General features: G+C 43.3%; 4 protein-coding genes and 1 pseudogene across 9 annotated transcripts; 2 read left to right on the forward strand and 3 right to left on the reverse strand.

Annotated features, from left to right (window-relative positions):
• Positions 1-11341: 11341 nt before the first annotated feature.
• Positions 11342-17547, reverse strand: LOC115670537 (ABC transporter B family member 15-like). 2 transcript variants are annotated; one of them, XM_030591850.2, is made up of 7 exons: positions 17118-17547; positions 16970-17024; positions 16699-16877; positions 16099-16556; positions 15234-15774; positions 13032-13952; positions 11342-12937 (listed from the first exon to the last, which is right to left on the reverse strand). In XM_030591850.2, exons 1-7 carry the CDS (start codon positions 17367-17369, stop codon positions 11564-11566), a joined length of 3780 nt encoding a protein of 1259 aa, XP_030447710.2. In that variant the 5' UTR covers positions 17370-17547; the 3' UTR covers positions 11342-11563. The 2 variants fall into 2 exon arrangements, with proteins under 2 accessions (XP_030447710.2, XP_056176671.1); XM_056320696.1 differs by having other exon boundaries at positions 13032-13948; positions 15230-15774.
• Positions 17548-30671: 13124 nt separating this feature from the next.
• LOC115670281 (uncharacterized) lies at positions 30672-33918 on the forward strand. 5 transcript variants are annotated; one of them, XM_056320203.1, is made up of 10 exons: positions 30672-30801; positions 31596-31765; positions 31862-31924; positions 32024-32043; positions 32121-32165; positions 32268-32329; positions 32779-32915; positions 33065-33153; positions 33463-33600; positions 33704-33918. In XM_056320203.1, exons 1-9 carry the CDS (start codon positions 30729-30731, stop codon positions 33593-33595), a joined length of 792 nt encoding a protein of 263 aa, XP_056176178.1. In that variant the 5' UTR covers positions 30672-30728; the 3' UTR covers positions 33596-33600; positions 33704-33918. The 5 variants fall into 5 exon arrangements, with proteins under 5 accessions (XP_056176178.1, XP_056176177.1, XP_056176179.1 ...); XM_056320202.1 differs by having other exon boundaries at positions 33463-33918; XM_056320204.1 differs by having other exon boundaries at positions 32782-32915; positions 33463-33918.
• On the reverse strand, positions 33885-37980 carry LOC115670280 (type IV inositol polyphosphate 5-phosphatase 6-like). Its single transcript, XM_056320201.1, has 8 exons — positions 37844-37980; positions 37481-37733; positions 37286-37376; positions 37083-37193; positions 36387-36992; positions 34708-34968; positions 34401-34593; positions 33885-34242 (listed from the first exon to the last, which is right to left on the reverse strand). Exons 2-8 carry the CDS (start codon positions 37581-37583, stop codon positions 34147-34149), a joined length of 1461 nt encoding a protein of 486 aa, XP_056176176.1. The 5' UTR covers positions 37584-37733; positions 37844-37980; the 3' UTR covers positions 33885-34146.
• A 5052-nt stretch (positions 37981-43032) lies between these two features.
• Positions 43033-47921, reverse strand: LOC115670278 (uncharacterized). The gene is made up of 4 exons (XM_030591514.2): positions 47768-47921; positions 47355-47531; positions 44526-46013; positions 43033-43409 (listed from the first exon to the last, which is right to left on the reverse strand). Exons 1-4 carry the CDS (start codon positions 47780-47782, stop codon positions 43380-43382), a joined length of 1710 nt encoding a protein of 569 aa, XP_030447374.2. The 5' UTR covers positions 47783-47921; the 3' UTR covers positions 43033-43379.
• Positions 47922-51548: 3627 nt separating this feature from the next.
• Positions 51549-53659, forward strand: LOC115670379 (inactive LRR receptor-like serine/threonine-protein kinase BIR2; annotated as a pseudogene).
• The last annotated feature ends 4800 nt before the right edge of the window (positions 53660-58459 follow it).

Below are 58459 nucleotides of genomic sequence, written 5' to 3' on the forward strand. Positions count from 1 at the left end.
CAAACAATCAAATCCTCGGGCGAGGACCCCAGTGCTCATCGTTTGAGCTTTTCAAGACCGGCGAGGACCCACCAGCAAACAATCAAATCCGGCGAGACCCGGTGCTCATCGTTTGAGCTTTTTCAAGACCGTCGGCGAGGACCCACCGAGGCAAACAATCAAATCCTCGGGCGAGGACCCCGGTGCTCATCGTTTGAGCTTTTTCAAGACCTGCTGGCGAGGACCCACCAGGCAAACAATCAAATCCTCGGGCGAGGACCCCCAGGTGCTCATCGTTTGAGCTTTTTCAAGACCTGCTGGCGAGGACCCACCAGGCAAACCAACAAATCCTCGGGCGAGGACCCCCAGGTGCTCATCGTTTGAGCCTTCTCAAGACCTGCTGGCGAGGACCCACCAGGCAAACCAACAAATCCTCGGGCGAGGACCCCCAGGTGCTCATCGTTTGAGCCTTCTCAAGACCTGCTGGCGAGGACCCACCAGGCAAACCAACAAATCCTCGGGCGAGGACCCCCAGGTACTTTGTCAAAACAAAATCCAGTCAGTCAAGGCGACCGAAGAAAGGTTCGGGTCCTAAACAGACAAAATCCAGTCAGTCAAGGCGACCGAAGAAAGGTTCGAGTCCTAGACAAAAGCAATTCCAGTCAAGGCGATCGAAGAAAGGTTCGGATCCTAGACAAAAGCAATCCCCGTCAAGGCGACCGAAGATAGGTTCGGGTCCTAGACAAACCATTTTTTTCGTCAAGGCGACCGAAGACAGGTTCGGGTCCTCGACACACAATATCAACTATCTGGAATTACTCTACCCTTCGGCAAGGTAAGTAGCCCCAGGTATGTTTTCATTTGCTTTAGCATGCATCATCTTATATCGCATCATAAAAATGGGACTCCGGTCTCGCCAAAAATAACATTCATCGAGCATGCATGGGCCAAATTTAGGTGCCATTTTATCTTTGAACGTAACCTCTGCGAGCTCAATCTCTGCGAGCTCACCTTCAAAGAGGGGCAGCTGTTGACACCTATTTTTAATTTGCCCAAAATTAATTACACAAAATTTAGGAATTAATTTTCTTTAATTCCTAAAACAAAAAAATATTTCTATTTAAATGCATTGCATATAGACATTAGGCATATGTGCATTAATAGGGCCTATTAGAGCATATTTTCTTAAATTTTAAACAAAAATTAATAAATAAATAAATAATGAAATCGATTCGGGCCGGGTCGGGGCTGGGCCGACCCGGCCCTTTTCTTCCTTTTTCTTTTTCTCTTTTTCCTCCTGCACGGGCCCAGCCCGTTTCCTTTTTTTCCTCCGCGCGGACTGGGCTTGGCCCGGCCCAACCCCTTCCTCTCTTCCTTCTCCCTCGCCGGTCGCTCTCTCCTCCCCTGTTCTCCCCTGTGCGCAACCGAAGCGTGACGCACGGCGGCGCCGCTCCTCATCGTCGTCATCCGGTCGGAGGAGGCCCGGAGCGAGCACGCCATAGGGACCGGCCATTAAGGCCGGTCCCGTCTTCCCGTTTCCCGGGCTTTCTCTCCGTCTTTGCCCCGTCTCTCGCACCCTCTACTTGCACCGGCCCCCTTCACTTTCTGCTCTACACCGGCTCGCCATGGCCGCGAAAGTCGCGGGGCAGATAGGCCGGTGCAGGCCGTCGTCATTGCAGACGTAATGAAGCCGGGGGACGCCGTCGTTCGCCTATAAAATCGAGAGAGAGAGAGAGAGAGAGAGAGCCAGGGTCGGCCGTTTCAAAAAGACAGAGAGAAAGAGAGACTGAGAGCTCTTCCGGCGACCGCCGTACTCGCACCGCGCCTCAGCCATCCATCCCCGCCGCCGAGCCGACGGCGGCGACACAGTGAAAGAGAGAGAGCCCCCGGTCGGCGAAACACAGAGAGAGACTGAGAGAGACAAGAGAGAGAGGGAGCAAACCGAGGCCACGCCGGAGCAGGAAGGACAACCAGCAGCATCGCCGTCGCCCACGGAATAGCCAGAAAGCCGCCTCGACGAGCCGTCACCGGTGAGCTCCCCCCCGGCCGAGACCCCCTGTCCTGCTCTGTTTTTTTGACACGGTCGGGCCGGGATTCACGCCGGCCGTGTCGCGTGATTTCCGGTCCATGCCGTCGCCGGTCCCAGTCCCTAGTCTCAGTTGAGAACCAGCCGTAGCCGCCGGAGCCGACCGGTTCGTCGGAGGAGGGCAAAACACCTCAGTTTTTGGCACACGCGTCAACTGTTTGACGAAATGCCTCAGTGAGGCTGGTTTCGTTTTGGTCGCCGGCCGGCGAACAGGTGGCCGGACGGTGAGTCCAGGTAAGTGGTGAAGCTCGGCGTTCAACCAGGAAGCAGGCTTGGGGGCGGTACCGGTCTGGGTCGGCCGGCGGACGGCCATTTTTGGCTCCGCCGGCGCCTCCCCCGCGGGTCTGTATGTTCGGGTCGGATTCGACCCGAATCAACAGATCCGACCCGGGTCAACGCCCGGGTCGGATCCGTTGACTTGGGTCGGTTCCGACCGACCCGGATTAACAGATCCGACCCGGTCAACGCCCGGGTCGGATCCGTTGACCCGGGTCGGATCCGTTGACCCGGGTCGGTTCCGACCCGATCCGGATTGACCGATCCGACCCAGGTCAACGCCCGGGTCGGATCCGTTGACCCGGGTCGGATCCGACCTGACCCGGTTAATATTATATTATTATTTTATTTTTAAAAAAATTTTAAAAAAATTAAATTTTTTTTCTTTTCGAAAAAAAAAAATTAATTTTTTTAATTATGTTATATCTAAGTTTTTAATTTATTACTGTATTATTATGCATATTATTGTCTTATTTAAATTAGACAAGCCTGAGATTGCGCGTTAATATTTTGCATGTTATTTTTATTATCGCCGTATTATTATGCATATTTTTAATACAATCGCATGAGTTGTGTTTTGAATGTCATCTGACTTAGTTAAGGTTAGAACCTTAGGCTGCATGAATTGTTGTGTTCTTGACTGCTGATCGTTTCTGATTATGCACTCGCTTGATCACCTCACATGCTAGGAGAAAGGTCCTAAAATCAATCCAAATTGCCTGATAAATGTTTTCGGAAATGAACAGGGTAAAAATGTACCGAAAGGGCATTAGTTATCCAACTAGTGTAACCAAGTCCCCGAATTCAGTTAATCTCTAGTTCTCAGGAATAGGGTAATTCTCCCATCACCCTATTTGGGTTTCTAATCGACCCACCCCAAATCGATTAGTGGCGACTCCTTGATATAAACCACTTGCATGTTAAAAACTTAAACCCTAAGTCGCGATATGGTATAGGCTTGGGAGAGCCCGAGTTAAGTCCCGAACCTAGACTTAGCACGTACCATGCGAGCCCCCTTTTTTTGCATGTTCGATAAAAAAGGGCTCGGAAGTTCGGTCGCGACAATACCAGAGAAAGAAGTTAAATCATTGATAGTCCTATTGTCGCCAGAAGGTTCGTGATTGTACCTTTGAGAATTGAAATCTTTCATAATCTGTAGGAACACGTCGTACTTTTCCGGTTGATCTCGGAACGCGTGCTTCACTTCCCTGACGTAGAACAAAGCGTCGATCCTTGTTAGTCTTCGACCCACTTTACCTCCGGCGTCTCCCTCCATTCCTCCTTGGGATCGTCCATCGCTTCATATCCAGAAAAAAGAATGGTTAGATTCAAAAAAACATAACCTTTAATATCGATTCAATTCCTATTGGAAGCAATTCTTTTCATCTATAAATATTTTGAATGACTCATGTAGCAAACTTATAATACGTCTTACCTTAGCTTATTCATGTTCTTTCTTATTTTCTATTTTATATTAATTCATACGCAATTTTTTTCGATTGAAAATTAAATTTTTTGTCAATAGAAACCGAAAACGAAACCTCCAAGGGGGAAAAACAGCACTAAACAACAGCACTGGCAAAAATTATACTGAATATAAAAATGAAGTCACCGTTCTCCACGGGAAGGGTGAAGAACATCATCTCTTGTTCTCTTCATTTCTGCACAAAACGAAATCCGAAAAGCTCTTTCTTTTTCCTCAAACAAAGATAATCGCTTAAACAGAAAGCCCCCAAATTCAAAGAGAAACCACAACTTGAGCTTTCTCAGAGTGAAAGAATGAGCAGATCTCTGAGATGAAGAGAAGGAACCAAGAAAATGTGATGCTTTTCAATAAGATCTTAGCATAATTTATATGGATTTTGTCGATGGGGTTAAGGAAAGTCATTTCCAAGGATTAGGTTTGCCTTTGGATTCCTGGTAATATTTCATATTTGGCTAGCCTGCTACTTTTGGCACGCATTTACCTAATTATGATGCATGGAGAGATATCATCACTAGGCAGGTTGTGTACGACACATTTGTTACATGGAAGCCAGCGTTTAAAAATCACGGTTTTTCTCGTCAATTGATCGTTTTGACGGGTGCGTTCATTTATGAAGCCGTTGAATTTAAATAAACCGCTTACTCCAAAATGGAAAATCGGAGGTCATGCGCTTTTTATTCTTTACGGAACATTTTATATTGTTAAGTTGTACGTAGTAGAATCTTAAAATTTTTAAACTGTTAAATTCAAATAAGTGGCTTACTCAAAAATGGATAATCGGAGGTCAAACCCAAAACGCAGCAAAGGAAATCCAACCAGAGGACACCCAAGACAAATGTTAGAGATGAATATGGAAACTCGGGTGTCAATTCAAAATGCATCTTGCTGAATGTAGAAGTCTCATAATTAATCCCATGGAAAAGATCTCTAATTCGGGAGGTAATCACTTCTGGGAAAAAAAATCTAAGTTGTTATCTTACTCGATTTAAACGTCCTTTAGGAAAAAGAAGAGCAGGAACCTGAGTTTGTTTCGAAATGTCCTCATGTTGGATCAAAGATAGAGAGAGCATAGATTTCGTCAACTTAAAATTTTTGCCGTTGCTGATCGATATTTCCTATTTTGAAAAAGTTACGAGCCGTTTGGTTACATTTATAAATATTTTTTATGTTTTGAAAGCGAAAAATTGGTGTTAATGTTAAGGACGCCATTTGGATCCATTGAATAGAATTTATTATTTCAGAAAAAAAAGCTAACATAATCCATTGTTTTGGAAGTACATCTTTTTTGAGTTAGTACCACAAAAAATCAAAATATTGTACACTCATGTCACCTTTACCCCAAACTAATTGTGATGTCATAAAAAAATCTTAAATCAGTCTTACTATCACAAATCTTCCAAAACCTTATGGCAAAATTGGAGCAAAATTAGGGATTTTAGTAGATTTCAAAACCTTATGGTAGTGGTGCGGGCCTGCACTCGTTTGTTTTTTTTTTTTCTTACAACCTTTAAAAAGTGCAGTTACATACTAAAATTTATTGAATTGGTGCAGTCAAATCATTCCATTAACTTGGTCCAATATGGCTAACGGAAAATGCTGATGTGGTTAAAACATGAAATATGAGGCTACTACGATGTCGTTTTTGTCCAAATCTGATTTTTTAACCCCAATTTTACATAAACTGAATTAAAAAAAGAACACAAAAATGAAAAAAAAAAAAAAACCGAGGCATGTCGCCACCGCCACCTCCGCCATCACATACCACAAGCAAAGCCCTGCTGGCCAAACTTGGGCAAGGGCCACGACCCCCACCCAAATCTAGGTGAGGCTCGCTGGCCATTGCCCCACCATGGTTGACTTTTTCTGGCATTTGGTGAGGCGCCGACGGCGAGGGCCTACCTCTTCGTTTTTGTTTTTGTTTGTTTGAGTTCTTTTTAAAAAAAAATTAGCTTATTTTTTAATTAAATTCAAATCAATTTTGAGTTTAAAAAAAAAGATTTGGATCAAAAGGATGCCGTTTTAGTCTCATACTTTATGTTTTAGCCACATTAGCACTACTTAGAAGAGTGAAAAGCTATTGAAATTAGGTTCATTATGTTGACCATTAATTATCACGCCATGCAGTATATACGAAATTCAGTACTTAAGCGGCATGATGTGTCAAAGAGCATTGAAAACTATAGGTTCTTTTTATTTTCTTGCGACCAGAAATTAAAAGCGAAAAAAATGCAATAACTAAAAAGGTTAATCAGTGAGATACTAAGTAACGCGCGGTTATCGATAGTAGAGGCCGTAGGTAACTTCACTAATCCCTCTCTTAAGCAGTTAACACCACTAATCATTGGGCAATGACTATATTACTGATGGCAATGACTAAATTACTTATAGCAATAATATAAGATGAGCCGATTCAGAAAGTATCCTCTCCACATGCAACTTTAAGTAAATCGTGTGAAACTGACTAATTGTTGAAAAGCATTTTCTTCCAAAACATTGCCCTCGCTGAAGTAGATGTTTGTTCCCCTGGACACCGCCTGTCGCTCAATATTTAAATCTACTATAATTATCTGAAAAATGAATTAAAAAGTCCACATAACGCATATCAATCATCAAAAGTCATTTCAACAACCAATATCATCATCACAAACAACTGAAAAAAGATTAAACATGCAAAATTATTGCATAATATTCCAACTAAGGGAAAATTACCCAAACCGGTCTTTAATATATTATACGGATGTTAATTTGGTCTTAAACATTTTTCATGATTTTCTAATGTAGTCCATCTGATCAAAATTGGCCGGAAATTGCTGAAGTGAATATGACGGTCTAGTCATCGCCGACTGTCTTACGTCTCACTGTTGGCGATCTGACATGGACAACTCTACTCAAAATAATGTCATTTCTAGTAATTTTTTTAATTTTCTGATTTTTTTTCCTTTTTTCTCTCTATTTCTTTTATTTTCTCTATTTTTTCTTTTGCTGTTCATCTTCAACTTTACGATGAAAATTGAAACCCGTATTTGGGCTTGGACTTTTTTTTTCCTGTTCATCTTCTCTACTAAATTTCATGTATTATTGTGATTTCTTGTTCTTCTCCATATTCGTTTCGGACGTGACAAGCTCTCGGCAAATCTCTAATGGCTACCTTTGCTCTTTCCATCTTCAACTTTTCCACTCTGAATCTCCGCCACTCTGAATCTCCGCCACAACCGTTTGGTTTCCTTCTGTTTGAGGCTAACAATGCAACTTAAAAGAAGATAAATAAGTTTTTTTAAAAGATATTACAAATTTTCGCAGAATATTTCAAACTGGACTTGGATATAAGCAGAGAAAGCTTGGTAGTATCAAACGTAATATGCTCATATCAGATGGTATATCCTTATATCCAATGCAATATGCTTCTATCAGAAAAAATTATGAAAAATGGGTGAAGAGTTAGAAGAGATTGCAAATAGAATTTACAGTGGTTCGACTTATATCATGTCTACGTCCACTCTCCTAGACTAACAGCCACCATGCTCCAAGCCTTGATCTAGACTTGGGCTTGTCTCTTCTTGAGTTGTGGCTCTGTAGTCATGCATGAATACGATTCTCTAGTGTCGTCCGATTTGGAATTTGATGTTGTTATTAGAAGAAATTGCATAATAGCTGGCTGAATTGTATTAGTGCCGTGATATGTAGTTTCTGCGGAAAGTAGAACACCCCGAGTTGTTTCTCCAATCTGAATGTGGAAATGATGTCGACCACTCTTGAGTTGCTGCAGTTGTAACTTAGAATGCCTTATGTTGATTATGTTGTTTATTGAAAATGTGTGATAGTTGGCCACTGCGGATCTTCAAATTGCTGGTGGAGGAAGGAGGAACTCCACGCTAAAATGTGAGTCAATAATGGAGGAGTCAGATAGGAAATGTAAAGAAGGTAGACCCCGTCGGAGAAGAAGATGAACAGTTACCATATATGTCAAGGAAAAATAAGAGAAAATTAAAAAATTTAGACAAAAACGGCTTTGTTTTGCCACGTTAGAGTATTGGTCGCACCACATAAAATGGCCGATGATGACCGAACGTTACGTCAGTGATTTCCGATAGCAATTGACCGGAAAGAACTACATTAGAAAATCATAAAAATGTTTAGGACTACATTTACCAAATTAGAAAGTTGATGATTGAATTGACATATGGACGATAGGTTTAGGGTTAACTAGGTAATAATCCCTTCCCACCATATCTGGCTGATTCGGAACCTTCAAAGGAAAGAGACAAAGTTACCGAGAAAGGTACATAACCTATGAATAGACAATACGAAGAAAAATCCCAAAATGAAGGAAAAAGAAATTTAACATCACATACACGAAAAAATTACTGGGAATTAGTTTTCCCCACCAGTGAAACATAACATTTCTTATCTCATAATGTTTTATCATCATCGTCAATTAAAAATTGCATAGACTAACATTTCGCTCAATGCCCACGCCAAGTAACTTATTGACTATTAACATACACACATTACTCATTCCTGGCACAAGCAAATAACCAATATCCAAGAATAACATCTAGAGTGATGAAAATAACTTAGCTCCATATTCCAGAAATTCATTAGATGATGATCTCTTACAAACTAATTCAGATCCATAAATCAAGAAGGAAAAGCAGTACAGGGAAAAGTGAATATATTGATGAATTCTTCTTCCATAAAATACATCCCTATGTCCTGATCAACAACTCATATCAGATCCAGTTGCATTCCTATTGTCTTTGTGCACCTTCTTCATCATGTCCTCATTAGGGTCCAAACCGGCCCAATCTTTGTCTAACTTCACCTCAGCTTGAGAGTCGACCACCATTTAATTTTGTAATGTTTGTAGGTTGCCGGCCATCGGGACTTATCCGAGAAATTCAAGAGATTCTTGTCTGAAAACTTCTGGCATCAGGACGAGCTCAGCTCTACCACCACACCGAACTCACGCCGATTGCAAATGGTAAGGTGACCATTTTTGTCTTCCATTTCTTTCGATCAGATCTTTCGTCGCACAAAGTAATCTTTCCTTTCTCTTGTCTTTGTTTTGGACCAAACCCGTCGAGACAAGATGGTCGACTCTCAACCCGAGATGAAAGATTGCGCCGATTTGGACCACGATCAGAACATGATGAAAAAGGTGCACAAGGACGATAGGAATGCAACTGGATCTAAAATGAGTTGTTGATCAGGACAAAGGGATGCATTTCATGGAAGAACATGATTTTTCTCCGTATCGTCTCCTCAAATTATTCCTAGCTTATGTACCGCTCTCGGTAACTTTATCTCTTTCCTTTGAAGATTCTGAATCAGCTAGATATAGTGGGAATGGATTATTACCTAGTTAGTCATAAACCTGTCGTATAATTGTCAATTCAATCATAAACTTTTTTTTTTTTCTTTTCTTTCTCTTTCCTTTTTCGCTGGCCCTTGCCTCTGGCCAATTGCTCGGGCGAGGAAAGCCCTCACCAGCCATGGCCGTGTTGGCCCCCAGAGGAAAGAGGAGGAAAAAAAGAAAGGAAAATAAAAAAATTTCGAATATTATTAAAAATGTCCACGTTATCATTTGCCATGCCATGTCGGCCGGCCGACGTTGACGTCCGCAATATTCGGCCAAAATTAGCGGAAATGACTTAATTGGCTCAAGGTCAAAAAGCTTAGTACTAAATTGGCTCCATTAAAAGATTTATAATTAAATTGACACAAATATAATAGGTTGGAGACTTTTCTGATACTTTTCCCTATGTAGTTAGTCATTCCAGCCAATTATTGGCGGATATTGCTAACATGAACGCCGGCTGTCCTACATGGCAGATGACCGGCGCTGACGTTGATAATTATCATTATTTTTTTTAAAAATTTACAGATTGTTTTTTTTTTTATTTTTTCAATGTTAAGGGCCTGCAACCACTAATTGGGGCCTGGCGACCCTTGCTGGCCAGTGGCGAGGGCCAGCGACCCCAGCCAGCTCATCGTGACCGACGAGGGCTTGGGTGAGGGCCACAACACCCTCACCAAATTTGGCAAGGTAAGGGCATCCAAGCCGGTAGAGAAAAATAGAAAAAAATAAAAATCTAAAATTATTAAAAATTTTGCAAAAATTGTTCATATTAGTGTTGGTCGTGCCCATGTAGACAGGTGGACGACGTCTACGTCAGCAATTTCCAGACAAATTTGGTTGGAAAGACTATATTGACAAATCATCAAAATGTTTAGAACTAAATTGACTCAATTTGAAAGTTCATGGCTGAATTGACCACCGTACAATAGATTTGAGATTTTTTAGACAACTTTCTCCTCCTGCGTAAAACGCGTCATCTAGTTAATATGATATCTAGCTACCGATTACAACAAATTTTTTTGTGCGATAATGACCTTCCTTATACGACCTTCCGATTACAATATCCATATATACACAAGAATGGTTGTTCCAAATTTCTATATGCGACCTTCCTAGGATCTAATGTTACTCTCTTTGACGCCTTACATTAACATAATTTCCTAATAGCTATCTACCATATTCTTACTTACCATCCCATTACTTTCTCAGTTTAAGGTACCAATAATATTTTTACCAATATTTTCAATTTATTTTACCATATTAGATTCTTTCACGCCTTCATAATATTAATCTCTTGGCATATGCTGTCCCCATTTTCCAGATTCATTTCCGAATTAGCTACCTACCTTATTCTTACTCCCCGATCGGTATCTCTTCAAGTTTACATTGGAGTAAATTTCTTACCACAATTTCGACCAAAAAGAAAATTCTTACCACAAATGAGAACCTATTCCCTACTTTTTAGGGAAAAAATCTATACAAACGTTAATGAATTTCCACAGAATTAATTGTAAATTATTGAATTACATACCTTCAAAGACTAAAAGAATAAGATCACTCCATGGGGGATTAAATAACTTGAAATATTCAAACACATCAATTTGTATCATGATTTTTAAGTAAATCTAAACGTATAAGGAAATCAAAATTCAAATCGAATCCAAAAATATCATCATCAAAGCTATCTAGTTTTTATATTAAGTTGTAACTGGTGTACATAGAAGACTTCCAAAGTAAAACGAAACGAAAAAGTATACATTATAGATCAAAAAATTGAGGGTTTCTCAAGTCAAAAGAAAAGTTAATGGATAGAATGTACCAATTACAACAACTAACAAATTTTCAAAAACATTAATATTAATGCGTTAATTTCACACATAGTGCATAATTTAAAAAACTCTAAAATAAAAAAGTTTGCCCTTGTGGTAACTTTTGTTTTAAACTTTTTAATTGTTTCCTCTTATTCGATTAAAATATACGAAAGGGTAATTATACTCGATGAGGTGAGGTCCAGCTCCAAAGAGTACCAAATCGAAAGCCCATAAAACAGGAAGATGAATCTATCTCAATGGCCCGAATTGGTCCGTCGGGCACATGCCCCGTGAATGTGTCCACAAATTGCTGGATCACGTCTCCCCTCTCTTACATTATTAAATTATAGCATGACCATAGTCTCCTTATGTTTCCAATGTTATAGCACATCAAATTTGTACACGTACATTCTTATGCAACGACAAAAGAAAGAAGCATCTTCCATTTTATTGCTTCATCTCCCTCCATGACATTTACAGAAAGAAGATTTTTCTCTTGGCTTATGGGTTTTTTTTGCCTCTCGACTTCGAAAGAGTCTTCCAAATGCTTAATCATTATTATGAAACTAAGTAGGAGCCCCGGTTCTTTGGAGGCTGACCAACGAGTAGTAAGCCCCCGACGGCCCTTTGGCCAGGAGGGAGGGGTGCGTCCCTTTCTCCACCACCTTCCCCTTGTCCAAGACGGCGATGGCGTCGCAGTTCTGGATGGTGCTCAGCCTGTGCGCCACCACCACGCTAGTTCGACCCACCATCACTCGCTCCAGGGCATCCTGCACGATCTTCTCGGACTGGCTGTCGAGCGCGCTGGTGGCCTCGTCCAGCAGCAGGATCGTGGGGTTCTTGAGTATGGCCCGGGCGATCGCGATCCTCTGCTTCTGCCCGCCCGAGAGCTGCACCCCCCTGTCCCCGCACCACGTGTCGTAGCCGTCCTTCAGGGACGCGATGAAGTCGTGCGCGTTCGCCACCTTGGCCGCCTCGATGATCTCTGCCTCGCCCACGTCTCCGGAGGCGCCGTACACAATGTTCTCTCTCACGGTGCCCGCGAATAACGTGGGTTCCTGGCTGACGAGCGCGATGTGCTTCCTCAATGATCGCAAGTGATACGACCTTATGTCTCGGCCGTCGACTTTCACTACGCCCTTGAGCGGATCATAAAATCTCTCGATCAATCCGATTATCGTCGATTTGCCCGACCCGCTCTGCCCCACCAATGCTGTTGATTTCCCAGCTTCGATCCTGATTGAGAAGTCCTTGAATATCATGACGTCGGGCCTAGCCGGGTAGGCAAAGTCCACGTCGCGAATTTCGACCTGGCCTGTTATCTTTTCGGGCTTGTGCCCTTCCGCGTCTTCGGGCTCGATCCTAGTGTATCGATCCAAGATGGCGAAGACCGAGCCGACGGCGTCCGATCCCTTAACAAGGTCCGACGTCATGCTCCCGGCGTCGGCAATGACTCGGCCCGTGCTCACCAAGATCATGAAGGTCTCGAAGAGTGCCTTCCCCGTGATGTAGCCCTCGGCGATGAGCTTGCCACCGTACCAGAAGTCCAGGGCCCAGGTGCAGGAAGTGAGGCTCTGGGAGGCGCCGAGCCCGAGCCCGGCATACCAAGATTGCTTGATGCTCTCCCGGCGCGGGCCCTCCTGCACCCGTTCGAGCATCCTGAGGATCCGGTCCTGGGAGGAGAAGGCGGTGATGGTCCGGAGATTGGAGACGGCTTCGGCAGCGAGCTTGCTGCTCTCGTCTTGGGCTTTGATGGCCTTCTGGGACATGCGCTTGAGGAGGACTCTCTGGGCGTAGAAGCAAGCGATGACGATGGGCTGGACAGCTATCATCACCAAGGCCAGCCTCCATGCGATGACCAGTCCCATCGTGAACGCTATGGTCACAGCTGACACAGTTTGTACGAGAAGAGCCATCCGATCACCCACCAGAGATCTCACCTGACCGACCCCATAAGAAGAAGGACATTGTTAAAATCACAGCATTTTGCAATTCTGGCGATGTTGTAGAGCTTCAAAAAGAAAACGCACGTACCACACTGGCGTCCTTGGCGAGTCGCCCGCAGATCGTGCCGCTCGAATTCTCGTCCTGATCGAACCACCCGACTTCGAACGTCAAGATCTTGGACAACATCCTCTCCCTCAGCCTCTTGGTTAAGCACTCGCCCATGTACGCGAAGTTGTAATGCTGCGACACATTGATCAGCAGAGAGAACACGGCCAACCCCAGGAAACATAAGGCGTAGGTCCTAGTCTTGCGTTTCACCTCATCGTGGTCCGACAGGAAATAGACCGAGATTACCGACCCCAGCGCGAAGGCGTAGATCGGCTGGACCGCCCCGAACAGCACTGCGCTCACGCCCCCCATGCACGCCTGCCTCCACTCGGGCGCGTTCAACGCCAGTAGCCTCCTAAGTGATGGCACCGGGAACTTCTGCTCGTCCATGAAGCCAGTCTGGTCTGCACCACCAAGCGAAGCCCGGCCTGGCCCGGCGACCGAGTTGGCCGAGCTTGACCGGCTCACGAGTGAGAGCCTCCGGCTGCTCGTGTTGTTGGCATCCGCAGCAGATATGGTCGACGAGGTGAAGTCCTCGTGGTGGTGGTGGGGGGCAGTGGCGTTGCGGCCCTTGGTCTGCTGGAGCCGAATGAGGGAGGCATAGAGGCTGGAGTCGTCGCCGATGAGCTCTTCATGGGAGCCGGACTCATGGATGCGGCCGTCCTGGACAACGGCGATGATGTCGGCATTGCGGATGGTGGAGAGGCGGTGGGCAACAATGATGGTGGTGCGGCCGATGGCAGCCTCGTCGAGGGCCTCCTGGACAACCCGCTCCGACTCAGAGTCGAGCGCGCTCGTGGCCTCGTCGAGGAGGAGGATCCTCGGGGACTTGATGATGGCCCTCGCTATGGCGATCCTCTGCTTCTGGCCGCCGGACATTTGCACGCCTCGCTCACCTACCTGAAAAGTTTACAATTGCACGGTGGCCATTCAAATTAACTAATGACGAAGCAATCTACAGTGATTATTCACATTAAATTTTGTGTGCGAGTTTGAGCAAGACCTATTATTTTGATATTTTTCTCGTATTTGTTTTTTATCTATAGTCGGAAGCTAATGGGACCTCTAGTGGTCTAGGACCTATACCAACTAAACATTAAGACATCAGATTAAACTTTTAAAATTTCGAATTCGATGTCTATCTGTTCACTTAATTACGACGACACGTGGTGATCCGGTGATTTTGTCAGGCACTCGTCATCAACATAACTGCTAATGACTAGTGAGCACGGGGGGGCGCACAGTTGAAGATGTTGGGGCGCAAGCTTGGCCTGGAACAGAACGAGCGACCGTGTAAGAAAAAAGCCAGCGGCAAAGTTGGGTGCGAGGTGGACGTGTGTTGGGTCAACTACAAATATCATGATCATGCTCGAGAAAGGAATCGTGGTGCGCCCACCATTCGAAGAGAGGCTGGTGTTCGTTTTAGAGTGGTAATGTGACTGGTGAGTCGGCCATTTTTTGGGGAACAAAGAACATTCTCTCGGGAAGACCCAAGAAGTTCAGCACAGAAATCATCTCGAATGTCTTAGTCGAGCACCATTTTCATTCGTTAAACTCGACTAGGATGGTTGAGTGGCACTGTTATCCTCTGCATTTCTGCAAACCCTTAAGAGGAAAACAAGAATCCTGTGTACTCTCCACTTTGCCGTTTGTGGCCCCCGTGTCCCAAAAATGAACCGATGTTCTTACTTTACTCAAGGGATAAAGGCTAAATCCCCCCATGAATCTTTTCATGTCCTGCAATTTGCTCCTAGCTTTTTTACTTGACAATTTACACTGAACATTACACTACGGACATGCAGCCTACACTGTCCGGTTTAGCGCTGGATATTTACCCGAGGAAGCTTAGAGTAACAATTTTGATCTACGAAAACGGTTTGGAAAGGGTAACGCCTAGCAATTCGAAGCATGTAAGATGTCAAATTGCATTTCTTTATAATGGTTTGCAAACTCCAAGCGATTTGTTTTTCGAGACAAAATCCCTTTAAAGACCATACGATACTTCCTGTTTATGTTGATCAAGTCAATCTCCTAGCATGCCTTACCATTTTCCGACCAGCTATGTTGCTGCTGGACATGCGTCTTGCCCGAATGCCCACTAGGTTTACTCGAAGAAAGCGAAAATCGATGGGTCCAAATCTCGCAATTAGTACTTTATGTGGAATCAGATGCGACACTCACCTGGGTATCGTACGCCTGAGGAAGCTGAGAGATGAAGTTGTGGGCATTGGAGGCCTTGGCAGCTTCCACAACCTCATCAAATGTTGCATCTTCCTTGCCAAACAATATGTTCTCTTTAATGGAAGTAGCAAAAAGTGCAGGCTCTTGGCTCACCAGGCCCATCTGTGACCTCAACCACTTGACCTGCAACCTCTCAATGAGCACTCCATCCAGCAGTATCTCCCCGCCGAGCGGGTCATAGAACCTCTGCAGCAGCGATATCACTGTTGACTTGCCCGAGCCGCTCCCGCCTACCAGGGCCACCGTCCTGCCTGCCGGGACTCTCAGGTTGAAGTCCCGGAAGATCATGGTATCGGGCCTCGACGGGTATGCGAACTGGACGTGCCTGAACTCAGCTTCGCCCGAGACTGTGTTGAGGATCTCACCCTCCGTGCTGTCCGAGTCGATCTTTGGGACCCGGTTGATCATTTCCATTATGCGCTCGCCCGCCGAGCATGCTTCCGAGAAGTACTTCAGGTTGGGTAGCCCAGCTCCTAATGCACTGCATCAACGATCAAGAATTGGAATGAAGAAAATGACATCACTTTTTCGGTTCTTTTTGTGTTGGAATGGTTTGGCGCAAATGTCAAATTATTCTATTCTAAGTATTACTTAATTGAAGCTTTCCTTTTGAAGGAACAACTATTGCACCAGTTAGCTACTTCCCTACTAAAAATTCTGAAAGGTTATAGGACAGCAAGATGTTATCACTTTTGGGGTTGAAAATGAAACAAGTGCTTCAAGCCTAAATTTTTAAGCTTTAATCATTGAAAGAGAAGCCAAAAAAAAAGTATTCTTTAGGATTTGATCAGTGAGAGAGCATTACAGTCCACCGACGGCGATGGCGGCGCCAACAGCAAAAACGGTCCCGCCCTGGGCGCCATGGTACATCACCATCCTGCTGCCGTAGTAGGACATGAAGGACCAGATCGCAAAGACAACGCCGTTGCTCCCGATGGCCAGGCCCTTGGCCAGCCCCTGCCTCAGACCAAGGTCAACCGACCCCCGGAGCGCGGCAGAGTACTCAGCGATCGTCTTGTCCTCCCCAACAAAGGCGTAGACAGTCCGGATGGACGAGACCGCCTGTTCCACGACCGCACCAGCCTTGTTGTACTCCTTCCGGATCTTCCTCGCCAGGTTCATCAGGGTTCGCCCATACATGAGCCCAGGGATGACCAAGAGGACCACAAATGGGAACCCGACGATGGCCAGCCTCCATAGCATCAGGAACGCCACGAAGTAGCTTCCAGTGAACATCGAGGCGTTCATCAGGAAATTCGGCACCTACACAAAACATGACATTCCATCAACAATCGTTTACATGCCTCAATTTATAGATCAAACGAAGCGTGACAGCCCTTATGGGGCTTGGCTAGTCTTTAATGTTATATTACTTTGTACTAGTGATTAGATAGGACATTTTAACCTTCTCGGACAGGACATCTTGGATCACAAGGCTGTCGTTGGACACGCTCGTGATGACCTCGGACGTGCTGGTCACATGCACGTCGAAGTAGCCCACATCCTGTCGTAGGACGGCCTTCAAGTAGCGGGCTCGCATCCTTGCGGCTTGTCTCTCTCCCGTCCTCGTCCAACAGTATCCCTCTAATCAAATCGCATGTTCGAAACATAGATGTTAAGTAAGAAAACAATGAAGGGGTAAACTCAAATTTGAGAGAGACAGAAATAGGACCGACCCAAGAAACAAGCAACGAACGAGCCACACGCCAAGTACAGAAGAGCCACTGCATTCTGTCAAATCGCATGGGGACACAAAACGTAAGAAACTCGGCCCCTCTTAATGATAGAACAAAATTAACCTGAATGCAAACGGAGGGGGCGGACCTTGTTAATGCTGTGGAGGAACGTGCCCGTCGTAAAAGACGACGTGCCGCCGATGTGGTTCATCAAGCGGCTGCTGATGAACAAGACCAGCGGAGTCGAGAAGCCATCCCCAACAGCTCCGAGGAAGCCGAGGGCCATCAGCAGCTTGTCGGCGGCATCGGCATGCATAAAGATGGAGTGGAGAGAACCGGTCGTCCTCCCCATCTCCCTCTTCTTCGCCGCCCCGGCACCGTTCTTGTCCTCGTCGCTCATTTTTCGACGCACGATCGGGCGCACACGGGACGCTCCGGAGAGAAGAACGACAGTCAGATTCGTTCGCACTCGATTTGGGAGGTTCCACCTTTGGTTGCCTCCAAAATGAGGAGGGCCCTAAAGATGGGAGTGCTGGTGTTGTCGTTTAGTGGCTTCCTCGCAGTGCTGAGAGGAAGCGAATCGAGAGATGCCATGCATTTATAGATGTCTTTATGTGTAGCCAAATTCACTAGGATTTGGGAAAAGCCCACATTAGGAAAAGATCCTACACATGCACTCCATTAAATCACATGGATTCCACGCGAGCGATACGTGCAAAATCCAACGGATCATATGAACTGATCCCAATACATCGGTGCATGCAATACTTAAAGCTTCGAACTCATCGTTTTTCGACAACATAATTACGGTGGATTCGATGAAAATCGAATTTCCTGGCAAGGCCCGTGTAAATACTAAGAGCGATGTGGAGTTGACATTATTATCGATTTGTAACTCTCGAGTTTTGGCGAAGTAAAAGCATTACTCTTGATATTCTCTCCATATATCTAGGTCAGTCATACTCAGTGATTTGTACGTGTCCCTTACACATTAGAACTTCCGATTCTATGATTGTGTATAAGATCGAAGGGTGTTTAAATTCTAGACGTATTAAGTATACTTTCAATTGATAATTCGAACGAAAGGATCAACTTTGTCTTGAGCTGGCATCTTTAACTCCTATTGCTATAGAATTTAATTATGATTTTTTTTATGAAATAGTAACATTCCCCATATGAAGCATTTCTTCCTTTTTACCAAATCTTTTTCCAGTGGAACGCACAATGTCACCTCAAAAGATATTGAATCGTATACCACTCAGATATTTCATGTTTAAAAAACATTAATCTACTTAGTTATACTTTAATGATGCTAATTAGGAATAACAAATTTCTCGAATAATCTTGTGGGGACCTTGGTCAGGTTGTTGATCCCATGTGTCCGAGCCTATTGTATTGAAATAGATGGTTCGATGAACATGTGCAGGAGGGAGAAGATCGTGGTTGACTTTGATCGTTCAGCTCCTCCGAAAAGCGTCATTAATGACGAAAATGCGCCACACTTATTAAACAATCGAATAGAAAAATTACAGCCTTGCGTGATCCATGGCTGGTGTTGTGAAAAAATCAAAATATTTTTTTTTATCGAAATCGATAAACGAAAAAATTTATCAGGGCTCTAATATATTGCCTCCTTGTCTAATCTTTATATATTTCAGCTCTTTTGCCAGAGGGATCTTTTTCTTTTTCTTTTTCTTTTTCTTTTTCTTTTTCTTTTTTGTGGGGTTGCTGAAAACAACGTTAAAGATCTCTGCTGCATGAAGGTGGTATCTAGGGGTCTCAGCTCTTGGCTGTAACATAACATTCTTGAAATTTCACTAATATTATATACTTTAGGGTTTTGATATATTTAAGATTTTTTCGTGGCTCCACCTAAGTCTGATGCATAGCATACGCAAAGGTGGGATTATGATCATCGTTGGGGTGTGTCCAAACGACACGATTGACCTTGCGGACTTGGAGACTTGTAGTTAGTAGGTCGATATAGACTTTTAACTCGACCCCCATCAAGAACCCTTGTACTTTTAGGTCCGAGATCCCCTTTGCCAAAAGCAAGGTTAATAATCGACTTTGAATGTGATCTGGGGAGATAGAGATAGAGATAGAGATAGGTGCATTATCTTATAGACACGTTGACAAGTCCGTCCCCACGGCACTAATTATATTGAAAATCTCGAGAATGTTTGTGAAGGCGAAACTATCTGATCATTCAGTCCTAAACCATATATGTTAACGATTTTCGACCAAAAATTCGCTAAAAGAATTGTATTAGAATTTCGCATAAATATTTAGGACTATAATATTTGATGCGGAAATGTAATAAAATGAATTTGAATGTGCCAGATCCACGTCTCGAAAAACTCTGAAAACCCTGTTGAAGATGTTTCCTTTTGTGGTGGATTTATTTGGATCTTGCTCTTCTAATGAATTCCTCGGAGTGAGTGCATTCAAATTGTTTTTCTCTTTTTACATGTTCTTCTGATCATGCGTGATGTTGATAAGTTAAAACTGACGAAAAGAGGGGCTCTTCCCGAAAGTTTTTCCGACGTGGACAATTTGGAGAGTTTTGTTAAGACAAGAGAAGTAGAGGTTACGAAAATACCTTAGAATTTGGGATCCTGCTTTTGATTATTTATTCGCATGGTTCTTCGTCATTATATAGTATATTTAGTGTATATTTGTTTGAGTGAGAAAATTTTCTATGAATTAATTTTCTGGACATTCGTGCGTTTGGTTTGCTGAAAATGATCGATTAACTGAAAACCTTTTACGGCCAAAGAAAACATGCACGATTAAAGCTAGGTAATTGAATCCCTTAACCTGAAGAGGGGAAAACATTTTCATGAACTTTTTTTCCGAAAAGAACACACCTTTAGATTTCAGTTCATCGTCAGTGAAAAAACTTTATGGATCCAAGCCATTTGTTCTACAGTATATACAAAAATAAGTTTCTACGATAATTTCTGATTTTTCTCGACATGCAAAGGTTTCGTTGTTTAGGCCAAGGATTCTTTCTTGAGACAGAGACGGGAATGTAGACTAGAGGTAAGCATGGTCCTGGTCCAACCCAAGAACCGAACTAGACCGGACCAACCTATTTTGGGTAGTTCTTTGGGAACCAGCGATAACCCATGGTTCCCGATTCCGCACTAGGAACTGGACCGATCGGATCGGTCTGTCTTAATTGTCCTTTTTTTTCTTGATTTTTTTCCTTCTTCTAATTTTCTAAACTAAAGCTGAAGCATTTAGGATCAAAACCGCAATTAGAAGCAAAATGAACAATTTATGCAGTCAACCAGAAAAGATGATGCACGAGAAAATGTTCTTTGCTTATAAAAAAAGATGGCGGGATGCAAATCAGTTGGTGCAATCGATCCGTTTTTGTTTGTATGTAGAAGAGCATCAAACGCAGCAATGACGGGCTCTAACAAAGGTTCGCGGTGAGAGTTTTGGACGACGACATGTTTGCAAAGAAAGCTCCAGATCCATTTATTAAGTAGTCAATAGTGCTACAATCAACATCTTTAAATCCTGCAAGCGACTTCTTGGACTCTAAGATCATTTATCTGGACGCCATGAATGTGCAGCTCTTCTTTTAAGTCCTATTGAAGAAACAAATCCCAAAAAGTATACACGGTCGGTTCCGGTCCAACCCAGAAATCAGAGTTGGACCTGGGCCGACCGGTCGAGTCTAGTTCCTTGGTGAACAGGGTCAGTTCCCACTTCTTGAGTGGATATCGGCTAATCTTGGAACCGACCATCCCTAACGTGGAAGACTAAACAATGCGTCTTTCAATTTCCCGATGGCTATGGTCCCCACGCTATTGATTTCTCATAATTAATTAATCATCATAAAAGAAAGAGAAAACATAAAAACCATGTCTGACCCATTTTTATTTTTATTTTTTTACATATTTCGACAAATAGATGATATATGGAGTACGCTATTCTTGCATTTTCCTTCAAAACAAAAGGAATATTTATGTAGCAAGAGTGATTGATTCAACCGACTTTTACATGCCCGCGATGCGTCACTGATGCATCATGGTTCAAAGTTCCAAGAACCCTAATATTATTTATTAAAAAAAACCCCCCAAAAAGGAGTTTCGTTTGCAAAGAACAAAACCGAGGAAAAGCGTGCAAGTGGTCTTACGAGGATGCCCGCACAGTGTTGTCCTACAAAAATGGACGAGGCCTTAAAAATTCTCAATCATGCCATGCTAAGGGGTCCTGTTCTGTACAAATAATTGAATTTCAATTACAAGTGTTGTGTGCACTTATGGAAAGATCGATTTTTTTTGCACATTATTCATTGCACTATCGTTTCTGTAATTTTCTTATTTTGACACTAATCGAAGCGGTTTTAAGTCGCGTATAGCTTAAGGGGTTTTGGGCACTAGCTAACAAGAGCTCGTACAAATATTCGAATGTCAATAACGAGTGTTGTGTGCATTATTCAGGGCACTATCTCTTTTGTAAATTTTTATATTGAACACTAATTGAAATAGTTTTTGTCGCGTATAGCTTAAAAGTTTTTGGGATTGGGCACTAGCTAACAAGAGCTCGTACAAATACCGTGTACATCTTCTATTCGACCTTGAGAATAGGGGTCCGAGGCTCTATGATACTTTTGCCATTTTTTAAGAGGATTTTCATCGTATCCATTTCTGGTACAAAATTAACTGACGCACTTACTATTAGATAATTAACATGTGAAAGAATTCGATTATAAAATTAATTTCAAATACACATGCACCTAACAATAATCTTTTTAGAGAGCTGTTATTTTTTTTTTATCTCTCGTCTAAATAAAAAATGTAGAAGAGTAAAACCATAAAGTTTTTTATGCGCTCGGGATGCATGCATGTGAGCCCAATATATCTCAATCCTTGAGATACATCCCACTCCTTCAAAATCATACGTGATTAGCAATGGCCAAGGTGCCGGGCCGTGCCAAGCCTAGGCACGTTATGCTCGGGTCTAGTTTTTATTTTTCATTTAATTTATAAAAATCGTTTAGCAAATCGAAAATTTTAGAAACATATCACCTGTTGAGTCATACACGATCGTGTAAAATATTTCTTATACTGACCGCAAGTCTGTAGTAATCCTAATAATAATATTTCAAAAAATATAAGTACGAACCCCTATTAACAATATTTCAATCGGGTCCAATTATCAATCCAGGTACGATTTTTTTTTATTTTTTTTTTATTTTATGGGTATCCACTTGGATAAAACATGCAAAAAACCATCCCTCTTTTTTTGGACCACCCTGTAAAAGCGCGGGCGGTTTGATGCAACGACGAAGCAAGAGGATGAGGATCCCCCATAAATATTCCTGGAAAAGAGCGATGACGTCCTTGCATACGAGAACTGCAATAATAATTGGAATTTAAATAATTCGGATGAGAAACAGAAAAATAAATAAATAATATCGGTTCATGTCGATGTTACAAAAACCAGCTCTATGCGGCTCATAGCTGCCTTGCACGGAAAGAAGAGTCGATCAATTGTCATCCACACGAATTATTGTTTTTTACCCATTAATACTTCGGACGTTTTAAACTTTCGGTATCAAATCTCCCTCGATCTATTCATAACCATTTTCCGAATACAGAATTCAATCGTGTTTTTTTATTTACAAAAATTAGTAAAATCTTCAAAGCACTCGTGCTCTTCAATATGTAAATGTCACTCCCAAATCATAATGTAACTTTCATCATAATGAATTGGCTTCTTGCTCTTTTATGCATTGACGTGCTGCGCAACTAATCCGTTGCATAAGCACAGCATGTCATCCTTTCAAGAAATGTCAAATTGAGTTTCTACGAATCATCGACTCGATTAGATTGTTCAAGTCATCGTACGGTTCATGTGATTATCGAAAAGTCAACGCCCTCGAAAGTGTGCATTTTTTACGCTTAATCAAAGCAATTAAGGTCCATTTTGGAAGCAAAGGGAGACCACCTGCTCGGGTACATATGACCAGGTGCGGACCGTGAAGTAGAGACGTCATGAAAGGTTCAGGATCTCGCGATGATGACGTGTAATTCGTAAGCTGATTAGATTTTACCTAAACTAAAACAGGCTCTCTGGTCTGTGGGTGGGAGCTTCGGGTGAACTGACATGATAATGTCGTGCTTTTTAATTTGGTCGGCAATTACCACCCAATGCATATGAATTGAGGTGACGTCATTATTCGATTAAGGCTCTATAGTCATTTGTGGGGATAGATACAAAAAAAAAAATCTTAAACCAATTGCATTTATGTTAATTCGATTGTCGATCTTTTAATATGGCTGATTTAGTTTTAAATCTTTCAGTAATTTGCCGATGTGTTCATTCGGCCAATTTTGTTCAGCTATTACTAACGTGGATAATTTGCAAATTTTTAATTATTTTTTTGAATTTTTCCTCTTTTTTTCTTTTTTCCCCTTTTCTCTTTTTTTATTTTATTTTTTCTATTTTAAAATAAGCTAGCAAGGGCATCGCGGCCCTCATCTAGATTTGGCGTGGGCTGTGAGGCCCTTGCAAGATTTAGGATAGGTGAAGGCATCGTGACCCTCGCCAAATCTGGGTGTAGCCATGCCTGCCAATGCTGAGACTGCAAACCGGTGAGGGAAATAAGAGAAAAAGAGAAATGGAAAAAAAAATTCAGAAAATATTATTAAAAAATTTTCTAAGTCAGGTTGGTCATACTTTGTAGGACGGCTGGCTTTTTTTTTTTTTTGGTTGCCAGACGGTGGGCTTCACTTCAATAGTTTTCAGTCAAAATTAATTAGAAGGATTACATTGGCAAATTATCAAAAGTTTTAGAACTAAATTGGTCAAATTGAAAGTTTAGGACTCAATTGACACAAATACAATAGATTTATAACCTTTTTTGTAATTTTCCTATCATTTGTGAAATAAAAATCAAGCCTGTTGAGTATACTCTCTATATATATGGAATCAAAAGCATAGCTCAAAATACAAGGTTTTTGGCAATACATTTTGTATTAATTCATTTTCGGGGAAAAATTAATTACATTGATTCTTTTATTATTGGATATATTGTCATTATTGTCACTCAAATGGTAAATTCATTCGACGTTTCCACCTCAAATCGATAGGATCCATATTCACCACCTAAATAATATCTTTAACTGTCAATACGACACCTAAGTAAACCATGCACACAAGTTGATTGTTCGCTGAAAGTTGCCTCGTTTATACACCTCATAAAAGTGTCGATAAGTTACCAACAAGTTATGAGGAATTGAAGCGACTCGCTAAGCGCTTTTTACCAATAGTTTTTGGACACTTGCCAACTACTTCATAAATCTATGATTAAAAATCCATTTTTTTCTTTTTTACGAAATAGCAGAATTGTCCGGCAGGCAAAAAAGCACGCCGTGGGAGGATGTCACGGAAAAAAATAATAGCCGAACCTCCAGTCCCTCCCGATTTTACCCAAGAAAAGTACTGTAATCACCCAAAAAACGGAACGTGCTGCGAGACTCGGCCTGAGGTTTTTAATCGAGACGGTCGAGCTGGACGGCCTCCCCGTCGCCGGCCCCCGGCGGGCACGGCGAAGAGCTCCAAGTCTACCCCCTTAGCTAACACAGCTTGCGTCGTAGTTTTTATCTCAACTCCAAGAGCCCCAACTTCTCGTTATTCCACGTGACAATAATACCAACCCATCAATCACACGACACACGAAACGCATAGAACACTCGTGGATCGTTTGACTAAATGCAAGAGCATCAATGATTAGAACCACCTCTAAACCGGTACCACTTCAGACAGCTCGAGGTGGGGGGGGTTCAATCAACCTTGTCCTACTCCCAGCAGGGGGGGGGGGGGAAGGAAATGTGATCGGAGAAGCACCGAGACACGCAGACAGGGAGAGTTCAGTACAAAGCTCGCTTGCTGTCCACTGAGCTGCACAGTAGTTCACTGTGCATTAGTTGGTGATTTGAAGCTCAATCCACATCGCCTTCCATGAAGTCTCGCTCGATGACGCGTTGGCGCACCGGGACGATCGAACGATGCGATATGTCGCGATCCTGGAACCGGAAAGTTTTGAACGATTCACGAATCTGTACTAGCAGAAACTGTCGGCGATGGATATTTGTTGATCGAATTGCGGTTTGGGCGTCGATGGTTTGTCATAATGGATTTTCGTTGTCAGTACCGAACCGGATAATCAAACTGAATTCGGAACCGAACCGAAATTTCGTGCATTTTCAGTTGGGTTTCGGTTCGGATAATGAAAAACAACCGTTTTTTTTTTGTTTTATATTCCGGTTCGGATAGTTTCGATTCGGTTCGGTTGACCAATCCAAATTAAAAATCGTCGGTCTTTTTAATATTGCAATTTACACAATCTATCTCCTTTTTCACTGAACCTCTTTTTAATATTACCAAAAAGAAAACCGAAAAACCGAACCAAGCCGAACCGGGTCTTTGATTCAAAGCCAATACACACCCAAGTGGCTCGGTTTTCCTGAAAATCCGACCGGATCGAACCGTTGACACCCCTAGTTGTTAGGAAGACCAGAGAAGCCTCCTAGCATCTCAATAAGCCCATTTCGCATAATTGTATCTGAACCATTTAATCCGGTGGAGAATTTTTGCTTATTCGGCTATTCGATACACGAGATTCACCGAATCGACGAATAAGATAAATCTTAGGAAAACGAGCGCGGCTCACCAGGTGAACCATGTTGGGGATTCGCATATCTTACTCACGAAGCCCATCAAATTCGATGATTCGGATGAATATATCGAGCACGCACCCAGTAAATCTTTCCCAATGTCACCGTAGCGACCGGGACATTAGCTCCCACCTCTCTCTTGCCCGCCCCCATCAAATAAAAAAGGGACGATCGAATCCCAAAGATCACGCTTTCAAAGTAGTGCTGATTTCATTGGGAGATTCACTCTGTTTTTTTACTTTCTTCTCCCTCGCGGAGCCAAAGAACGGACAGGAAGTTGCGGAGCATTCGAGTGCTCCGAGGAACCATGTCCGTCCCTGTTCCTTTCTCCCTCTCCACAGTCGCTCCCATTAGCGCAGGATATGCAGCGGGACAAAACTCATATGATGAACGCGAATCACATCGTGCAATTCTCCGAGTGTGTCCCCCCCCCGCTTCCATATGTCGGGTCTTTTCAATCGAGATGCGAAGCTCTTGTTCGTGCCGCGATTGTTGCATCACTTCGTTTTCGTGCCAACCCCGGCCACGTGTTGTCTTTCGAGAAATTCTTCGAGGCGGGCTCCCCGCGAGATCCCCCCCAACCTTCTCTCTCTCTCTCTCTCTCGGCGCACGCTTTTACCCGATCCCTTGCGCGCGCACGAGAATAATACATTTCGCGAGCACCCGCATGACGCACCGTGCCGCGATCCGCGACGACTCGCTGCTCGCACACGCACTTGTGATTGGGGGGTCGAGCCTCGGAAACCTCGAACGACACGGAGACAGGGAAGACGGGGGCTCTAACGGTCGGTGCGCGACATGCTTCGACGAGCTGCCGCGCACTAACGCGGGGGGCGACGACATGGCGCGATCGCCGATCGATCTTTTTCCATCGATTATCCGAGTGTGCCCGAAAAAGTCCCCCACATCCAACTGATGCTGGAGAAACTTGTGTCCATCCCCTTCATCTTTGCATTAGAGGGACAAGAGAATAAAAACCCATCTTGATTTCTATTCTCCTGTTAGTTGCGTGGGGGGTAGGTAACTCGTTTACGGGCAAGAACGATGACCTCGTCGAGTCTTCGAGTTCGATTGCTGCAAGAGCAATTTGGGTGCCTTGTGTTCGATCGCACCACGTAGGGAACACGAGAAGATCACGAGAAGATTAGGGGGACACGAAAAGATCCATCATCTGTGGGCTGATGAGGGACTCGATTCAGAAGATTAATGTGATCCTACTCTGTGATTCTGCTGCATAGCTTGTCGTTAAAATTTAGTCTCGGGCAATCATTACGAATTGCATTATGATGTGGCTTTCGTACCGATTTTGAAAACTGATTAGAAGACGCAATTCCCGTGCCCCCATCTCCCCTATTTGGAGCCCTGTCGATGGACTTAATCCTGTCCGAAGATGATTGGGCTGATTGTTCGGATTGATTAAGATTTTGGGCAGCTTCTTTTGCACATTGGTTTTGTTTCTAAGAGATCCTCCGCTTGGTAATCGTAACGATCGGATGCGTTCCACGTAGTAGACCAAGCCGTCGAAAGAGCTATTCTGAGTAACCGCACGGTATGGTGATTGTTTGGGGATGGGCGTTGATTCGTGAATTACTTGACAAGGTCTTTCTTATCTGATGTGAGATAAGGAATGTCACGACTCCCTTCTCGAAGGATTGATTTTCACGTCAGTACTAGTCGATGACCCTATCTATCCATGCTCCCTCCGCTATTCCAGAAGCCCGCTAGGAGTTGCACATTGTCCAAGCCCTTTCACCACGACGGTCATTCTTCACCCTCATTGGATCAAGTATGGTCTAGTCTGTCCATGAACTATACTCCTATTGGAGGGGCTTCTACTCTAATACCATTTTGTAATAACCTGACTAAGTCCACGAGAGCAGAGCCGCCAAAAGGAGTACTCTAACTAATTCCACAAGGTAATGACCTTTTATGGAGTGAGTGTTAGACTCGTGAATAACTAAACAAGGCATTTCCCATCCGATGTGAGATTTGAGATGTCACAAGCTCGCCAATTAAATAACTGATAAATCGACTCAATCCACAACAGCCAAACGACCAAAAAGAGTGTGCTGAGTAGTTAGAGAAGGCGATATTCATCCGATGATGGTTTAGACTTTGAATTACTAAATGGGGTGTACCACTACCACCCGGCGATACTTCCCTATTTGATATGTCGCTCTATTTTTTTTTTTTTTTCTATCCTCCAACGTCTTAAAAATTTGCTAGGAGCCGCATCTCGTTCGAGTCCTTTTTACAACCACCGTCGCTCCCTGCCCTTGTCGATTTGAGTATGGGTTCCACAACCACGCATCTAATGGAAGGGAAGCTGCTTAATATCATCTATAACGACCCGATCTATTTCATGTGACCCTAACCACAAAAGCGAGTACTCTAAGTGATCGCACAAAGTTTCGACCAACGAATGTTGAATCACGAATCACTCAACCGCATCTCTCCCGCCCCCACCCGATATTCGGGATGCGATCCTAACACACTGGTAAAACTACAGTGAGATTTGAGTGGGACATCTTGGCACTCAAAGCTCGATGCTGATGTGATGGAGACAGTTTTGAGTTTTCCCATTTGTTTCTTCAATGTCTTGGGTCATAAAAGCGAAAGAAGAAAGCGCAGGTCCACCAAGCCTCCCCCGATTTCGCAGCGCCATCCGTGACGTCGATAGGCCCATCTTGCCATTTTTAGCTCAATCTGGGCCCGCCAAACACCGAGCAAGTGGGAGTAGGTCCACAGCAGTACTTTGAGGGAAATACTCCCAGCCACAGAATATGCCTAGGGACGGAAGCGAGACCCACGATCGGTCCGCTGGACTTATTCATGTTAGGACTAGGCGCACAAACACAACGAAACAGAGAGTAAAGACGGGAAAAAAGAAAAATCGAGACACGATATTTCATCTGGGTTCGCTTTTTAAATTAGGGTTACACCCAGCAGAGGATTCTACTATAATTAGCAAATTCCACGTCTTTGTTACAACTCTCAATTACAAAGAAATAGATTATATATAGGCGATAGCTATTCACGAGTCCAAGCCTAAACTACCAATGAAATATGGGTCCAGACTATAAAACCCTTTGGCGGCCCCCGTGCCTTACTGTCGATAAGGAGTATAGACCACGCCACAACAATTCCGAATCCGTACCGACAAGTTCAGGGACCCGAACCGATCGCAATCGCTGACGGTGCGAGACCCACGCGACCAACGGCTCCACACCAATGGCCGTAATCGACAAATCCCATGCGCCCCGAATAAATAATATTATCTTCTAGTCCAAGATTCCATGGGGTTACGTGACAACGAAAACCTACTGTTTGTTTTGGACAATGTGCTGTCGGAGGGAATCGAGATACGTGAGGATATGGTTGATGTGGGGCGAGCTTTTGTCTGAAGTTGAAGTTCCAATGACTCCTTTTATAAAGCTATAGAGGGAATGCATCTCTTTTCGCTTTCCAACACTCGCGAAGCGAACCCAACCCAATGGACCACGTTCTTTTGGCGCACCACAAACGATCCCACTCTCTCCTTCCAATTCCATCACGACTTCGACTTCTTAAGTTTGGCTTCTTCTCCTTGGTACTTTATTCCCCCTTCCAAGATACATGTCCCCTTTTCGTCCCGCGGCTCGCATGTACCGCGAGAATTTTCATCGCCGGTCCGACCGATAGCAAAAAGGAATTCGATTCTGTCGGCTGATGGCGTATAGCGGCGGCGGGGGGAATGATCGTCTATCGGGGTGACAGGTTGAATACTTTGTCGCCTCGAAATCGCGGTCAACGGCGACGGCACTTACTTTCGTCGCCTTAGGCGTGAAGCAAAAGCGACGTGAAAATGTGGTTTTTGCACCCTTAGGATAAAATCAAGGAGACAAATTCTTGGATTCCCTGTTTTTTAGGCGATAAAGGGGCACCCATAAGAAGGAAAAAATTAAAACAAAAGGGAAAGCAACAGGCAATGTAGCTAGCTTAGGGGCGCAATAACTCTATAAATACCTCATATCTACTTGATAATTTCTCCTTTATGTCATTCTCAAGCAACTGTATTTCCCGCGCAAAGTACCCTAGCGTCATCTAAAATATCACGGCATAACTAACAAGTGACTCGAACTCTCGATCGTATCGGCATTTGGCTACTAGCTCTGATTAATGTTGTGCCGGACATATGATTATTTATTAACATAATTCGGATACGCTAAGAAATGTCGTACAATGTATATAGCGAACATCCTGCGACCCTCGTCTCTGATTCTATCCTACAAGTCCCTGGTTTTTATGGGCGTGGTGGGTAATTGGTGTCCCGGTGCCCGTTTCAGACATTGGTGGGTAATTGGATGCGGCAAAGTTATCGTCGCATCACTTCACGGTCGCATGTCGCTTGTACATTCGATTCGAATTCACGATTCTAGGGGCGATAGGGACCAATTCTAGGGGCATCCACCACCACCATCTAACCAAAAAAAAAAACGTGAAGAGACATACCTTAAATATTTTCCGTAAAAAAAAAAAGTACGGATATTTTACGTCTAATTGATAGTTTCTCCTTTACGTCATTCTCAAACAACCGTATTTCTTGCACAAAATACTCTAGAGTTATGTAAAGCATCATGGCACGATTGGTGAATGATTCATACTCCCCATCATATCGGCATCTGGCTATCAGCTCTAATCATTATCGCGTTGGACATATAGTAATTTATCAACACAAACCGGATCCACTAAAAAAAAATGCCGTACGAACGCATATAAACGAAGGCCGGTCCGGTCCGCGGTTTCCAATTCTCGTTTGCAAAAATGAAAAACGGCGCCGGGGAAATAACGTTTTTCGTTTCACGAAACGGCGTGCCGTATTTGCTCATCGTGCCTCGCGTGGGCTTGGGCCCTTGGTTAATTTCTCCCGTGGGCTTGGGCTATATATAAAGTCAAAAATTTCCATCGTCATCCGTCGCTCTGTCATTTCTCAAAAAGAGGCGCGAAAAAAGCAGAAGAGAGAGAGAGAGAGAGAGAGAGAGAGAGAGAGAGAGAGAGAGAGAGAGAGGGGAGCGGCGATGGCAGGTAGCGATGCGCAGAAGCAGCTCCTGACTCTGATACGCGACGTCGCCTCCGAGAAATCACAAGGAGGTAATCTTCTCTCTCTCTCTCTCTCTATCTCATCTTCTTCGTCGCTCTCCTTCCTCTCTCTATCTCATCTTCTTCGTCGCGACTCCTTCCTCGGCCGCGTTCGAACGGGGAACGAGAGCATTTTCGGGAGGGGCGACGCCGGAAGCGTCGGTGGGAATCAGCGATGTAGGATCCCGAGATGCTGAGCTAGGCGTGGCTGCAGCACCGGCTGCGGCAGGCGACGCGCGGGATTGCTCCGTTGTTCTCGTTGCTACTTCGTCTTGTCGCGACGGGACGAGTCGATCGAAGTTTTGAGCTCGATTTGATTTCGATTTGATTGCTTCAAAACTCGTGAGAGGAACGAGCTTATTTAGCTGTCGCTGAGCTAGGCGTGGTTTCAGTACCGGTTGCAGCAGGCGACGCAGGATTGCTCCGTTCTCGGTTTTTTTTTTTTTGTCTTGTCGCGAACGAGTCTATCGAAGTTTTGAGCTCGATTTGATTTTGATTTGATTGCTTTTAAACTCGTGAGAGGAACGAGCTTATTTAGCTGTTGCTGAGCTAGGCGTGGTTTCAGTACCGGTTGCAGCAGGCGACGCAGGACTGCTCCGTTCTCGTTTTGGTTCGTCTTGTCGCGATGGGATGAGTCGATTGAAGTTTTGAGCTCGATTTGATTTTTGATTCGGTTGCTTTTGAAATTCCGCGAGAGGAACGAGCATATTTAGCCGAATGCTTAGGGTTTCGGCATTGTGTCTACGGTCATGGGTCAACTACGGTCACGCGAGTGTTTAAGTGTTTGTCCGTGTTGAGATGCGCAGAGCGAAGAGTAGCTGGTCTCAGGAAGCAAATCGAGGAGCTGCGGTCGGCACTGGATGCGGTCAACGCGGAACTCGAAGATGCGAAACTCTGTAGGGAGACTGCCGAGCAAGAGCTGAAAGGCTACGAAGTGGAATTGGCTGTAAACGAATCTGCTATTCAGACTCTCGAGGTTCTGCATTGACTGCTGTTAATTACATCCAGTTCCTTCTCTGTCACGTTCGCAATTACGTCTCGATTTGTTTTTTTACTACCGGATTGTTTCTAGGCTAGGATTTCCACCATTCAGGAGGGGATATCTGCTGTTCGGTCGGATCTACAGGATCTGAAGGTGACCATTAGCTATTCCTAATTATCGATTTTACCGTGCCGAAATAGATTTTGAAAGTGGTGAATTGTTGTTCATGCTTTGGCTCTTGGCTGTACAAAGAGAAAAGACAGGGAATCTAGGTACGAATGCGTTTTCTCTGTTGTTGATTCACTTACTTTTGATCGAGTCTTATTGCTGCGTGTTATTGTGAGTCCAGAGACGAGTTTATCGACAAGATGTATGAGATGAATGCCGAAATAAGGTCTGTCTCATTGAGCATATCATACCGGTTTGCTTCCGCCATCTCACATCAAGTCCTTGAAGTCTCTAAACTATTTGTTGGTTTGTTTACTCGGCGAAGCAGGAATTTCCAAAAGACGGCATTCAGAGATGTTGGTAAAGAGGATATCATCGGAAATTCATCCGGTATTGCCTTGACTCCAAATCTTTTATCACTAGAATTCCCAGTTCCGCATGCTTTTCTCTTTCTTCCTTTGCAATTTTCAAATATTTTTTCCATTCGCAGGAATGGATTTTTTAAATGGTTATTGTAAAATCTTGTGTACTCATGCCATCATGTATTGTTATTTTATGTTGTTTAGTTAGTGTTGTCTCACATTTATTTTCTTAATGTGTATCAATCATGGAGGAAAGAAGTCTTTCTGTGCCCTCAGCATGGTAAAGTAAATAAAAAAGGGCAAAAAAAGAAAAATAAAAGGAAGGCTGTTTTTCATTTCTGGTTCGTGCAAAGTCTTTCAATGCTAATCGTCCTCATTATCTGAGACTAGAAGTACAATATACTAAAACACGGTATGGAGGTCATTTCGCCCGCAATTATATGGCTCCTGTAATATTGAGGATCAACTTCTTTTCAGAAGATAGCTGCCTATCTGTGAAGGAGGATGTTCGTGGGATAGCTGACAGAACTCTTGAGGATAAACTGGCTCATGTGATAACTGAACTGACTAAGGAAGAAGAGATGTTTCAAGTAGAGCAGAATATGCAAAAGCAGGTGAATACGGTCCACTGCATTTGGATGTGCTAGCACAATAATTGATACCTCAAACACTTATGTCTGCTTGCGTGTGGTGGGAAATCCTGAAACTGAAGTTGGTGGACTGAGAATGTTGAGAAACAACTGAATAATAGGTTATTTTTCAGGTCCAGCAAGAATCGCTTGATTTGGAAATGAAAGTGCCGTTAATGGAGGCAATTGCGAAGGCAACAAGAGATTTGCAGGACCTGACTAGATATCCTTCCCTGAAAGTAGATCATGCATTGTCAAGTAGACAACATTTGCTTTAAGCGTCATGCATGAGCACATATTCCAATCTCCAGTAGTCATCATATTTAAGAAAATTCACGATCTTTTTCCTTATTTGTGTATAGATTGGAGCCATACATATACAGATAACCAAGTCATGTAGTCACATTATGTTGTAAATGTCATGAACTGCCATTTAGCGAGAGTAGTTTATCTTTGCATGGAGATGAAGCATCGAAGAGGACAATGTTAGGGAAGACAGTGAAGTAGAACTCTTTTACCTTGACGGAAACAAGCAGAGTTCCCAGTTAGAACAGAAGTATTCTGGCCTAGCTGAGGAGCTCCAAAGGAGGAGTGTCTGTCCTTCTTGTCGTCAAAACAACATTGAGGCTCTTGAAGGCAGTCTTCTGATTAATGAAGTGGACTGATGCTTGTAAGCTTTTCTTTTTATTTGAATTACCGAGATTGAGTTTATTACTTTTATTTGATTAGACATCCATCATAAATGGACTATGCTTTTGCTGCATTCCCATAAGGATGAGGCTTCAGCATTCAAGCTCAAGGTCTTCATCTGGCACAGAGTTTTCATGGATCCTTCTTGCGGCCAAGATAGAGGTATATCGTCTACTGACTATGTAGCTAATTTTGTTCTGCCTGCATGACTATCAAAATTTCTTATTTCCTACTGATTTCCATTGATTGTAATAACATTCATGCTTGAGGGGTAAAAGATCCAATCGCAATTCTTTCATTGCGTTGTGCTTTCATGCTGTTCTCGTGTTATCATTTACATTAATTCAACTATCAATCACTTCTATCTCTTATCTCTTGAATAAATTTGCTTATCACCTACTCTATTTCTAAATTACAAAAATCACCTTTAAAAGACCAAGAGGACTTCTGATCAAGTAGCTTTTTAGAAGCTGTTTTTGATGACATAGTTGATGGAAGGTCATCTGTGTCCAACATGACTTGTTATCTATAACTTCAGTGTAGCTTCTGGCAATGATTCCATATCCTTGACAATCAGTGGCATCAATGTAGATGTGGCATTTTCACAGTGAACACTCTTCCCCTGCAACGGCAACATATCGATTACTCTTAATTAGTTATGTGCTCCTAAAGAATTGAAATACGTGTTCAGGAATAATTTTCATGCTAAGTTTCCGGAAAATGAGATTTAGGGAAATATTAAGCTCTGATAAAAAAAATGGAGATGCATAGAAGAATTACACTTTGGAGTTCGATTGAAGGAGCTGTGGATGTGAAAATGGCAGGCAGTGGAGCAACTATGGGGTTGGATTTTGCTACTTCTATCTGTGTGGCAAATAGAGCAGAAACCGGCCGATGATCAGAAAATTTGCTTTCACTGCGAAAGTAGGAGACTTGCCTCACTCCTTTTCCATACCACAGGATCCTATCACACCTGCCACCATTAGTATGACAATATTTTCTTAGATGCTTTGCTGATAAATGAGAAAGGGCAACCCTAGAAACTCTTCTACTTGAGTCAATAAAGTAGTACTAAGATGATTAATACCATGCTGGAGTCCGTTGCTTTTCCCTAAATCTGCTGGGTAATCCTCCTGAGTATCTATTACCATTCAGTGAGGAATACTTATACGTAGGTGGGAATTCTATGTGCCCCTCTTTCCAGCCCTGGAACACTCCGTCTTCTTGTTCTTTCTGAAGCTGGTCAAACTGTTGCAATGCCCTCCAGTCCTGCGCTCTGATCAGTTCCCTGGGTAAATCATTCTCCAAGTACAACCTGTAGTTCAGATCCCCAAACCAGAATATTCGACTGCATGAAAGCATTGTATTTGTAGTCAATAGTGCGAAATGGATGTCTCAGCCAAGATATTTTAGAAGATGACTTCTTCAATCAGAAATGATCAGTCATCTGATTGCTAGAATACAGTGCTCGGAATTGCTAATGGAACCTAATCTTTAGAATCTATCGAGCTTCTGATTCTACACGATAATGTATAGATTAAAATGCAAAAGAATATAGTGGGTCAATAGCAAGGATGGGGGGGCTCTCTGGCGGGGGTTCATGTGTGGTGATAGAGATAAGTGGAATTAGTAGTAATGTAGAAAATCATGGGAACCATTCTGCTGCAAATGCTCTAAATTACTTGTCAGTCATAGATGTTCCCTTTTTTCTGTGAAGAAATCTGAAAGACGGGCCACAATGTTTTGCTTGATGGGGAGATGTATAGTTTCTTTTTTTCTTTTTCTTTTTTTTTCAGAATGTATAGTTTCTTTTGGCCTAATGAATATCCACAAGTAAGGAAAGGTCTGCCTTCTGTCCTCGATACAGGTATCAAACGGGTGGGTCGGGTCGGGTCGAAAATAGTTCGACCCATATTTGACCCATTTAACTCGTTATGACCCACATTCATGTAGTGTAAATCTAACGACCCATACTCGACCCATACCCGACTCAACCTGTATTCTGAAAGACTTTAATATAAAATTCAATTTAGAAAAAAAATTATTTCTTAAAATATTTATATTGCTAAAATGCTTCAATGCAATATAAAATAAGTGAACAATTTTTATAATTTTTAAAAATAAATTTTATTTTTTTTATATCTTTATTTTCTTTTTTAAAAATGAAAATTTTAATTATTTTTATTTTTTCTTTTTCTTTTTCTTTTTTCCTTTTTCTTTTTCCTTCTTCTGGCCGGCTGTCGGCGACCGGCGAGCTTCGAGCTCAAGCTCGCCAGATTTTGGCGTGCTCGAAGCTCGCCTATGGCCGGTCGCCGGCAGTCGCCGTGGCCGGCAACCGGCTGAAGGAGGAAATAGAAAAATAAAAAAAATAAAAATGAAAAATAAAAAAATGAAAATAAAAGAAAAGAATTAAAAAATCGATTTTTTAAAAAATAAAAAGAATTTTCTTTAAATAACAATTAAGCTATTTAGCCTACAAGGCTACAAGTTAATAATTTAAATGGGTCAAATATGGGTTGAATATGGGTTTGTTAATAACTTAAATGGATCAAATATGGGTTGAATATGGGTTTGCAAACCCATATTCAACCCATATAAACCTTTGGCTTTAATGTTGGAAATCCATTTTGACCTGTTTTCAAAATTTCAAGAGATCCATATTCAACCTGGGCCTACTAAAAATGAGTTAATAAATGGGTTTCTGACCCATATTGCCACCTCTACTCCTCGATAACCTTATTGATGATTCGTAGCAAAATCACTTACTCATGTCCGAGGATAGTTAGAGGATGATTTTTGCCGTCATCTTTATTGGAATGAGGGAAAGAAGTTCTCCTGAATATCTCCGAGACTTGGTGATTTCTTCGGCCTTCATCGCCTTTCTTCTCACCAGAGGCCAAGTGTGCAGCAATGAAGCAAAAGCTAGTTCCTCCTATAGACATGCTAACTGAAACCGAGCCTTTGTTCCCTAGATAATTCATAATTCCACATGGCACTGAACAGACTCTAACATTAGAAACACAGTATCTCCTCAGCAGATCCTTTCTCATCCACACGCTGATAAATACCCCGACCATTTTCTTGCTTGCCATGAGCTTATATTTGCTGCCGGTGTATGATTTACCACGCTTCGTGGGATGCTCTTGCATTGAAATCATCGTGCTGCCACTAATGCTCCTCCTTCCTTCATAATCTGAAGTTCCCGCATACTGATAGTGGTCATCTGAGATTGGATTTAGCATCGGGGTTAACCAGGGGCATCCATATCTCTCATTCAGTGCTTTTCCGATGAGCATGTTCCAGTTTGCTGCTTCTTTAAGGTCTTCTGCTCCAATTACGTTCCTTGTCTTTAGCGGTACAATCTCTTGAAATCTGCTAGCACCAAAAAGATAGACAAATCAATGATTCTCCACTACGAATTGGAACAGACACCGCTAACGTTTATCTAGAAGTGCTGCTTACCCTAGGACATACATATCAGCTGCATCTTTAAGATTCAGCCAGTCATCCAAATCCTCTGCCAAGCTCCCAACTGGTGACCTCCCCGCCACATTCCACGTACCCACAAAGATTCTAAAATCCTCGAGATATTGTCAAGTCAATCAGAAAAATAGGATCACTCCCTCGGTCCTTTCTCCGTATTTCAAAGGATGCGATCATCTTACCTCAGTTCATTTCTTGGAACGCAAGCATCAATCTCCATGGCCTGAGCTGACAATTCAAACGGGTCTTCTTCATCTTCACAGTCGGTGTCATCTGTACACACAAAGAGAATAATTATTTTCTTCTCTTCTCCCCTTATCCTACCCTTGTGCTTCCAGATGCAAGGAAAAACAGAAAGAAGGAAGAGGGAAAAAGACCTGAAAGTTCGCCCCAACGAAACAGGTCGTCTCTTTTGTACTTCCACAGGAACCACTTACGCAACCCTTTACCTGATCTCCATCCCCGGTTGATGCCATCCATGGCTCTCCAGTGGGATACAGTCCATGCCAAGACCAGCAAAAAGTTACCTACATATGCTCATGTTTCATCCTACGAAAACCCTGTTTAATCATCTCTCATCCGCGGCTGCTTCCTGTCTGCCGACCTTGAACGCGGAAACGCAAAGTTTAGCTGTCAGAAAAGAACCCATTGTGTCAATCGCCATAAACAAGAGAGACGATTTGCTTATATGTTTTTTCTAAAAGCGGTGTTCCCAAAGGGAGGGAAGGTTTTGAATATACCACAGAACAAAGTCAAAATGCTGGCTGGACTCGAGAGGAAGCTGAACTTCGGTGCGAAACTTTTAAGCGTGAACAGCATAAAAAAAAAAAAAAGAGCACCAACTCCAAACATGTGATAGATAAAGCGAAATGATATAGGCCTCACAGGAGTGTCATCACTTGCTTCCAAAATTCAAGCCTGGTAGGTGTTGCTGGTCGCATTCACGTACGTCTCGTGCAGATCTCATTTTACGTGACAAGATTTTTCTTCTTTTTAGCAAGTCGTTGTTTGACAGCGGGTGATATTTACTTGGAAAGGTGGAGGACTGGAATAGGCACGAAAAGATATGAAACCTTTAGCATTCCTATAATAGTACTTGCGAAATAAGTCTGTATAAAGCCGATTTGAGTGGTCCCCCTTTCGTCTATCCCCTCATAAATTACCCTGCTATGCTGTGCGATTGCGACCAATAGTATGCCTATGTTTTAAAGAACATTAAGACTACATAAGTAAAAAAAAAATCACTATTGGTTAACACTCAATAAGTCTGTAGAATATATCTTCATCGACATGTTTGGTTTAACTTCTCTGCAGTAGTTGCAACCACAAAGTTTGAACATATTCTTTGGTGATTTTAGTTAAGTGAGTAAGGTGTTATGTAAGTTACAACTAAACATTTGGCCACCAGAGAGAATGACACGTGTATTTCATTAATAAACATATTTTTCATTAATTAATTATTTTAAGCAATACGAGCGATCGTTTCTAGAGAAATATTTCTGCGATCTTTTATTTCTTGCGAAATAATCGCACTATATCAAAGGTCATTTACTTATCTATATGTCGGTGATATTTCTCAAATGCCAAGGAGTGACGATGGGGTCCTGTATCTTAAATGTCACCTGCCAAAGGAGTCCGAAAACTTTCATATCTTTTTTCTTAAGGAGTGGTCACAATGATTGGAAATGTCTTTAATCAACCCCACTTATCTTGAGGTGGTACACTTCCACTTGCACTTTTCAAGTTTCACGCTGTTTAATATTAAGTGCAAAATTTTACAGATTTTACTGTTACATACGTATATAAGCGAAGACTTTTTCATTAGTACACCGAGCTTGGGACGAATTTACATCCTGCGGATTTCTTTGTTGGGTGGGAATTTCAGTCCTTCGGCACTACGTGTGCAATATCGAAACGATTAACATGTAGTTGTCACTTGTTTTACCCATTTACTCTCGGACATCTAACCTCGTTCTTTACTCCCCACCAAAGTTGACACAAGACAAAGTTCCCAACGCCCCCTCCAATCTTTTACAAATATACCAGCTGATGCCATGCCATGCCACGCCACGCCATGCAAAGGGGAACATTCGCACTCGATGGTCCACATAATGAAGAGCAAAGACAAAAAAAGGAAGAAGAAGAAGAAGAAGAAAAAAAAAAGGAAGAAGAAGAAGAAAAAAAACAAAGATAGTGGCCAGATGAGATGGGGGGGTTCCCATTCGAATTTAGATAAATTTGGGACCCGTGGGGGGCGATTGGTGGGGAGTAGTAGTGCAATGAAATTGGGTGTTGTAGCTTTCAAGGGTCGCGACATTCCGGACGAGAAGGTCGTTGGTTGTGGGGATTGCTATTTTGGCAGCTAAGTTTCGCCGTCCGCAATAAACGGTGGGGTTGCTTCTGAGGATGGGACCAAAGCAATACGCACTCGGCTCTGAATCGATGCAATTAAGAATTCCAACCCTTGTCCTGTCCTCCCTCCCCCCACTTCTCCATCCTCGCATTGTGGCCTCAGAAACTCTCTCTCTCTCTCTCTGATGGCAGGTGTTGCTTCGCCAAGCTGGCTGAGAGGGGGAGCATCTAGCGGATGTGGACTTCCCATCTTGATTTTGATTTTCCTTTCAATAGAGGGCAGATGGTACTTGAATTGCTTGAACGTACGACCACTGATTAGTGGACTACTGCAAAAATCTGGCCTTATTAGATAGTACCTATTGAGATTGTTTCAAATTCGGAAATCGTCCCGTGTGAAATGTTAATGCTATGATTAGAAGCAACCTGGAAGACGAAAAAAAAAAATGGATAGAAAGTGCGTCTTGTTTTAAATTCGCACTCCTTTCTTTTCTTTGAAAGTATTCACAAATTTTTTTTTCTCCACTGCACGAATAGCAGTTACTAAACAAATAGAGGATTTATTTGCAGATTAATGATCGATTCGGAGTTACTAGTTCTACAAGAAGCAAGTTACTCGATCATTCTCTGAAATCTGTAGTCAAATCGTCAAGACACTAAAGGGTTCGCAAATGGTATGGAGGATTTATTTGCAGATTAATGATCGATTCAGAGTTACTAGTTCTACAAGAAGCAAGTTACTCGGATCATTCTCTGGAAATTTGTAGTCAACTCGTCCAAGACACGAAAGGGTTCGCAAATGGTATGCAGGAGTTTTGAGCACGTTTGAGAGGCGGGAGTGATTGATCATGGAATGCATTGGGAGATCAGAGTTGGATAACGACAAAATATTTTATTTTATAAATATTATCGGCCCCGCCCCGGGGGGGGGGGGGGGGCCCCCCACAACCAAGGGGGACAACCCCCCCCCCCGCCCAAAAAAAAAAAGAAGGGGCACAAAACCAAAAAACCCAAAACCCCCACCCGTCCGGGGGGGGGGGGGGGGTTGCCTCCCGCCAATCAAAAATTCAAGCGAAGAAGTATGTATCTAAATAGGAGGATTAAAGGAAAAAAAAGGACATTCATGCGCTCTTGCCCTAGGATTTGAAAGAAGAAAGAAGAAAAAAGAAAGAAGACATTACTAAACCATGCTGAAATTTCATGTCGACTTTTGCAGTGTATTTTAGTTTCCAATTTTCGATTTCATGCCAAGTTTACGTAAATAGTAATGTTAGACATACTAAAAATTCGTCTACTGAATTTATTCATTAGGTGACGAGGCAAATTCTTGTGAGTGCTAAATAGGTCTCTACTAAACTCGAATGACCAATTATAGATTGTTATAGCGCTCTGTAAAACCAAATTAGTAGGAATCTTAGTTAGTGTCCCTAACTCTGCTTGTCTTGATATTACTTGGTTTTAGTCGGTTAAGCCGTCCCTCTAAATTCCATAGGCACTTTTCATTCCCTGCCAATTTTCAATTTCCAACATTTTAATTTGCTTGTAGTTTTTACCCAATTTCAAAGATTTCATCACATTGTGGTCATATTCAAACCGAGGGGCGAAATCAATTCATCTCTGTGGTCTGAAGTCGGAATTCGCCTTCTGATTTAGTGACCAACACAATCCCAAAACTGTGATGAATAAGCAATTTGTTCACAAAGTTGAGTTTGTATCTGTCATTGTAAAGCGGTTGGGGGCACATCGACATCCGAATGTCAAATTCTGGCAACAATTCTGGACAAAGATGTAGAGAGAGAGAGAGAGAGAGAGAGAGAGAGAGAGAGAGAGAGAGAGAGAGAGAGAGAGAGAGAGTTATAACTTTGATTGGCTATGATTGAATGCCTCTCCAAGATTGTCTTGCCTCTCTGACGACGTGGAGTCCAGCGTAGTCCCAAACGACCGCTTGGCTCGCTTCTATCCAAAAAGGGCGAAAGGAAAGAACAAAGGCTGGCTTTCATTTTTAGCTCCATTTGATCAGGGGATCAACAGATGTTTGGCGCCGCATGTTCATGCAATGGGAGACAAAAGGAAGTGCATGCTAACACATGGTTAAACACGTCGCATGATACTTATCGCCGGTCCAAAAAAAAGAACAAGAGAAAGAGAAAAATATAGCCCCGCGACACATTCAGGAACTCAAAATCGACCGAACTCTGCCCCTTCTTTTATCAATAATTGTCTCCTGCTGTGACACTACTCGTGAATTTGATAGAATCGAACATGACACACAGCTAGTTCACTAACAGGAACTCTACCATGTGACCGAAATTAGTTGGGGGAAACTTGGCGATTGCCGTGCTGCGGTTTTAGGATTTAATTCTCTTTTCAGCTCCTCATCCTCCCCACTCTAAAGAATGGGAGAGTATTTCTATGAAACAATATTTCCACCATGTGGCGTCACTCATCCAATTAAGCATGTGGGCGATCCATCTTCGTCGCATATTGAAACATCACAAAAACAAAAAGAGGGGATAGTTGATCAGATACGTTGCACCGACCGTCGTGTCGTGTGATGTAAGGTTTTCGGAAGCTCGCCGCATTTTAACTTGAAGTCTCTATCCATGAACGTAACGACCTCTTTGCTGGGTTCATACAGCATGATGGACTTGTTTTGGGCCTGTACTGTTTGAGCTGAAAAGGGGAGGAGGATATTACTCCTTCAGGCCAAGCAGAAGGAATTTCTTCTTTGAGCTCTGCATAATCTCGCATTCTCCTCATTTTTCTCTCTCATACATATAGATAGGACGACCATGGTACCCGCAAACTTTCATACCGCGGGGCGCGATTGGAAAAAAATAAATATTGTGTAAAACCTAAGCGCAAGGTGGTGGAATTAAGAAACTTCACCAAATACTGTACATATCCTGGCGGCGAGAAGGGCAACAACACCGACCAACCTTTGGCATGGGAACATGTTCTTCATTTTTTGGAACTTGAAACCCACCCTACATACCTTGAAACCTATAACCTACCCTGTCACAGGTTCCAAGGTCTACCCAGATTCCACTTATATTATTAATTAGACAATTGTAGTAAATTATCGCTTTTAATGACCACCACTTGCTATTACGATTTATTGATCACAAATTATATTTAGAGATACGAAAAATATAAAACATTAACAAGTCATAAAATGAAAGCTCAGACTAGTAATTCCATATTACAAACTTATTATCTAACGCCATGAAACACCGTAAAATCATGCGAAGACAAATAAAAAAAAAACACAAAACTTATTTAAGATTTCAGGTTCCACCTACCTAGAACTTGGCCCTACCCATCGAAACAAGTTTTCCAATTTTTAGAACCTGTAACTCACCTTGCATACCTTGGAATCTGGAACCTACAGGTTCCCATCGATCAAGTTCCAGGTAGAACCTAGAACATTGCTCACCCCTACCTTGCATCATGAAGCTGGTTCTTTCTTGTTTCTTGTTTCTCTTTTTTTTTTTTTTTTTTTTTCAAGCATCAATAAGGGAAATCATGGAGTCGATCCTTTTTGTTATTTAGAGATGACAATGGACTTAGACATACGTTACCATAATATAATCAGAGACTATAATAGTCCCTACTCTGGATATTTAACTGAGCTATAGGCATCCGCTCTCGATAACTCCCGAGCTCCGAAACAGAAAAATAGAAAGGAATATTCAATAGTTGCTAGCTAAAGCTGTGTAAATAAGTGATTTACAGACACATGTGAATGTGCTGACCTGCTCCATTGCTCCTCTAACAATAAACTCATCTTGGGCATCGGTACTTATCTTTTGAAGTCCTTCAATTTTGTCTGGGCGGCCTCATAGAGGTCAGCTGTTGCCTGGACTGCCAGCAAACTCCATCATTTCCTGGGTTAAACAGTCATTAACGAGTGCTTCTATGGTTCTACCATCTCTTTCCAGACAGAGCGATAAGCTGCCAATCGAACACATAAATGAGTGCATATACTCAAGGTCATAGTAACCTAATAAGAAAGGAAAACAGATTTAAAACTACAGGGATCAGAGAACTCCATGTCCTCCTTCCAAGAAACACAAAGGCTCCCACATGTACAAAGCCTGAACAGTCAATGTCACATTAGCTCAATGGGATATTGTTTGGAAGCTCCCTTATCAGATTCGACCAACATAATAGTAGACAGATGATGGTGAATGTCAATGACCAATAAAAAGTGAGATGCATGCATACATGGGGCCAAGTAGGATGGGATTTCTAGCAAGCGGGCAATGGTGATTGGTTGGTTATACCACATCATCACTATGTGGTATATTTGTGCCATAAAATACTTTCTCCCTTATTCTTAGGCTTGGGGCAATTACTCCCTGATCTTCAAGTTTGTAGCAATTAAACCCACCCCAGCATGTATCCTCCTGGCCACATTAAAAACTTTGTGGAAGTGTTACCCATCGAGTCTTCATTTGTATTTAAGTGACTGTTGAAAACAAAAGCCGCACCAATGCACCACCACGTTATCAAAGTCAAGCTCCCAGATTGTATGTTCTAGTAGAAAGGGGATGGCATTCAAATGCCCCTCAAAATATTAATTTCTTCACAAAATTTTCCAGAGAATCATCAAATTATATTTATCTTTCTTATGTTGAAAGAAGAGCGATCATGTTTTAGTGCTATAAACATCCTAAAGTTGTACCTCCCTTTTAGAAAATTTGGCTAGTTGAGACGTCAGAGTAATGGCAATTTACATCGTTTTAACTCAATTTCATGCTATGAAAGACAAAAGAGATGTACTTCAATGTCTTGCCCAGTATATAGAGTTGGAGTGTATACGATACTTTTGATTTTTTAATGTACTAAAAAATCTAATTGTAACCTATTTGAAGATCACTAGGTTACTACAAAAATTAAAAGGAGGAGATTCCAATCGATCTCTGAAATTTGAGGGGAAGATGATTTGCCTTCCAGTAAAAACCTCATGATTTATTCACAATGATGACTAATACCTGGTCACTGGAATATCTTCTCATATATTTCATAATCTTAGAGTGCAATTAAGCAGAAGGAAGAATGACCCACCTGGCGAGCTACTTGAGCGAGTCTCCGACTGTCCCTTGACGACTCATTCATTGCGTCAGATTCTTTTGGCTCTTGAACGTCATCTTCCGTATCCTCCTTTTTCTTCTTCACTTTACTCTTTCGGGGTGCAGCATTTTCATCAGTATGGTTTGAGGGCTCTCTTCTGCGCTTTCTCTGGAAGGTGTACTTGAGAGGCGTCGAGTTGTTAGTTTGAGTAAATCCTCCACTATTCATCTCTGAATCCAGGACTCTCACATCAGTCATTCCGATGTCTAATTTACCATCTTGAAACATCAGAATCTCCGCACCACTAATTTCCTTCTTCACTGACTCAGAGTCATCTATAAAGTCTTCTTCCCTGACAATCATTCTGTTATTTCTTGATTGCAATGTAGAATCTCCGTTTCCTACAACAAGGCCTGCATCCAAGTTGGGCAATAAACCCTTTTCAGTTTCCTTTGGCCGAGCATCAGCAGAAGTAAAGTTGGCATCAAGTTGATCAGCCTTACAACGACGAAGAATAGATGGTTTAGTAGTTGAAGTGAGCTGGTCAGGAAGACACTTCCTTCCTCTAGCTATCCTCTTTCTCTTGCCTTTGAGAACTATACCGTCAGCAAGGTAGTTACGATTACTCTGCAACATATCCTGCAACCCTAAGGGATTTTTCAGCTCTTTCACCTTTTCAGCCCTCAAAGAGACTCCAGAATGAGCAATTTCACCAGATTTAACACTGTCATTTGTTGAGCATGACTTGCGGCCAGAAAGAACTGGAGTTTGAGAACACTTCATGAGCTTACTAGAAGAGGGTCTTTGTGAAGTAGCTTTGTACTTTCTAAGTTGTGCCCCTCTTCTTCTTCTAGTTGGGACCTTTGAAGTTTTATTCAATTCTTTCCCAGGTAGCTTCTCTGCCACTTCCAGGGTTTCGTCCATGGAAGCTTTATTACTTCTCTTGCAGTCCAGAGCATAAACTGCTGGGGAAGTTTCTACAGCTCCTAAAGTTCGATCCAGCATGTGTCCTTCAAATGCACGGACTCTCTGTGTACATCCATTCCGGTACAGCTCAGGCTCCTTTCTTCTTGCCATGATTATGGAAGCTAAATCTGGGCTTTGATCACGACCATCCTCCAAAGGCAAATCAAACAATTGTCGGGCCTGCTTTCTTCCATTGCAGCTCTTGCGGTCCCAGGCTATGTTAACCAAGGACACATCCTCCAGAGGAGCCACAATTTCGAGCTCTGAGTCAGATGAATAGGGTACAATGGATTGAAAGGAGTTAACATGATTCTCTGGAGTTCCATCCTTACTAGGTAATGATAGTTCCTCTGGATTTTGTCCTATTTGGTTTTTCCTTGCCTTCTCCAATTCATCCTGCACATTCCTCAACTCTACTCTGAGGTCTAGGATCTTGTCTTCTGCCTCCTGTAGCTGCGCTTCAAGCTCTTGAATCTTTCCCCTTTGGCTCACAGACGTTGTTTCTGCTTCGGCTATCTATATAGAACAAAAACCAGCAACAGCTATTAGTGTCGAACGTTATCAAACAGCATATAGGGGCATATACTGAATAAATCTCAGCTTCACTCTTAATCCTTAAACCAAGTAATTTCCCTGAAGAAGTGTACATATTGAACTTAGACCAACATAATCTCACAAAAGATTGGATTTGCAGAAACTAAAGCATAAGATATACCTTTTAATTCTACAGAAAAGTTATTAAACTTTCAGAATGTCTAAATCAAATAATCAGATGATGACATTACCATTTCACTAACAATTAGTGATAAGCGCCTCTAAGTACGACAAGCACAAAACGGATTTAAGTATGCCAGGTCACATGTGCTCGAAAAGATGAATTGAATGAAGAAATGCTTTTAGCAACCGACAACTGCTATCAGTAAGGAGTTTCCTAAAATGCAATGCCAAAATGAGTAAAGCGAGAGATGGATTTCAACAATGATAAAATCTCCTCATTCTCATACAAGATTACCAAAAGAGGACGTAATTCACAAGACCCAAGCTTGCAGATTTTCCAACTGAAGGATAGTTCACCCAAGACTAAGCCTAGCTTTCATCATGCCAAGCTAACGAAACTATTCCATGTTTTTATTTCCTTCTCTCTTTTGGAGAGCTTTTGAAACTGCTCCATGGCACTTCAAACAGAATACTACGATCCAAAATGTCTATCAGGTGAGCACTATGAAAAGCAATGCACGCATAGTAGCCACGAGACATCCATAAAGCAAGCAATGCGTGGTCGAAGATCTTTCCATCTTTCTAGCGAAGTTATCATGACATCGAGATAAAACGAAATCAATCACACCCAGACAAATTGCAATTTGAATCCATCATCGGTACAGGCTGAAATTGATCGACTAACCCAGCACCTAACTTTTGCACTGTGCAGATGCTATCACCACCACTAGAAAATCACCAAATGCGTATTGATCTACATACGCGGACTTAACATTTAACTGCAAGGAAATGTGTGAGGCGCTGCCCTTTTGCTGTTCAATAGGTAACTTCAAATACAGAAACTTATCATGGAAATGCAATCAGGCAGACTAACTAACGGATTATTTCGCGAACTCCTATCTTCAAGTTTGGAATCACAATTCCACCCGAGCCATTCTCAAATCGCACATTGTGCAATCTCAGCACAGCTGCTCCATCATAATCAGATCAGATAAATCATCAACAAAGCAGCAAACAAACCTAGGCTTCAGATCAAACGGTTCGCACGCCTAAAAAGAGGCCGAAACGAAAAACAATCCCTCCCCCCCCCCGACAAGCATCAAACCAACCAAAACACGGGCCGCCAGCTCTCGAACGCACCTTGGCATCCATCATCCGCTTCAAGCGGAGCAGCATTCGGAGGCCTTCCTCCTTGGTGGCCTTCAGATCATGCTGCACCCGGAGCGCCCTGCGCTCGGACGCCATCACGCGAGCCGCCGCCTCCTTCGCCGTGTTCAGGATGATCTCCGCGTACGCCTTCTTCAACGCCACCATGCTCTTGCGAAACCGAAAAAAAAAACACAAACAAACAAAAACAAACAAAACATCAACAGACAACCAAACGGAATTACGCGATCGAGGCCCTCGCGCGCACGAGAATCGACGCCCGGAGACGCGAGAACCGCGCAACATTCCGCCGGCGAGCGGCCGGGATTGCGGGAGGCGGTGGAGAGAAGGAGCGATTCGGAGGTCCAGAGAAAGAGAAAGAGAGAGAGAGAGATGGGAAGGTTCACCTCGGATTCGTCCATTGCTAGGGCAAAGGAGGAGAGCCAGGAAGAGGAGGAGCAGCAGCAGCGGAGGAGGAGGAGGAGGAGGAGGAGGTTTATATATAGAGGCGAGGGGGAGTGTGTTCGTTTCGCCTTCGGTCAGTGTGCGGGGAAGCGGTGGTGTGTCTGTTAGGAACTGAAAAGGAAGAAAGCAAGGAAGGAAGAAGGAAGGAAGGAAGCTGGAGCAAAAAAGGTTTCCTTCCCTTCGATTTTACGCGATTGCCCCTCGTTTTGAAATTCAATTACGGGGTTCCGCGTTCGTTAACGATGGTGTCCAGTCCGTTGGAGGGTTTTTGGCCTCGCGGAATCTCTCTGGTCGGTTTTCTCTTCACTTTTCTTATTATTATTATTATTATTATTATTTTTCCTTCTCGAAAACTCGACCGGAAAATGATGAAATGTCTTTTTTTTTTATCTGATAAGAAAAATCCAATCGAAAAAATATAATCACGCGAGTGTTTGAGCTTGTGATTTTGCGAGAAAAAAGAAAGGGTAAAGTTGATATTTCAAAAGCCGGATACGAAGAATTAAGCTTATTATCGAAGAGAGACCATGTGTATAAAAAGAGTATATAAACGTAGACGAAATATGTAGGATACTTTTAACACCCTCATACGCCATGTGCAAGAGATCAAAAACCGACACTTAAAATTCGACGAATGAGAGCCGGCGTGCGAAATAAATTGGAATAGAATATGGCTCCAATACCTATTTTGAAATGTCCGACCCAAAACTTTAATGGTCGGTAATTGCTCATCTTGTTTTTCGGTTCTCCACCTTTTCTTTTCAATTTGGAGAGACCAAAAAAAATTTTGGGTCCAATGAAATTTCAAATCTACATAATTTTTTCACCTCAATTTTCTTGAACTTTTCCGAGCAAGAGAATTTGACTATTCTCGGTCCATTTCTTCCCCTACCATTTTTTGCCGTGCCCATTCTACCCCTTTCGAAACGGAAATGGTTGGTATTTATTCATGTTGATTATTCGTGTCATCGTTAAAAAACATTCCAACATGTCGATGCGCAATTTGGGTCATTCGGTGTTCGCCGGAGCTCCAAACGAGGATTCAACATGCACTCATAGATAACATCCAACATGACCTCGACCGACCTCCCTAATACTTAAGTCAGTAAATTGAAGATAATAAAGGAAAGAGACTTGGTGTATACAGAATCGATAGGGCCTCCTCGTTTATTTCGTGAAGAAAGAAGTGGAAAGTATTTTTTAAAATGATTACTTATACTGCTTGAAATAATTAGTCAATGAAAATAATTTTCATCGTCAACGATAATTTATATTTAAACATTTTCACGGATGATGAAAATATTTTTCATTTGTTTGTTCGTTCGTTTTTGTTAACGATATAAGTGATTATTTTTAGGAATTTTTTTTTTCAAATCATTCATTACTTGTGAAAATACGCATGCTCAACTTGTATTTTGTATAGCACCATTCTCGATAGGAAAAGTCTGAGGTCGGTGCCCTTATCGAGATGTTAGTAGTTCGAAACTCATCCAGCGCGAGCTAGGTACGCCCATACATCCACGGGTGACTTCGACCTCGTGACCCCGCGTCCGCGGGGGATACCAAACACCGTGCCGACGGCGGCGGTTCGGAACGCCGGCGGCTGGGGGGGGGGGTGGGTCGGGAAAAGAAGGCCCCACGGAGGCCCCATTCGGAGACGTCGACGACGGGTGACCCGACTTCCGAGGAAAAGCGGTGCGGCGGGCCCCGATGCGGCGGCGTTTGGGGGGGGGCGAGGCGCGATTTTTTCGGTTGTTTTGGGATCGCGCCAGGCGCAGGAGAGGAGGGGAAACGTGTGGGGCCCGCGGGGGTGTTCGCCGGTCCACGCGAAGGTCGTTACGGTGGGTGGGAAGGCGTGAAAACTTTATTCAAAATCGGCGACGGTTGCAGAAGACGAAGACGAGCTGCGAATCGACACGTGTAATTATTTCCGGCCAGATTATTTTGTCCTTCTGCAAGATATATATATATATATATATATATATATATATATAGACACACGCAAAAGAAAAGAAAAAAGAAATAAAGAAGTAAAAATTCGAAAAGAATATTACAATATTATTAAAAGATTTCCATGTTAGCGCCGGCCGCGATTGTCCATGTTAGCGATTTCCGGCCAAAATTGGCTAATTGGACTGAATTGGCATAACCGCAAGATGTTTACAGCTGAATTGGCACATTTTCAATATGTTTACGGCTTTTTTATTTTATTTTCTTCATATAAATGCAACTAATTGATAGCTTAGATATTTGACTGCTATTCTTGACATTTTTGTTAATTGAATGCCAAATTTACAAGACCAAAGAGCTAATAGTGCCAATCAAAAAGTTAGGAAACACATTTCAATAGTCTCCTGGTTTAGTGGGTCTTTCTGTATAGTAGCTCATTTTCAAATAAATATCAATATTTAAGTTAATTTCGTTCTTCGCAAAAACTTTACTTATAAAAAGGATCGATAATTTATAATTAAGATCGACACGATTCTTATGTTCTAATCGCATCACTCTGATCTTCACGAATCAATACAAAAGCGAGCGCCCCTTGAAACGGTTGCTCAAGTCCGACACGGTATTAATGTACATAGAGGGATTTTTTAGGTGATTCTACAATCAATGCACTTGTTGCCTTCTCTATGAATATGCTTCAACTCGATCTTCAATTCTCGCGCATGTTACATCGAAAGGTTGCTGTCGGCAGCGTTCCTTGTACAGTTCTAGTCTGGGACAGACATGATTGAGATTTCACTTCCAAGATCATTTCTTTGGAACCAAACTTATATCCCAAGTGGGAGACCCAAATACCCAACTTACAACTTTACCAAGTCAAGAAAAGAAAACCCTTTTGGCACGTTTCAACTTTCAAACACTAGACAAAGATGCAAGTTCATGCTTCGAACAAGCATTTAGGGGAAGAAAGATGAGTTTGATTTGAACTTTCAAATTGAGGAAATCGTCTTAGGAAAGACATGAAAGCCCCACATTCCCAAGTGGCGGGGCCACGAATCGCATGGATCCAAATCGAATGCGCCTGATTGGCTGCATCGAGGCCAAACGTTAAACCCATTTCACCAAAAAGCAATAACGTATCATTCACGTCAAATAAACTCGATTTATGAATGGCGTAACGAAGAATATCAGGTTAATTACGATGCAAATATCACGTGAACTTACTTCCGTAAAACTAAGGACGTATTGCATTGTCTTTTTCATACGTAATTGGCTTGGTGTACCTGGTATGTTCCAATTGGACAGATTAGAGTAATCAATCAGAGAGGATCAACTATTGCAGCCGAAAAACTGGCCATTGCCCATTTTGCTGTTGATGTTGGAGGATTTCGAAATCAATGAGCAGTGAATAAGCACCATTTCCGACCAAAAATTAGAAAAGAAAACAAGCACCATCTCTTTTTTTTATTATTATTCCATTTTTTTATGCTCAAAACCCTTTGATTATATACTATCTCCAAGAATCCATCTTTAGCGAATTCATTGTTAATCATCAAGAACCTCATTCACCATTGAATTTGATCGAGACACTCGCAAAAGGCACTCAATCCTCACCCATAGAATTAAGGAGCTCAGATTCTGTTTGTCTCTTTGCAGATTTCTGGTCGATGTACCTTCTTCATACCTCTTTCACTCCCAAAGTTCCCACTTTTTGCGCGTAGAACTCACCCCGTAGAGCTAGTCACCCGAGAACACCATTTGCTGTGCCTCTCACGAATGGTCCTCTTCGTTCGGTATGAACTGATCGCGGTCGTTGAGGACGATGTCGAGTGCTTGCAGGGTCTCAAAGCCTCGCTCGGCGACCCACAAGGGAAGCTGAGTTCTTGGAGATTCGCAAACTCCTCGGTCGGGTCCATGTGCAAGTTCGTGCTGGAACGACCATACGCAACCTCTAGCTCTGAGGCTTGGACTTGTCGTGGCAGGTTCCGGAGTCATTGCAGTATTGCCAGAACTTGCAGACCTTGGATCTCTCAAACAATGGCTTCTCTGGTTCGATCCCTTGTCCAATATGCACATGGCTTCCTTGCTTGTGACATGAAGGCTTCGTTTGCTTTAGGGAAAATGAATGATTTGAGAAAATATATTCCAAAAAATAAACATTTGTATAGTTTGAAATAATTAGTTAATTAAAAATGTTTTTCATTATCAACAACAATTAATATCTAAATATTTTCGTGAACAATGAAAATAGTCATCGTTCGTTCATTTTTGTGAGCGATATAAAAAATCATTTTCAGGAAAATATTTTTCAAATTATTTATTTTCCACGAAACAAACGCACCCTATGCTCTGTCCACCTTTCGGGCTCTATAACACACGAGCTAGTGAACTGTGCTTACTTGAACAATCTTGTGCTCTCGAATGATCGCCTCACCGGGACTAGACCTTATTGAATTTTTTGACTCTAGGAAGGCTCAAGAAGTTCTCGGTCGCGAACAATGATTGTAGAGGGACGATCCCTTCGTTCTTTGATGGGTTTGACAAGGCAAGTTTTGCAGGGAATGATCTCTGTGGAGGGCCTTTAGGGAAGTGTGGGGGGTTGAGCAAGAAGAACCTGGCAATCATAATTGCTGCAGGGGTTTTCTGTGCCACGGCATCTCTGTTGCTGGGTCTTGGTTGGTATCATCTGAGGGTTGTGAGGAGGAGGAAGAGGATATATGGGATCAGGAGGGACGATGATAGTGTTTGGCTGAGAAGCTTAGGGCTCTCATATGCTTGTCCAGGTTTCTTTGTTCCAAAAGCAGATCGTGAAGGTCAAGTTGGCTGATCTACTGGCCACCACAAATAATTTCAGCACGGAGAATAAAATCATTTCTACTAGGACTGGTTACACTAACAAGGCCATCATCCCGGATGGCTCCGGGCTGGTGATCAAGCGGCTCAATACTTGTAAGCTCGGGGTAAAGCAGTTCCAGTCGGAGATATAGCAGTTGGGACAACTGAGGCACCCAAATTTGGCGCACCTTTTGGGGTTTTGTATAGTGGAGAAAGAGAAGTTGTTGGTTTACATGCACATGTCGAATGGCACTCTTTACTCTTCGTTGCATGGAAGCGGTGTTACATAAATTGGCCAACTAGGTTCCGGGTCGATTTAGCTATTGCTAGAGGCCTTGCTTGGCTTCATCACGAGTGTCATCCACCCTTCTTGCATCAAAACTTGTGCTCGTATGTGATCTTTATCGACGAAGACCTTGAGGCTCGAATAGTTGATTTCGGCTTAGCAAGGCTCATGACTACCGCAGAGTCCATCGAGAGCAGTTTTGTGAATGGCAATTCAGGGGAGTTCAGTTACATTGCTCCGGAGTACTCGGGCACCATGGTTGCTTCGATGAAGTGGGATGTTTAATGTTTACGCATTTGGGGTGGTGCTTTTGGAGTTGGTAACGGGGCAAAAGCCTCTCGAGGTAAACAAAACTGATGAGGAATTAAGGATGTCGTTGACAAAAGTATCTGGGAATACGGCCATGATGGCGAAAATCTGCAGTTCCTTAAAATCGCTTGCAATTGCATAATTTCTCAGACCTAAGGACCGACGGTCCATGTACCAGGCTTACCAGTCATTAAAGAGAATGGCCGAAGAGCAGGGTATGATGAAGTCATATGATGACGAGTTTCCTCTGATTCATTTCCTAGGGATATTTCCAAGTATTCGGCAAAAAATTCAAAAACATTCATTGTGTGTAGTTCCGCAATCTGTATTTGCCACAGTGTATATGTATAATATAATTTTTCTACATGATGAAATAAGCTATATAGCTGCTGGTTCAAGCATTTATCAGGAGTATATGAATTTTCTGGCTCCTGTGTGGGAAGAGGTTTTAGAATAGAATCCCTTTCATCTTTTATGTGCTCCCCTGCTTGCTGTTTCATTGTACACTGCGGCAATTAAAATCCATCATGCTGATGCCACATGGAGTCTCTACAGCTCCAGATACTCTGATGAATCAATGTCAACTTTAGTATATAAACTTGGAAGTTACAACTATCTTCATGTGCAATAACGTCTCTCTCTCTCTCTCTCTCTCTCTCTCTCTGCGAGTCAAATATGCATTGAACTTGAAGACAAACTTACCTGATCTCATTATTGTCCATAATCTTTTATATGCTGCCGGCTCTTCTGGGTACATTAAGCTCCAAACACTAGCTGGGAACATAAAATCATTTTGCAAAGTTGTAGCTCTTTCACAGGGGCTATTGCATTGTCATGTCTCAGGAGCGTGTATTGGGTACATAAAGCTTGTGATTTCCATCTCGTTTAGGACAAACAATCTCTGTTATCCGGTAATAGGAAATATATTGCGAAGTAGTCACCTTGCAGGCTCCTGACCACCGATCAGCCACTAAGTTGGAGAAACGCCAGGACATTGCGGCACATCTGCATGCCATCTTCCTTGCTTTCCGTGACGAAAGTTTAGTCTGGGCAATGTCTTCTCCAAAACCAAGAAAACTAAGCTCTCTTAGAGGTTCAAAGGCAATCTTTTGACGGAGAAAGGGCAAAGGATCAGAGTTGAAGCTTGTCATGGATGGGTTTTTCGGTGCTCGCATCATTCTCATTCTTTCTATAGCACGAGCCTCTTGGGCTACTTCGAACCATGAACTAAAACTACATGCACTTTACACATGTTAGCGCAGTCCCGCACATGTTAGCAGAGTCCGGCTTTGACATCAGAAACACAGACATCATCAGCAAGAAAAAAATCAGGAACAAGTATGATTTAGATATATCATGTAGAGTAAAATAAATTCTACCGAATGATTGATGTTTCTAAAGACAAGTGTCTTTTGGCGGGCCACACTCAACTGCCCAAAAATTGCTTCTCTAAATTGATCAGTACAGTCCAGCTGAGGTCCATCGAAAGGCAAACAGAAATTCTCACAAGAACGAGAACTTGCACGAGCTGGGATGCTGTCTCCCACGCACCAAAAGGGACCCCAAATTTTGAATATCAGTTCACTTTTTAGACCGAGTCCTTTTGCTTCTCGAACCACACAAAATCAAGCCAGGAAAATAGGGGCAAAGCAAAAGGGGAGGGAAGAAAAGAAGGATTGAAAGCAAAAGCAATGGAGCTTAGATTGCTCCTTGTCTTTCCCTTTCATTAACTGCTTGTTTTAGGAGAAAGTTTGTCTTTTTCTATTATTCCAAACGAAGCGTATGGTGAGATCTCTCAAAACCTTCAACTCTAATACCAATTTAAAGTTTAAAACAGATTCGTTGGTTTTAAATTAGTAAAGGCCAACACGATACTTTGAGTTTTCTTGAGTAGATACGGTTATTGTGGCTATAAGAAAACCGAGTTCTCGAGATTGATTTTCGTGCAGACCCAGCTGCTACTCGAGCTACTTAACTTGCATTGTGAAATGAGGGCAAATTCAATTTCTTCGCTATTCAGCCTAAAGTTGCGCTTAACTTGCACGGGGCATCCGGATTAGTGACAGGAAGTCGGGCTGGGGATTGCAACTGCGAGGTCGGTTGTTCAAAAAGCTGTCGACCGCAACTTTACATGGCAAAACCTAAAAAAGAATCAACAACCACATGAGGATGTTTCTATGTTCAGACATAACAGCTTTAATCATACTGAGACAATTGAGAGATGGATCTGGTACTTTCATCTGTTTCGCAGTAAGTTTTTTCTCTAATTCCCTTAAAAACCTTCACGATCATGACAACGCGGTTCATCAGGTGAAAAGTTTCGAGAATGAGGCCCCTTTAGCTGAGCCATTTGAAAAATTAAAGATAGAAGCAAACCCAGCAAAGATCTGTCAAAAGAACCAAGAGAAAACAGCTAGATGATGTAGCTAGCTATCTATGAACTATCTCAGTACAGCTGCTCCATCAGAGTCAGATCAGATAATCATCAACATGCAGGCAAACAACTTAGGCTTGGATCAAACAGTTTGCACGATTGAAGAGCCAAACGAAGAATTCACGATAATCAATCAATGACCATCCAGACCGCCAGCTCGTCGAAGACAAGAACACACCTCGGCATGGCATCCATCATCTGCTTCAAGCGAAGCAGCATTCGAAGGCCTTCCTCCTTAGTAGCCTTACAGATCATGCTGAACCCGGAGCGGAGCGGAAGGACGCCATCATGCGAGCCGCCGCCGCCTCCTCCTTTGCCGTGTTCAGAATGATCTCTGCATAGGCCTTCTTCGCCGCCACCATGATGCTCTTGCGATACCATAAACCTCAAAAAACGTCGAACACACTTGGCGGAATCACGCAATCTAGACTCTTGCACTTGCTCAATGCGCGAGAATTGACGCTCGAAAACGCAAAAAAATCGGACAACAATTCGCAGGTGAACACAGGACTGCGGGCGCGAGTTCACCTCCCATCTCTCGAAGCGGGAAAACGAAGGCCCACGGAAGTCCATTTGGAAATGTTGACAGGTACACCCAACTTCCAACAAGTGCAGTGGCCCAAAAGCGACGACGTTTTGGTGAAGCGCGAATTCTTAGTTTTTGGATGAGAAACGTGGGGGTCCACGAGAAAAACAAAACAGTGTGTATATACATATTATCATACAAAATATAATAAGAAAAAAAGTTTGAGCATAACTAAATCATTTCGGTAATGCATAATTTTTAGATGATTAAGAAATTTACATATAAGTAAACAATGAAAAACTTGGATTGGTTCTCACGAGCACGATGTAACTCATATATCTCGTACGTTCTTCATTGTGTCTAAATTGCGTGTAAAATAATCTGAACATATGATTTTGTCTCTCATCAATTTTACGTTATTGTGCTAAAGTGAAGAACTTATTATTAAATATAAGGGAAAAAACCACCAAAAACCCCAAACTTTACCATCTGTGACACATTTACCCCCAACTTTTTTTTGTGACACCAAAAACTCCGAACTTTGCTTTTTGTGACACATTTACCCCAATGTATTTAATCCATGGGCATTTTTGTCTTTTTTGTTTTTTCTTTTTTTTTTCCTTTCCGGCGAGGGGGGCCTCGCCGGCGTCGGGCGAGGGCTGCCCTCACCGGCGTCGAGCGAGGCGGCCCTCGCTGCGTCGGCGAGGTTCGCCCTCGCCCGGGCGAGCTGAGGGCGGCCCTCGCCCGGCTCAGCAAGGTCGACCCTCGCCGGCGTCGGCGAGTGTCGACCTCGCTCGAGTTGGGCGAGGGCCGCCCTTGCTCGCCCGGGCGAGGCGACCCTCGCCCGACGCCGGCGAGGGTCGCCCTCGCCGGATTTGGCGAGGGGCCCTCGCGGCGCCGAGCGAGGGCGGCCCTCGCCCGATCCTGGCGAGGCCAACGAGGGTCGCCCTCGCCGGATCCGAGTGAGGGCCGCCCTCGCTCGCCCGAGCGAGGGCGACCATCGCCCGACGCCGGCGAGGGTCGACCTCGCCAGATCGGGCGAGTCGCCCTCGCTCGCCTGGCGGCGAACCTCGCCCGTGCGGCGAACCTCGCCGACGCCGGCGAGGCCGCCTAGCCGGATCACGGCGAGGGGCCCTCGCGGCGTCGAGCGAGGGCCGGAACCGGCGAGGGCCGCCCTCGCCGGCGTCGACGAGGGCCGCCCTCGCTCGCCGGCGTCGACAAGGGTGACCCTCGTCCGACGCCGGCGAGGGTCGACCTTGCCGGATCGGGCAAGGGCCGCCCTCGCTCGCCGGGCGAGGGCGGACCTCGCCCGACGCCGGCGAGGGTCACCCTCGCCCGGACTCGAGCGAGGTCGACCCTCGCCCGACGCTAGTGAGGGTCGACCTCGCCTAAGTCGGGCGAGGGCCGCCTCGCTCGCCTGTGCGAGGGCGAACCTCGCCCGACGCGGCGAGGGCCGCCTCGCCGGATCCGGGCGAGGGGGCCTCGCCCGGCGCCGCGAGGGCCGCCCTCGCTCGCCCAGGCGAGGGCGACCTCGCCCGACGCCGGCGAGGGTCGTCCTCGCCCGGGCGAGGCGAGGGCGGCCCTCGCCGACGCCGGCGAGGGCCGCCCTCGCCGGACTCGGCGAGTGGAGGGCCTCGCGCCGAGCGAGGGCCGCCTCGGCGGATCTGGCGAGGGGGCCTCGCGGCTCGCCGAGCGAGGGCGTCGGCGAGGGCCGCCTCGCCTCGCCCGGGCGAGGGCCGCCCTCGCTTGCCCGCGCCGGCGAGGGCCGCCCTCGCGCCGGCGCGGCGAGGCCCCCTCACGGAAAAAAAAAAAAAAAAAAAAAAAGAAAAAGCAAAAAGACGAAAATGCCCATGGACTAAATACATTGGGTAAATGTGTCACAAAAAGTAAAGTTCGGGGTTTTTGGTGTCACAAAAAAAAGTTCGGGGTAAATGTGTCACAGATGACAAAGTTCGGGATTTTTGGTGGTTTTTTCCCTAAATATAAAGAGTCGTGATTAGATACTGAAATAATTAATGAAGAGATGGGAAGAAGGGAGAGGGTACAGAGATAATGACTCGATGAGAGAGAAGGCCTCGAAGGTTGCCAACTAAATCTCGAACAATTAGATAGCTTAAAGGAAACGAGTTAAGTATTAACAAAGCGTTGATATGAATCTATAACTCATATTTCTGGTTAAATATACAAAATGAAGATATTATAGCATCTATAGTTAAATAGATTGCGTTAGCTGATTTCATCCAACTTGAACTCGGACATGAATGGATAACTGATTGTGTATCAAGTGAGCTGACAAA

The sequence above is a fragment of the Syzygium oleosum genome, unplaced genomic scaffold, assembly GCF_021117445.2.
Source record: "Syzygium oleosum isolate NSW1041296 unplaced genomic scaffold, Sole_v2.1 Sole_v2.20, whole genome shotgun sequence".
Taxonomy (NCBI): Eukaryota; Viridiplantae; Streptophyta; class Magnoliopsida; order Myrtales; family Myrtaceae; genus Syzygium; species Syzygium oleosum.

Excerpts from the sequence above, each read along its gene's own strand:
- LOC115670278 (XM_030591514.2), bottom strand. Across the intron at positions 46,014-47,354 it reads AGCGGATGATGGATGCCAAG|ATAGCCGAAGCAGAAACAAC; the intron begins GTGCGTTCGAGA and ends TGTTCTATATAG. Across the intron at positions 43,410-44,525 it reads TCGCTCAAGTAGCTCGCCAG|CTTATCGCTCTGTCTGGAAA; the intron begins GTGGGTCATTCT and ends TTCGATTGGCAG.
- LOC115670280 (XM_056320201.1), bottom strand. The coding sequence starts at position 37,583 with ATGGATGGCATCAACCGGGGATGGAGATCAGGTAAAGGGTTGCGTAAG. Across the intron at positions 37,377-37,480 it reads TCGTTGGGGCGAACTTTCAG|ATGACACCGACTGTGAAGAT; the intron begins GTCTTTTTCCCT and ends TTGTGTGTACAG. Across the intron at positions 34,969-36,386 it reads CTAACTATCCTCGGACATGA|TCGAATATTCTGGTTTGGGG; the intron begins GTAAGTGATTTT and ends GCTTTCATGCAG.
- LOC115670537 (XM_030591850.2), bottom strand. The coding sequence starts at position 17,369 with ATGAGCGACGAGGACAAGAACGGTGCCGGGGCGGCGAAGAAGAGGGAG. Across the intron at positions 16,557-16,698 it reads AAGATGTCCTGTCCGAGAAG|GTGCCGAATTTCCTGATGAA; the intron begins GTTAAAATGTCC and ends TGTTTTGTGTAG. Across the intron at positions 15,775-16,098 it reads GCCATCGCCGTCGGTGGACT|TGCATTAGGAGCTGGGCTAC; the intron begins GTAATGCTCTCT and ends TCGTTGATGCAG.
- LOC115670281 (XM_056320202.1), top strand. The coding sequence starts at position 30,729 with ATGGCAGGTAGCGATGCGCAGAAGCAGCTCCTGACTCTGATACGCGAC. Across the intron at positions 32,166-32,267 it reads GAGATGAATGCCGAAATAAG|GAATTTCCAAAAGACGGCAT; the intron begins GTCTGTCTCATT and ends TCGGCGAAGCAG. Across the intron at positions 32,330-32,778 it reads TATCATCGGAAATTCATCCG|AAGATAGCTGCCTATCTGTG; the intron begins GTATTGCCTTGA and ends ACTTCTTTTCAG.